This window comes from Corvus cornix, chromosome 2 (genome assembly GCF_000738735.6).
Source record: "Corvus cornix cornix isolate S_Up_H32 chromosome 2, ASM73873v5, whole genome shotgun sequence".
Classification (NCBI taxonomy): Eukaryota; Metazoa; Chordata; class Aves; order Passeriformes; family Corvidae; genus Corvus; species Corvus cornix.
The window spans coordinates 96,012,048-96,084,136 of NC_046333.1; the positions used below are offsets into that span (position 1 = coordinate 96,012,048).

The 72,089-nt window shown below is 38.5% G+C and overlaps 1 protein-coding gene and 1 long non-coding RNA gene across 5 annotated transcripts; both read left to right on the forward strand.

Annotated features, from left to right (window-relative positions):
* Positions 1 to 2,789: 2,789 nt before the first annotated feature.
* On the forward strand, positions 2,790 to 44,064 carry LOC104687248. 4 transcript variants are annotated; one of them, XR_005601530.1, is made up of 7 exons: positions 2,790 to 2,962; positions 30,882 to 31,000; positions 31,340 to 31,475; positions 38,610 to 38,765; positions 41,477 to 41,777; positions 42,867 to 42,953; positions 43,900 to 44,064. It is a non-coding gene; the product is annotated as an uncharacterized LOC104687248 (long non-coding RNA). The 4 variants fall into 4 exon arrangements; XR_005601531.1 differs by lacking the exon at positions 30,882 to 31,000; XR_005601532.1 differs by lacking the exons at positions 2,790 to 2,962; positions 30,882 to 31,000; positions 31,340 to 31,475; positions 38,610 to 38,765; positions 41,477 to 41,777 and adding an exon at positions 42,047 to 42,123.
* Positions 44,065 to 44,165: 101 nt separating this feature from the next.
* On the forward strand, positions 44,166 to 50,079 carry CBLN2 (cerebellin 2 precursor). Its single transcript, XM_039549840.1, has 3 exons — positions 44,166 to 44,486; positions 46,785 to 46,904; positions 47,188 to 50,079. Exons 1-3 carry the CDS (start codon positions 44,166 to 44,168, stop codon positions 47,383 to 47,385), a joined length of 639 nt encoding a protein of 212 aa, XP_039405774.1. The 3' UTR covers positions 47,386 to 50,079.
* Positions 50,080 to 72,089: the final 22,010 nt, after the last annotated feature.

Below are 72,089 nucleotides of genomic sequence, written 5' to 3' on the forward strand. Positions count from 1 at the left end.
ATCACAGGTAAAACTGACTCACCTTGGGGAAAATTAATTTAATTTATTGCCAATTAAGAATAGAATAGGACAATGAGAAATGAAGACAAAAACTAAAACACCTTCCTTCCATCCCTCTTCCCTGCCAGCATCAACTTAACTCCTTCACTCCTTACTCCAAACATCATCCCCCACTGTGGTGCAGGGCAATGGGAAATGGGGGTTATAGTTAATCCATAACAGCTTCTCTCTTCTGCTCCTTCCTCCTCATGCTGTTCCCCTGCTTCAACAGGGTCCTTCCACAGGCTGCAGCCTCCTTCAGGGCACGTACACCCCCTCCAGCGCAGTACCCTCCCCAGTGAGAATATCTGCTTCATCATGGTCCTCTCTGGGCGTTGCAGAGGAATCTCTGCTCCAGTGCCTGGAGCACCCTCTCTCCCTCCTTCTTCTCTCACCTTGGTATTTGCAGGACTGTTTCCCACACATTTTTCTCACTCTTCTCTCTCAACTGCTTCACAGCATTATTTACCCTTTCTTAAATACATGTTCTCAGAGGCACCCCACCCATGGCTGAGGTGTTCAACAGTGTCCTGGAAGTGGGTGGGTTGGAACAGATTGTGTTCCATGTGGGAGGCCACCGCTGGCAGCCTTCCCCAGCCCTGCAAGTGCCTGGGCACCTGTACCCAATACAAGGGCTTAGGGAAAAACTACAGCATTTAAAATGAAGGGAGAAATGGAGAAAAGACTGAAGGACGAGGAGGCATCTATTGAGTTAACCAAGAGGTTGAGGTATTGTGGCTAAAAGAGGCAGCTACAAGCTGTACAGCAGGGCACTTGGGTCTAGCACTTCACCAGACAGGTTGCACTGTAGCCAGAGCTCTGGAAGATTTTACTAAAAGAGAGAGGGACAGCGAACAAATGAAAACACTTTCAAAGCAGAATAATGAATAATAAACTTATTATTTAATTTTCTCTGAGGGATTCTTTTCCCAAAAGAAATATCAGAATCAGCTTAGGAGGAAGATAGAGCAAGAACAAGTGGAAATGAATTTAAATCAAAACTTGACAATGTCCTGTAGCATCCTATCCTTACAGAAATTTACTAATTAGCTTTATAGTTTCACTATGAGATACTTTTGTGTTTTACCTGAATGCACATAAATTAATTTATGTTCCCGCTCACATCCCATGCCAAACCACTGTCTGACCCTAGATAATGTTATTGACATCTTCTCCACTTTCCAGCAATTTCGTTTCTTCCCAGACAACGATAAATCAATTAATTCTCTAGTGATTTAGTTTTAGAAAGGTTAAGAGCTGCAGGAAGCCAGATGTGTCTGTGATAAGTAGGAAAAGTCATTCTTGGCTACTAGGATTGTTAGTGAGTAGCTTTGACAGTAACCAAAGCACAGCAGGGAATGATGCTCACCATTGTCCACTACAGTAAACCATGTAAGATATCACTATTTTAACTGTGAAATTTGCCCTATTTTAAATGTGGTAGGTCATTTAACTGGATTAAAGTTAAGTCACAATCCTCTGCTGAATCTAGATCAAAATGGTGATTGGAAGGCGCTTGCCACAACTAATGTGTTTGTGCCATGTTCCCCTCTGCCTCCAGCTCCGCAAAAGGTGTTGGGTGTTTCTATGCAGCTGCCTCTGCTCAGAGCTGACCAAGCAGACAGAGGAAATACATTAGAAAACAATTGTCTGTATGGGGGGAAATGTTAATTCATATGTCTCTCCAAAGTGTTGTAAGTGGCCATTAGTGAGGAAGTCAGGGAGTCAGTTGTTCACTACAGTGGCTGTATGGCAGACTTTGTAATCTGACCCATCCCTCATTTCCTCCTAAATCCCTATCAGATCTGGAGTTCATATGCTTGGGAATGTTATCAGGAAACATATAGGAGACAATATCTGCAAAAGTAGTGACTCACCTGACTGCCCTGAATCTTCATATTCACTAGGTACAGGATTCCAGAATCTGCACATTTTGCAACTAAAATGGTGACCGTTTTTATATGTTACGTTCTGTTTCTATTACACATGAAAATTATTAATTTTCAGCTTTTTTTTGTTGTCTTTGGTATGATGTAAATTTTTTTAGGCTACTAGGAATGTGACAGAATGAATCAGACAGATTTTGGCACAAAATTGCCTGTCTGGCTTTGCATGGCATTCCCGAGGCACTGAGTGTAGGTTCATTCACATCACACAAAGTCTTGTCTTTGAGACAAAGAGGCCACATGAGAGACCTGAGGGAAATTCCAAAAGGATCTTTAATGTCAGTGGGGTATATAAGAGTTCATGAAGATCTTTTGGGGGATGGAAAGTGATTTTAAGTAGATCACCCATGGCTTCTGACCTGACAAGAGTGTTCAAAATGTTGTATGGAGGAGTTGCAGACTGATTTCAGGAGATTGTCAGTTCAGTCGTGGGTGGGATTACACATGGAAAAGCATGCCATCCTCCAGTGTTAATGAAATTCCTTTGGTGTTTATGGAAAATATGGATATTGGTGAATGGCAGTATCTGATCATTATTTGTTATCTTGTTATAAGATGCCATTTTAATATAAAAAGTACAACTTAGTAGGCCATCAGGAGAGGTAATATGTGTCTTTTCCCTCTTTATACATATTTAGATTATGTTCATTCCTTAAATACTGTGTCAGGCAGAACCACTTGAAAGTGAGATTGATCTTGCCATCTGTGACTACTGATCCTGGTCAAATACAGAAGAGAAAAGAAACTGCAAGGAATGTTGGGAAGAGCTAGAGGAAAGGCAGTTTAAACAGCGAGACTGCAAGACTGCTGAGAGGAGAAGGGAGATGTCAATTTTGATTCAGAAGGAAGAGCTTCTAAAAACTCACCTTCTGAGCTGTGCAGACTTTGCTGCAGCACAGAAGGTTACTGAGTGACTCAAACCAACTCAAACCAAGCCTGGAAGCAAGATACACTTGCAAAGACATATGAGGCAATGGGTGAGTTGGGTATAAACCCTTTTATCCACATTGTGGTTGCCCAAATCACTATGAACTTTTTTTGTTAAAATTTGCTGTCTTGATTTATAGTCTAATAAAACAGTGCTTTCAGAACTTTTCTCTTATAGGGAGCCCTCTATATAAAATGATCTGGACATGAGAACTTCTGAGAGAGCTCAGAAGTCCACCACAGGCTCTTAGGACAATTGTTGTTTATGATCTTTCTCTCTGTGTATCTGAACTTTGTGTTTTGTCTATGTAGCTTTCACATCCACTTCCTTCTTTTCATTAAAATGTCCATGAAATTGCTCCTGTTGATGTTACATATCAACTGTCAATTACATTGTCAGCATACATCCAGCTCATATAATGGACTAGACTTTTCATCTACTTTTTTCTAATGTCCATCAGCACTTGAAACTAAATAACTGATATTTATATCAGTTGCAAAAAACCCCTAGTGTACTCTTATTTGTGTATTTGAATTATCTGTTGACTTGTCTTAAAACTCAAGATAGTGTTCTGTATACAACTACATTTACTTCCTTGTAATTAAGATATTCCTTTATTAATAAATAAATAAATGTGTGAGTGTATATATATATATATAAATATATATAAAAAATGTAAACTTCGAAGATCTACAGTAATTCTACTGTGCAAACCAAGCATAATTTTCCAAGAACCTCTATCTATATGTGCTCAGGCACAAATGACAAGTGGATAGAGAATATCATATTTTATTAATATTCCTCTCCATGTATTTAGGTAGTTCTGAATAAAACATATTCATTTAAATTTACAGAGTTAAATCTATCTGAAGGTACTTAATCAAAAGTTTGCATGAAGGAAAAATAGGCATAAAGATTAAATGTTAAATGGTTTTCTTTGCCAATTTTTTTGCTATTTATTTCAAAGCAAAGCAATAAAATAAAACCACAAAAATTGCAATTACATCCAGAAATAAGTTAGAAAGATTTCAGAATTTTTGTTTTATGTAAAAGTAACTTTAATTATCCAAAGACCTTGATTTAAAGAAAGGATAATTTAAAGTTTCAAACTCCAGAGATGCATTTTAGGCCAAATGCAAAAAATGTAGCCCAAAATGTAAATATATTTATGTAATGTGCTCATAAATGATTCAGTGTTTAGACACCAATCTAATTTTGTTTAAACTGTACCACTTTATTGTAGGCTACAAAATTTTGAAGTTTGAATTAAATTAATGGGCAATATAGATATAGCTTCTGGGTGAGTTTTGTTCTCTTAGTCCTGATTTCTGTTATTTTTTATTGTGGGGAACAGCTTAGCTTTTGGGGGAGGAAAAAGTAAAAAGGAATAGAGAAAGATCTTCCTGAATAAATCTCTGTTCCTGAATTTCTCTCTATATGACAATCTATAACTATGATGGTAATTCCCCACTTAAAGCAGATGTTCTGGCTTTCTCTTCGGTTTTTTTCATATACTTAGAATTTTGGGAGCAGAGGGGGCAGGGAATATTTGCCTTTAGCCAATTAAATTTGAGATGTTGACAACCTGGATCAATGGGCTGAGGACAATGGTATGAGGTTCAATAAGGCGAAGGTTTAGGTCCTGCACTTGGGTCACAACCACCCCCTGCAGCACTACAGGCTGAGGCAGGAATGACTGGAAAACGGCCCAGTGGAAAGGGACCTGCAAGTGTTGGTTGACAGCCTACTGAACATGATCCAGCAGTGTGCCCAGGTGGCCATCAAGGCCAATGGCATCCTGGCCTGTATCAGGAATAGTGTGGCCAGCAGGAGCAGGGCAGTGATCACGCCCCAGTATTCTGCACCAGTGGTGTCACACCTCGAGTATCGCGATAAGCTCTGGACCCTTCACTTCAAAAAGAACATTGAGGTACTGGAGCGAGTCCAGAGAAGAGCAGCAAAGCTGGTGAAGGGTCTAGAAAGCAAGAATTAGAAGGAGCTGCTGAGGGAGCTGTGATTCTGAGAAGCTAGACTTCTCTAAGTACTGTCCAAACAGATGTGATAGTACTGAAAATAAACGGCGAATGGATTAGTTCAGTTGATGCTGTGGTTCTCTGTAGGTAAGTGTGATTTGCTGTTTATTTGCCTGTATACCAGTCTCAGGGCTGCCCAAGATTTTGAAGGGACACATGTTTTGCAAATCTCATTTATTGTACAGATATAGAGTGCCAGATTGTCTCTGAGAGAAAATAGAGGATGCGTGGCTTTCCTTGTGTAATAGAAAATTTCCACTTTTGGAAATAGAAGCTTTCTCATTTTTTAATAGAAAAATATATACTTCAATGAAAAGATACGCAAAGGTTTCCCATCCCTAGAAAAAAAATGAACTTCAATAAACGGAAACAACTTCCAGGGATCAAAATCTGAAATTAACTAGAAAGAAACTGAGTATGAAACTCCCAACCATTTATAAAATAGGTGTTGAGTTTTGTTTGTTTTGTGTTACAGGGGAGGGTTTTTGGTTCTGGTGTTGGGTTTGGGGTCTAGTCTTGCTATAAAATAAAAGCCTCTAGATTCTTAAAATGGATTAAGATGTGAGCAAAAAGTAAGTGACCAACATACCATCAAAGAAAAATCCTAGTGAGAATGCAGCATGAGTTACTAGATGCCACTGACTTTTTATGCTTAGAGGGAGAAAAAGAAACAAAAAATAAACTGATATAATGTTTGAGACAGAACAAACAGCCAGAGGGGTAGCCAACAAAAAGATCATAACACATGGCAGATCATAACGGGCAAATCAGGAATGACACAATCCTGTGCATGTGTGAGCCACCCTTAATGGCCATCTGGGTTAAAAGTTCCTCTGCAGAGCTTTCTTTTGACCTTCAGCATGGTAGTAAAATTCCCGAAACCATACAGCCTTCAAGGAAAAGCCAATTATAGTAGGTTCTCTGCAACTGGGCTGTCAGAATATGGGCAATAAATATTTAAGTGGGCAAGAACTTGGTAGAGGGAAGGAGCCCTGTGTGTCTACTTCTCCAGTCATGCACAACAGGAGAGTGAAGGTCAGGGTTATTAGGGAATGATTCCATTAGCTAATCATATTTGAGTTTTTCTGCTTGATGTGGTCTTATTCTCTTTATCCCTTTTCACAAATCCTGTCTGATTGAACTTACTTGTCATTGGGACGGAAGGACTAATAATTTCCAAGCAACCAAACTTAGAGATACAGATATGTTTCAATACTGAATCACAACTAATTTTGTGCATGATTTTCCAGCTATTAATTAAATCCAATAGAGGTAAGCCACAATGACTTTCATGCCTTAAAGAATGTACCAACGTAAATATCTGGTGAGGATATACTTGTTCCGAAAAAAAAAGGATGGTAGATGGGGAGGAACACCTTTGAGAGGTTTTTTTTGTGCTAAGGAATACTGCTGAAACATTAGCAAAAGGGTGTAATAGACCTCAAGAACCACTGGAGTATTGAGGTTGTAGTCTCAAGTAAAAGTTGTGCAAAATACAGTGAATTCTAGCTAAATTTTAGATGAAAGAGGATACAGTTATCAAAGTACAGCAAGTACACACAACAAGTGCCATTAGCTCCCTGTTATAGTTAGAAAACACCTGAAAAGTCCCTTAGTCTTACATGTTGAAACTTGATTTATTTATATTTTGTCTTTTCAATTGGTTTTCAATTTGGTATCATTGAGTTCTCAGGCAGATGACTTCTGTTGAAGTGTCTTGACTCTATTTCAGTTTTACTTAGCTAATTAACAATATTTTTTTTAAGCTAATCACTATCATTCTCTTCTAAAACATATGGCATTGTGTGCCATAAAAAATGTAATTTAGAGCTTGGGGATCCATTGGATATTCTTGTTGCTGGTTTTTTCAACTTAAAGAAATACCTCTTCTCTTAACCCTGTTAATTTTCAGTGTTCAACTCTTAAGAGTCCATACTTTCTTTTTGGAATAAGACTTTTTTCTCTCAATAAAAGGACATCACTTTGGAATTTGTAAGAAAATGTTTTATTGCACAGTAGAATAATATTCCTGCCTTCCTTTTCACTGTAAAGGTGTCTCATAGCTCAGAAGTGGTTCTCCAATATTTCTGAAAACTATAGGGTCAGCTGTGGCTTGAACTCTGAAAGTTACAGAAAAGCTTCTTATGCTTTCAAAAGCATTTATGTTTTTGCTTGGCATTTTTTTTCCTTTTTTTATGTGTAAAATTTAGTTTCTTTAATTCAGTATATAAACTTGGTTTAATTCATTTTAAGAGCCTGCCTGTTTCTTGAAATTGTCTCAAGAAAAGGCTATGCTGCTCAATAGTATTATTTTTGCTTAATTTGCATGCTGGAGAGGGCCTTTAAAACACATTTAATGGTCAAGTGGCTACCATAATGTGAAAGTTTCATTCTATTCAATATTCTTAATATCTTGATGTGTGACTGCAAAACACGGGTTGAAGAAAATGTTCTGCTACAGCACTCACTATAGTCATGTTTTCTGTGTAATTAAGTCCCTGTAATGGAACAGGAATTTACAGATGTGAGGTTTTAGTTAAGGTATGAGAAGTATAATGCAGAAAATGTTTTATTATTAAAAAACTAGCTGTCCAAAGGTTTGTTAATTCAAACTGTTAACATTTTATATTTGTATTGCAATACTGTAAATGTTTCTGAATGAAAATCTCAGCAAGGATTATTATCTCATCTGCAGGTTCTGTCCATCTAGATAGAGATTAAACCTCTTGTAAATTAGGTTGTCTGCACCCTGCTTTCCCTCCCTTCTCCTGTCCCAGCTTGAGCTCCCTATGAACTCAGAACAGTATGGAGTATTTCACTGGTGATTCCACAAGAGCTTCATGCACCGCTGTACTTTTTCCTTATTCCTACTCTGAATATTGTGTTTGTTTTCTTTCCTTTTTCTCTCCTCTGAGCTGACCAAAGAAAATGTTCTTTGCAATTTCAGTCATTCAGAACCAAATGACAATAGCTTTGTAGTTCTCTTTTGTAGATCTACTTTTCTGAATTCAGGCTTGAAGTCTTTGAAGACCACCTCTGACAGTATGAAAGTTTTCATACGGGAAAGGCTTTTTTAAGTTACTGTTGCTCTTTGTGCTCCCAGCATTTTAATTAGAGTCTGATTATTACCTCTTTCCCTGTTGTTCCCCAAAATGAAATCTATGGGATCCAAAAATAATTGGAAGCATGATAAATCTAAAAAGGGACTAAAACTGAGGCTGAGATATTTTGCTTGTTTTTCTCTGTAGACTTTTAAATCTGATAGGTAGCACCTTCAGACACCAGCATCTGACTTGACTGAATACTCCTGACATTTAAAGACATCATAAATATCCATTTAACATTATAGGCCTTAAAGATTTGAACAATTCCTGAATAAAATTCTCCATGTGTCAAAACTGAGTGTGATGGTTTCACTTGTTCACTCAGGCTTATTCTAAATATAATTTCCATTTCAACTTCAGACTTAGAGACACGTATTACTTATTATGAGAAAATACTGAAGACAATTTCTTGGAGGAGTAAAGAAGTCTACCATTGAAGCGAGTGTGAAATGAGTTGAACATTGTGACCTTGCATAAGGTCTGATACTTCAGAAATAGTTGTGATAGCTGGGAAGCTTGTACTCTGGCAGCCTTTAGCAGTTGTGTTAGACTGTTTTCTTTAATTTCTTGCACCATGCAGTTAGCATTTTCTTTCTTCAATGAGTAGTATGTAAACATTTGTTTGGCACAGTTAATGAACCTTGTCATATAATTGTCTAAAGTCCCATTGTACTTCTGCCATTTAAAAAAATTTCCTCCCATGATCAAAACAGAAGTCTCTGAAAGAGCTATAAAAAGAAGATAAATTGCAGATTATCAATGTCAGTTTAGGAAAGCTTTGTTTTATTAACATACATAGCAAAAGAAATAAACACTTTGCACAGTCTTTAACACAATTGCTTTTAAATGTTGGTAGTTAGAATTAATTATGTTGGTTTTAAAGTTTTTCTTTATTTTTTTTGCCAGAGATATAGTATGGAGTTTAGAAACTGAGCATTGATGTGCTGACCTTAATTTTCCCCAGGACAAAATAAAACATTATTCCAACTCAGACTCCTTCCATCTTCATGCCAGAATGACATAGACATTAATGTTTTGGTTTTGCTTTTGTTTCTTTTTTTGTTCTTTGCCTAATTTAGTGTGTAAATTATCATTATTTAAGTCTGTGCTGCTTTCAGCTACAATGTGTTAGTGTTAAGTTTATAATCACTGTTGAATTTTAGTGCTTTGGATAAGAGAATAAGAAATAGGAGAAGAGACAGAGGAAAATAAATTGTCCATATTACTCATGGTAATTAGGGGTCTTATTAAACTGCATTCCAGTGACCCCTTAGTACTTTCTGAAGACAGAAGAGTAAAGCATATGGAAGAGATTTCTTCAAACCCCTCTAAATTGTGCCAGACCTTGATGTGCTTCTTATGTTCGTGCTTCCATCGAGGACGACAGTATTCAGCCTATAAACTCCCATTGAAAACAGAGGGAGAGGTATTACGAGCTACAAGTTCTGGTTTCTTGCTTTCCACACCTTTAAAAATGGTACACCGGAAGACAATGAGAGCAAACCCCCTTCAGCCTTTTCCAGCGTACAGCTTTATCCTTTATTATGTCTATTCTGTGAATATTGCATTGAAGGGTTCAGGCATGAAAGGTGCAAGATGCCACCTACTTCATAGTATTTCTTCTGAAGATATCAAATCAAGTCTTTGTTGTTATCCACAAAGTGTGAGTAAAGAAGTGAGGGCTTCGGTGGATCAATGCCACGTTTGTCCCTACAGGGTCCCTCGTGGACTGCTCAGGCAGCACTCTGCCAGCACTTACGCGTGCACACGATCTCACCTTCACAGGTGGTCGCGAACAGCCGCTCACACACACGGTCTAAGCACGAACCGGAGACAGAGAGGTGAGAGGGGCTCTCTGCACGCAATTCCGAGGTGTTTAATGGCAACACCCCGAAGGGAACAGAGGAAAAAAAGAACAACCGAAAGCCCGTGCCCGTTTTATCCTGAAACTTCCAAAGGCGGGCAGAGCATCCAAAACCAATAGTCTGAGGGCTAGGGGGCAGAGGCAAGGTTGAATGACATAACAGGGGCCAATGGGAAAAGGAATGAGAGGGGGAGAAGGCCAGTGACCAGCAGAATCTAGACAAAGGGAGAACTTTCTAGCACAGTGTTGTAAGGAGAGACCACTTTTAAGGCAACTTGGGGGGTGTAAAGTGGACTTAGCCACCGCAACATGTGAGGGCTAACCCAACAAAATGTGATAGTGTTACGAGGATGTGTTAGAGATATTCATGGATGTCAGTCTCTCGGGTTTTCTCAGTAGCTTAGTCTTGAAAATAATGATACTTGTGTTGTCCACTCTATATTTCTCCTCTAAGCTCTACAGTGGTACATATATAATTCATAAGTTAAGGAATATGAACTCTCTGCCCTGGTTATTTATAGAATTGACTCTCAATTTTTGATAAGTATTTTAAATTAATAATGTAAAAATCTATTGATTTTATTTATGTTTCATTTAATATACAGGAATATTTGTTGGGGCATTTATGGAATAGTAAAAATAACTCAGAGATATGATATCTTACATTCAAAATTTGAACTGAAGAGTAGTTTGGATTGTTGTGATTTTAAATTATTATTGCATTTTTTGAACTTCAAAGCAGGGCTCCATACACACACTTGGAAGTGCTTTAAAGTCTTGCATCAAATTAACTCACTCCTTTTTTTCTGCTAGTGAGTTAGCATACCCCAAACAAATTAGACCTTACATTATGAGATACAACAGAACACAGCAGATGCTTTTGTCAGTTTTTTCCAAATTTACAAGCCCTGTGGCTGTTTTCTTTAAATACTGATTATAGGAACCAATTTTTTCTGAAGAAAACCAGAACCTGGTTTATTCTAAGTCAAAGAACAGCTAGGCATTGTTCCATATTCCGAAAAAATGCCTTATCAGATGATTATAAACAGGAATGTTGTTCTGCCCTCATTGGTCATGTGGTCTGTAAGAGCATCTATTAGCCAAAATGATCTGTCAGCTTTTTTGGCTTGTGTGATACATACTCACGCACTGACCCATTTTCCATTGAACTTCAGGGCTGATATTTTGTAAGAGTGAAGCATTCTGTGCATTGTGCATGCAGCAAATTCTAAACTGTGTTGCTGTTTTAACTAAGCTTTTGAAAATATGCAAGCTTTATGATAAGTCCTTATTTTGCAAGATATTACTGAACAAATAAATCAGCTCTAAAGTGTGTTTAAGAAAATAATTAATATGGTGCATTTCTGTTATCGCTGAATGATTTTTATTGCCTTATGATCTCCCTTACTCCTTTACAAGCTGTTCAATCCACAGAAGATTCAAATTAAATTGCTAGTACTTCTTATGGACTAATCTCAAACTAAGGGTAAAACTCATGTATTAAACTCAGAACTCTGTAGAGAAAAAAAGGCAGGTCAAGCAATCATTTATAGTAATTTATTTGCTTCACTACATATTTACTATGCACTGTGACATTAATTTGCAGACAGTAATAATGACTACTTGTTGCCCATAATGGTGTTCTGTCCAAATTCTACTACAATAAACTAAAGCTAGTTACACTTTTTTATTTTCTGAACTCTTCAGAAGTTGTCTTTTTTTTTTTTTTTTTTTTTTTACTTTTCCTCCTTTCTTCAATGTAAATTCAACCAATAAAGTACAGAAGAAGGTACAAAAAATGTTTTAGCTTCAAATACCATGGTCATGCAGTACACATGGTTTCATTGGGCTCCTTTCCCTTTTCTTTCCTGACACTGGACTTCATATTGCTTTTCCTGTGCATGAGCTAGATGCTTGCATTGTTAACCGTGAGTCTGAGGAGATTTTAATACAAGCAAAACTAAAGGTAAATTAATTTTAACATTTGAAGTATCTAAATATCTGTTTTGAGTCAGGCTTTTATGTGGGTTTTGTGTGCATGGAGGGAAGAGTTGTTCATTTTTATTTTGTGCCTTCTCAAGCAAATTTCATAATACGCTTAGATGTGCCAGAAAATGCACTTCAAGCATTACTAGCCTGATTCTTAGAATGGTATGGCCAAAGACTTTCTGGTAATCAATAAGGTTCCTGTAGAAGGATTCACTTAAAGTATCTTGCTGATTTCTTTAGATTCTTAATGTAAAAATCTATTTCTAATTTCCTTTGCTGTTGCTAAATTAGACGCTTTGAAAGGCTTTGTAATCTTGCAGTGACTAAATACATTATGCATCAATATATGTGGAATGCCTACCAAGGGAAAGACTTTCAGTATCTTATTTTTAAGCAGTGTAAATGAGAGAATTTTAATACTTCTAATATTTATGAGAGAAACAAATGAAATATTTCTATTGCACTGATTCTACATATTTGGATCTATATGGGCTCTGTTGATGTTACAGGTTAGACAACATCATCCCATCATAAGTGTTGGAAATAGCAAGACTGATTTCACCCTTTCTTAATAACATTGCAGTAATAACACTGGATGTTTTGTTTCATTTATGTTACATTGTCTAAAGACAATTTCACTCCAGCAGGAGATTCTTGAGTCAGTTCTAGGGCAGAGAGAGGTTAAAGAAGCATCTCTGAGATGTAGGTATTTATTATGTGTCCTAGTACACACTGTACTATGTACTGTGTACTTTTTTAGAAATTAGGTCTATCATTGTGCTGGTTTTGGCTGGGATAGAGTTAATTTTCTTCACAGTGGCTTGTAAGGGGCTGTGTTTTGTTTATGGTTGTGCTGAACACAGTGATAATATAGAGACGTTTTTGTTATTGCTGAGCAGAGCTTACACAGAGACAAAGCATCTTCTGCTTTTTGTACTGCTGTACTGGTGAGGAAGTTAGGTGTTGCTATGACCCAGCCCACTGCGGGGCTGCGGCAGCGAGATGCCAATCAATCCCAGCCCCTCCCCTGGATTGAGTTTCCCCAAGACCCAGACTCGGAGGGTGGGTCGAGGGGCGGCTCAGAAACTTAAGTTGCATCCCCCCAGGGCTGTGCCCGGGTACAAGCTGCTTCCTCTTGTTCGGGAAATTTCTCGGTTACTCCTTTTGTCATTGGTTCTTTGTTGTATCTTCTGCCTCCCGGTTTCCCGCACTGGTTCTTGTTGAATTATATCCTCCCCCGGCTTGTAACTCATTGGTTGTTTTCCCCTTTCCCCGCAGTTTTCAAGCCCCCTATAAAACGGAGGAAAAAGCCTCTCGGCAGGGTCCCAGCTTAAGATCATTGCCATGTTCTGGTTGCGAGACTTCTGACAATAAACCTGCTAGGAGCCAGCCCAGAATGTCCTCTCTCTTCCTTTGTCTCTGAGCTAAAGTGAGCTGATCCCATCGGCTCCTGCCGTGTTCCCTCTGCTGAGAAGCCAGCTAGCTAGCCCAGCCAGCAGCTCTTTTCCTGATGCCGAAGTCGCTTCTGCGACGCGCAGAAGTAACGCAGCTGGACTGTCTCTGATCGAGGGCACGCCAGAGCTCGTGCAACGAGCCCAAAACTGCGTTAGTTAGGGATGCATAGGAATTTGGGATGACACGGAGCCAGGGCAGGTGACCCCAAGTTACCAAAGGGATATTCCAGACCATATGACATCATGCTCATCTTATAAAGCGGAGGAAAGAAGGAGGAAGCAGGGGATGCTTGGAGTGATGGCGTTTGTCTTCCCAAGTCACCATTACATGCAGTGGGACTCTGCTCTCCTGGAGATGGCTGAACACCTGCCTGCCCATGGAAAGCAGTGACTTAATTCCTTGTTTTGCTTTGCTTGTGTGCATAGCTTTTGGCTTTTTCTTTGCCTATGACACTCTCTTTATCTCAATACATGAGTTTTCCAGCTTTTACCCTTCTGATTTTCTCCCCAGTCCCACTGGTGGGGGAGTGAGCAAGTGTCTGCATGGCGTTTGGCTGCTGGCTGGGGTTAAACCAGGACAATTAACAATGCTAAACAGCAGGCCTCTTTTTTGTTTATTTTCTCCCTACAGCCTATGTTCAATATTCCAAATGTTGAACTACCAAGACAGACAATTATGTGTTAATTACTTTTGTCAGTTCTGTCAATTGCTATGCTGCTTGGACTTTGTTTGCTACCTTTTATGTGCTCTGTCTTTTTAGGACGTCTACAAATCTTGATTTATTTTGATTGCATGGTCCCCTCTAACCAATATATTTTTTATAAGGAATCAGGCTCCCACCTTCATCTTTCTTATTTTATCTATCCTACTTTATTCTTTTATTTGTTTGTTGGTTTGTTTAATCAGATTTGTTCTTTTTTTATTGCTGCTAAGGTGGTCACTTCAATATAGAAACACATGATATTGAGCTAAAGGCTATACAGTATGTAATGTCATTCTTATTGCTATGTTTCAGCTTGTCTGGTCTTTTCCTGACCTTTCTCCAAGGTAAAAACAAATCTAAATGCAAAACCCTTGATCAAGACTTCCATAAAAATATTTTCCCCTTCCCACTATAGCTTTCAGGCAATTCATACTGTTCAGAATGAATTTTATCTAGCAATTAATTTAATTTTCTTCATAGTTACTGATCTGCCTCTGAGACAATACCAAAAGTCTCAAGTAGGTTTAGAAAAAACGAAGAGCTTTAATTGTCAATAATCATGCAGGAGGGCAAAGTGCTGAAATAGTTATTTCCAATTTTCACCTTTTTCAGACAGATGTGGAAATGTTTCTAATATGCCTTTCATCTGGGGAAAGTACTGACAGAATATCTTTCTCTAGTGGCTGCAATATTTATTGACAGCTTAATTAATTATATGGCAGGGTAGTTTACCAGAGTCCATTACAAACAGAAGAAATCAAAATTCCAGCCTGGGATTTCCCTGTGGTTTTCTCAAAAAAACCCGCTGTCAGATAAAATATTCACTATTGCCAGATAGACAGGAAGCACACAAATTTAATTGGAAGGAAAAAGAAAAATCTGAGTTGTACTTTTCAGGACCCTTCAGGCTCAATGCATGTTCATAATAATATGTCCTACCTTGCCTTTTGATTTAGAGTGCAAGCTGGTAGGGTTTGCCTGATACACCTTCCTTTCACTGGAGATAGAAAATGCTAAATGGGTCTCAGAAATAATGACTTTCATAGAAAAAGAATCATTCCTAGGATAGCAATGCTAAGAGTGCTTGAGGACAGAGAAAAGTTTAAGCTGAACTTTTTCACATTATTGGTAACACAAAGCTCTAACAAGATAGCGAGCTTTTCACTCCATTAATGTTCAGATTTTATTTTTTAAAAAAGATAGTAAAAAAAAAAAAAAGAAAGGGAAAAAAGTAGCTCCATATACCATTTTGCTTGAAGGAAACAATTTAGAAGTAGTTCCTGGTCATGTGCAGTATCCAGTTACTGAAGCTGTAGCCAGGCTCAAAAGAGCAAGGATAAGTGGAAAACTCAGAACAAATTTCCCAAGCACAATTGTGCTTGGCCAACATGATTGCCTTCTGCTGAAGAGATTACTGGCGCTATACAAGGGGAGAGCTCTGGATGCTGACTTTGATTTCTTCAAGGATTTTGACATATTCTTCCATAGCATACTTATGGGCAAATTGAGGAGATGTGGATGAAATACATAAATAAGAAGCTTGATGGAAAACTTTCAGAAGCCTGGGGCTGAAAAAGTTGGGATCAAAGCTACTAAGTCCATGTGGAAATTGGTTACAAGAGGCATTGTTCATTTTGCTACTGAACCAAACTGGGTAGAGCATTCAGTACTTTGGAGCTCAGAGCTGCTGTTCAGAGGGATCTCAAATGAGAAAGTGGGCAGGCAATAATCTCAAGTTCAACAAAAGGAGATGAAAAATCCTACACCTGAAAAGTGTGTAGGAAAATCCAACACCTACCCATACCACCATATAGACTGGGGCATAGAGCAGCTCTGCAGAAAAGATCTTGGGCACCCAGGTGGTCCACAAGCTAAACATGAGTCAGCAGGGTGTCCTTGTGGTGACATATTTTCCAGGTGCATTCTGGGCTGTATTGGCAAGAATTTAACCAGCAGGCTAGAAGTAATTATTCTCCTCTAGCCAATGCTTAGGAGACTGTATCTGGAGCCCTATGCCTTGTCTGGGGCTCTGCAGATGAAAAAAGACAATGTTGGACATTGTTGGAGCGGACCCATCAGAAAGGTCTGAGGATGTCAAGGCGGAACAGCACAAGAAGTACAAGAAGAGGCTGAGAGAGCTGGTTTTGTTCAATCCTAAAAAGAGAAGGCTAGGGGGAGATCTAGTTGCTGTCTTCAAATATATCCTGATAGAAGATATAGACTGATCCTAGAAGGGCTCAGTAACAGGATGAGAAGCAAGACACACAATCTATAACATGTAAAATTCCAATTATATATTAGGAAAATTATTTAATATGACACAGTACAGTACAGATGATTAGTTGCCTGATCTAAATTTTCCCTGCTGTGATAAGAAAGTAGAACCTAATAACCTCCAGAGGTCACTGCAACCTAAATTATTCAGTAATTGCATGCTAAAAGATATTTTCCCTTCTGTGTGACTACTTAAATAATATTCAAAATCAGGAAGATAGTCTTGTGTTAGAAGATAACATCTGGGTATTTTATTAATACAGATTTGTTTATTTAGGCAGAAGATGCAGAGAGAATATACCATTTCTTTGAACCCCTCAAGGACAAATACCAGAAGGCAGTTTATCAGCTCCATAGTTCAGATTTTCTTTTCTATCTATCTCTGATAAAAAAATCTCCATCTTTCTTGCAGTCACCATGCTATAGTTCCTCTTCCCCCAGTTTCTGTAGGGGTTTTTGTTTTCAGCACATTCCAGCTGATGTGCCACTCTTGCTTTCCCAGCCCCTTCCCATGAAACCAAAAGTTAGTTTGAGCTGGCCCTTGCTCCAGGTTTCATGTGCTATGAACAGTGGTTTGTCTTATATCACATAATCCCTAAAAGTCGTTTTGGTTTGTTCAAGGATTTTTTTATCTGTTTGGAACGTTGGGGGCTTTTGTTTGTTTATTTGTTGAGGAGTTGGGTTTGGGGATTTTTTTAAATTTTTTTTTTTAGGCAAAAAGCAAGTCAAATGACATTTGCAACACAACTGCCTGTCTAGAAAAAATAACCTATTTTGAGACTGGGTGGAAGAGAAATTATCATAATTTAGATGAAACTTGAAGTCTTGACATTTCATAACTGCATGATTTCCTTATGGAAAAATTGACATTCTCGCTGAAGATGTTAAAATAATAATAACCCCTCAGACAGGGAGTTGACTTACCATTGTGTCAAACTTATATCACGACATGGAAATTTCACTGTGGATGTGTTTGCTTATTTTGATAAGCATATTTTAAACCATAAATTCATATTTATTCCAGACAAAACATCAACAAGTCCTGTCAAAATCTGTAATGCTCAGAAATGAAAGATATGATTGTGTAAAGTCATCAACAACCTCCACAACAATACAACAGAAGTATAGCTCTGTACTTCAGTAAGAAGTGTGTTGTGTTTGTTGGTTTGGGTTTTTTTCTGGCATCATTTGAGTTGCTTTAAAATGCCACAGGCTTTCAGAATTTAGTGGCACAAAAAGCCCACCAAGGAAATATTAAGATGTTTCTTTCTTATTTTAATATATAAACAATCTCTTTGTAGACAGATTGTTTGTAAAGCCACCATAAAATAAGGAGCAACTAGATTAATCTTAGAAATCTTAAATTTTCATGCTTTTTACTGCTATACTTATGTATACTCTAAAAATAAAAAAACAAACAGGTGAACTGAAACAATTTTAGCTATGGTGTTCTTCGCTTCCTGGCATATAGCTCCAAATATGATAATTATTTAGAGCGTAATATACTTTAATAGACATAATTTATTGAGATTGTTAAAGATTGCTAGTGCATAACTATACATTTCCCTTTTTAATGTGGTTCATTGCTCTCTGTTTGTACTTGAATGTCTGATTCATATTCTGCAATAAAATTGTATTATGTAGGAATGTCCTAGTTGGACTGTAAAGGCTGGAATACTTACTGCTTCTCAAACACTTTTATGGAATGTACACACACCTCTTGTTAGCCCCTCTTGTACTCCAGTACCATGTGGCTCCTCCAGTTAGAACTTTTAGCACTAAAGCCTACCTTGGCTTTTTGTCTCTTTTACTTGAATGACAATTCTTTTTCTCCCTCAAAATTGAGTGGATTCTGACATAAAAATGAAGTGTGAGAGAAAAGTTCTCAGGTGAATTTTTCCTTTCCAGGAACAATAGCTTCATCAAAATTTAAACACTCAGTGGCATACACCTCAGAGTTGTAGGTATATTGCAAGGTTATTGCTGAAGAGAAATTGGTGTTGGAGAAAGATTTTCTGGTTCTACCATTCCATGTTGTTACATGTTTTGAAGAAATATATCATTGCTGATCGCTGGGGGTTTTTATATTACATCTGAATATTACTCATAGACTGTGAATATGTTTAGAGATATGTGTTTCCATGGGCAAGATATAATAGACTTTATATGCTCAGGTTTTTTTGTTTTGCAATAGAAAGAGTAGTCATTCAGTTATGACAAGATTTGCATTTGGTCAAGAATATGATTTAGTATTTTTAAGCATTCCAGGAGCATGTTACAGATAGATCCTTAGCATATATATGGGAAATATATGTTTCTCTTCTAATATGAACTTTTGAGAAATAATAGTTCATCTTCAACCTTGATATTGCGAGTGTAAGGTTTGACTTTGGTGGAGTCAGAATTTCATTCCCAGAGATAAAATATTGAAGAACTTTCTCAATGTCGTCCAAAATGCTTTTTCAGAACAGTATTTAGGCAGAAATATTTTAGTTATGCAAATGATACCTCATTTCAAAACATTGAAGAAAAAGTCCTGGGTCATCTCCTTGCACCTTCACAGGGGAAAAAACTGCTTTCAGGCATGATATCTGTGTTCTGCTTGTTATAGTCTAACAGAGCAGAAGTTTTGCACAGGAAAATAAGGCACAGGTGGTTATAGGATTATTTTCACATGTTTCTTGAAGCATAAAATATCCCCTGGTTTCATATTATAGATTTCCTTTGATATTACTTGTGGATATTTATGAAGAGCAGAAATAGAAATATATTCAAAAACACTGAAATAAATACAGAATGGTATTTCTTGGTACAACTATCTTAATTGTTGAACTAAAAAACATAAGCAGCAACATTTTGAAAAGCATTAAGCTCTTACAAAGTACTAAACTCCAACACAGACTATTCCGTCTGCAATAGATTTTGTTTTCACCTCAAGTCCTGTGTGCAGTTTTGGTCGTCACACTGTAAAAGAGACATTAAGCTATTAGACAGCATCCAAAGGAGAGCCACAGGGATGGTGAAGGGCTTTGAGAGGAAGCTGTATGAGGAGTGGCTGAGCTCACTTGGTCTGTTCAGCCTGGAGGAGACTCAGGGGAGACCTCACTGCAGTCTTCAACATCCCCACAAGGGGAAGAGGGGCAGCCACTGATCTCTTCTCTCTGGTGACCAGTGACAGCACCCGAGTGCACGGCCTGAAGCTGTGTCAGGTGAGGTTTAGCATGGATATGAGAAAAAGGTCTATATTCTAGTGAATGTTTGGACAGTGGAACAGGCTCCCCAGAGCAGTGGTCAGAGCACCAAGCCTGACAGAGTTCAAGAAGTGTTTGGACAATTCTCTCAGGCACATGCTGTGATTCTTGGGTTAGGTATCCTGTGCAGGGCCTGGAGTTGGATTTTGATGATCCTTGTGGTTCCCTTCCAAATCAGGATATTCTGTGAAAATCATATGTTTTCCCTGAAAGTGATACTGTAGTGACACTTAGAGTGTCTTACATCTGCTGGGTTCATCTACATTAACATTTTAGCTGGAAGAGCTGTGCTTAGGCTGTTTTAAAAGCTGTGCTTTTTGAACTGCTTTTTTTCTGGAGGTGGAGCAGTTTGGAAGACCATGAGCTATATTTCTTTCAGATGAATCTATTCTGGAAGATGCTTTCTAGGAACACATTGAATGCCATCCAACAGCTACTAGGAAATCAAGCCACAGCCACTGATAACTTAAATCTAATGTATGCATTTGGATAAGGATTCATATAGATGTATATGCTTCCTTTACCAGTATGGCTGCTTTACAAGTGTTATTCTAACTTCTGAGTCTTCTGTGTTATGTGGAGGGACAACAAAGGAGATCCGATGAGTGTAAAGTGTTAAAAACAACTCTGTATGATGCCTACTAAGCACATGCATTTCTTCCTACAGAACCATGGCTTTTTCCTCCTTACCTCTTCTTATTGCCATAATCCGAGACACTTTTTATGATAATAGTAGGGTACAGAAAACTAAAAAAAAAAAAAAAAAGGGAAAAAATCTAAAAATTATGACTTAAAATTGACAGTAGGATTTTTATGTAATATCATTTGCTACCACAAAAAAAAAATCAGAAATAGCTTTATTCCCAGATGCCTGCTTCAAGGGCTGGGTTTTTTTTTTAAATACCAATTCATAATACACCTGCTGGATGTGCATACTTTGAGATGAAAAAAAATCCTAACTCCAAAACCAACACAGATTTTATTCATGCAAATAGGGCTTTGAAACGAGCTTGCCAAACTAAGGTTATGTGTTTACATGTGGTGTTCATCCTCTTAGCAGTCAGATACTGTAGGGTCATGCGAAATGGATGGTGGTTTTGTGTGTGAAGCAGTGATGTATTCTGAAAACCAATGGGGCAGGAACACTTTTTCAAACATTTATGAACCGTTTTATACCCTGGAGTGGTGATGTGTCTGTATAGTCTCTATAACAGCAAACATTATGTGTTGTAAAACTGGCTAGCTGATATACTGTGAAATGCAGGGAAAAAAAGTTTTGAATGCAAGAAGAAGAGTGACTTGTCCGTGATCAGAAATATTACTGTTTTTTACATATTAACAGCATTTTAGGAGGAGGAGGAGGACTCTAAAAACAGCTAGGTTTCTACATACAGATTAGCTTGATGCTTCTCATTAAATTAGTTCCATGCTATTTTTCCAGCATATTAACCTAAATCTTTAGCTTATTATGTAAGTGAACTCATATTCTCTGGTTCTCACCATTTTTCCTTTAGCATGGCATTTTTTGGTGTAATTGTCCTGCCCTGAGAATTATCAAAAGACTTATTTGACTTGAAAAGATCACTCAGCTTACCTTAAAAATATCAAGATTTTCGTGTATCGGGATGGGTGACAGAAACTGCATGGTCAGTGCATGAATGGGAGTGGTATGAAATGACACAAATTTTATCAAAATCACTGGATTTTTTAATGAGAATTGTATGTCAATAAGTACTTCTCAAACTGGTTCTGCTTGTCTCTGAGGACTAGTTATTTGCTAGTTCTCTTTGTAGATGAAGAATAGTACATTATGAGGTCAATCACAGCACATAATTGATGTCCATCATCTGGTAGGAGTGGCCATCGCTGTAGGGTTAATTAACCCAATCTATCTTCCATGCTGACAAGTTCTTAGGGTTTACCCTTTTCATTAATGTATCTTATACTATTTGAGTATCCCTTGTTCATTGTATGCAGATATTGACTGGTCTGGTTTTCCCCCTGTTTTTTTTTTAAGGTTTGGGGATGGTTTAGGGTTTTTTGGGGGTATTTTTGTTGGTTTGTTATTTGGGTTTTTTGAGGGGGGTGGAGATTGTTTGGGGTTTTTGGTTGGTTTTGTTGTTTGTTTTAACTTTTAAAGTATCACTAATAAGATATTTAATAGTTAATCACCATTTTTAATAACTGTTATTACTTGTTTGAAACATTTTGGTAGGTGGTGGGTTTGGGACATTATTATTAATTTTTTAACATAAAATTTTATACTAAATCAACATTCTTGTGTTTGTTTTTTAAAAGTCAATTTAAAGAAAAATAATTTTGGCATTTCCAAAGTTTGTTTTGCTATATGAGACATTTTCCTGTGGAAAAATATGGTTGGCTCACAACTGTAATTTTAATTGGGAAAATTGTATGAACAACTTCTGCGATATTCTCTTCTAAATTCAGTGGTAGTTCAAGAGATTCACTTCTCACTCAGAACTTGTTATTCACAGGTGATTCGCCCTTTTAATGTTTTCATGGAAAAAATGTAAATATACAAGTATTTTAAGTAACTGAAAACACACTACTAAGCATTTCTAACTTAATAAACTGTAACTGGAGTTCACCTAAATAAAGTGGCCTACTTATCATCCTCTGTCCCCCTCACCTGGCTTCTCCTGGGATCCTAGGTAGGGAGAGAGCCTATTTTGAAGTTTACAGGAGAATTTTTGAAAGCTCCTATCTTGGGATAAATTGCCTTCCACTGAAGCCTTTCTTTTCCATTGAAACACATCTGAAAAGGAAAATGTCTAAGGTTTGTTGGTTTTTTCTAAGCTCTTGATCCAATATGACATGATAAAATCTGAGGAATATCAGAGATACTGAAATGACAGGTAGCTTAGAAAGTTCGAGGCATTTCAGAAAGCATCAGAAGCTGCAAAAGCTTCGGTGTTTTCAGTTATTCTGCAGAGAAGCAGCTGCAACTAGAGAAGGCAACAAAATGATGCTTTGTTCACAGTTGCATGATATGGAGTAAAAGCACAGAGTATAAGAAATGGGAGAACAGGAAAATCTTTTAGCAGAAGAAAATTTTTTATCTGCTAAATTTTTCCTGGAACAAGCCCTTTGGGAAACAAGCCACTCCTCTGGGATGAGAGTGGTCCCCCCAGTGAGAGACATAGAACGGCCAGGGTTGGAAAGGACCTGGAAGTTCGTCTAGTTCAAACCCCCCACAATGAACAGGGATGCCAAACACTAGATCAGGATGCTCAGTCCCCATCCAATCTGAATTGGAGTGTTTCCAGGCATGGGGCATCAACAGCTTCTCTGGGCAACTTGTTCCAATGCCTCACCTGCCTCACACTAAAGAATTTGTTTCTATATATGATCTAAACTTACCCTCTTTCATATAAAAGCCATTATCCCTTGTCCTGTACAAATCTGCCCCTATAAAAAGTTGCTCTCCCTCCTTTTATGAGCCCCCTTTAAGAACTGGAAGGCCACAAAGGAGGTCTCCCCACAACCTTCTCTTCTACAGGCTGAACAACCTTAACTATCTCAGCCTGTCTCCGTAGAAGAGGTTCTCCAGCCCTTTGGTCATTTCTGTGGCCTACTCTGAACCTGCTCCAACAGGCCCATGTCTTTCTTGTGCTGAGGACCCCAGAGCTGGACGTGGTGCTTCTTCAGGTGATAGGTAGTGCTAGGGCTGAGCAGAATCACCTCCCTTGTCCTGCTGGCCATGCTGCTTTTGATGCAGCTCAGGATGTGCTTCCCAGTTAGATCATTCTGAAGAAAAGGGCTCTTTCTATCTTCAACTGTGTCTTTCTATCTTCAACCGTGTCTTTCTATTATTGCCACTTTTTCTCCCATTGTAGCAAGATCACAAAACTGTTCCAGAATGTGCCCATGTTTTCTTGCTGATTTTCACATACAGTGCATACCTTCCTCTGCTAAGTAGCCGTATGTAATGTTGCTTTCAGAAACAACTGGCAACGTTTTCAGTCTCTCCTTTCAATCACCTTAAAACATGGTATTATGCCTATAGACAGAGAAATAGCAAGTGAGAAAAGCAGCTTAAGGGGCTTTTATGTCCTGAGTAAAAATTAAAATAAGGGTATCTATTAAAAAATTCTGGTCTGAAATAGATTGCTTAGAAGATATTTTACACAGTAGTGGTGTTCTGTTAATCTATGGCTCACTGATGCCTGCCAACTGCCAAATAACTCCTGATATCCTGTAAGTTGATAAATAATTTACTTGCTGTTAATAGATCTAAAATCTGATGTTCCTGTTGTAGAAATATATAGTGCCAAGTCCTCCAGACTTAGTAATGAAAAAGCCAAAGAAGTCATGTTGAGTTACAGTGCTTTATGTTTACTCAGAGTGTCCTTGGACTATCCGTCATAAGCACTTGATTCTCAGTCAATACTCTAAATCTGAATTAAACAGTCACTTAATATTTACACTTTTCTTTTAAATAACATTTTTTTCCCAAATAATTCCCAACATTGTCTAATCATACTGTTGCAAAAGATATTTGAAATGCCATGCTTATTACAGTATGTAATAAACAGGAAACAGACACAATGATCCTTATGGGTCCCTTCCAGCTCAAGATATTTTACGATTATATGACTGAGGAAGAAAGCACCTGGCTTGAACCTTTGACTACATTTCCACTTGTAACTGCTACTATTTACCTATCTGAAGATGCACTATTAGCACAAAGAAACAACATCCAGTATAACCGCATTTTCATTCTTCCACCCTCTGTTCCCACAGTGTATTGGTTTGGTTTGGGGCTGAAATGCTTTATGCTCTAAATTAGTTTAGTCAAGTAAAGAGTCAGCCACAGTCTTCCTTCAAAGAAGGCAGACTGGAACCAATTTGTCAAAAGAGCAAAATTAGGAATATGTTTATCTAGGTTGTAGGTATATCTAAAAACAATAGAACAGCTGTGCTGAAGTAGGATTTTATTAAAGAAAAGGGATTTTTCTGCAGCTCCTGTTCCAGCCTCCTTCCTATTTACAGAAAGGTACATTTTTTCTGGACATGTGAAACACGAATTTGTATAGACTTTGTTCAACACTAATATAACACAAGTTGATTGTACAGCTTTAAACTGAGACAGTGACTAGCAGCAGGAAAGGATTTAACCATTTTTATTACACAATTATTAACACAATTTTAACACAAGCAGATAAAGATGAGCAGTAAGAAGGTAAAATATTATGATTATTTTCTTCATCAATATTATAGAAATGCATTAAAAAAAGAATTTGTAAAGGAGATCAAATAACTTCACACTCAACACCTAATTAGCTTATGTTGAATTTGATTACCCAGGTTCACCAGACTCTAGAATTAGGTTGCTAATGTATAATTACATACTGTTTGTGGGAGTTAAAAAGAAATTAATATAACTTACACACACCTATAATCTACTGCTAGAAAAGTCAGGAGTGCACAACAAACACAAAAAATATGGTGTAATGAACTGAAAAAATTACTATCTTTTAGCCCAGGTTTACTGCTTAAATCATAGATTTTTGCTTTTTTCCTCTAGCCACATTCCAATTTACTTTGTTATTCCTTCTATAACCCCAACCGACTTTATTTTCAAAATTGCTTTTATCTGTCATGCCATGTAAAATGGGCTTTAGAAGTCTAAACAAAATAATGCCAACTACCTCCCTTTCTCACTTTATTTTCCCCAGAAAAGTCAAATATATTTGTTAAATTAGAGCTGCTGTCCCTGAATTCTTACTGATCTGGAATATAATGAAGTTTCCTCCCTCAAAATAACTTCCTTAATGTACAAACTACACTTCAGTTAGCTTCAAAGGATCATTCCTACAAAAGGAAGGGATGTTTTCAATTACTGAATATACATAAATTTATTTCAGAAATAACTAACTTGTACAGATCTAGAGCACAATAAATAGTAGACCAATTCTCATTGTCTCTTCTCTTAATGCCTCTTGAGATTTCTGGTTTTGCACATGTATTTGCTCTACAAAGAACATTCAAATTAAAAATCAATCACAATATTGCAATTATGAAGTGTCATAATTAAATTATAAATGAAAGAAAAGCAAATCTGAGGGGAAAAGTTAAGGATACAAGTAAAGAATAATGGCCATCTCAGTCAGAATACCTTTTCTGTATTCTTCTGTTAGAGAGTTTGGACAATGATAACATTTTTGAAATCATCATGGTGAAGCTCTCCATCCACAAATCCAAAGATAAAGTGTATTTGCAGAATTAGAAGTCAATTCTCCTTGACAATGGCCATCTCAGTCAGAATACCTTTTCTGTATTCTTCTATTAGAGAGTTTGGACAATGATAACATTTTTGAAATCATCATGGTGAAGCTCTCCATCCACAAATCCAAAGATAAAGTGTATTTGCAGAATTAGAAGTCAATTCTCCTTGAATATGTCATCACTAGGTCAAGAGTTTTCATTTTAAGTGTACTCAATTTTGTAGGACTTTACAGTAACTTTTTATACACTATTTAAATAACTCAATGCATTTCAAGACAAAGAAAATCTTAAGCTCCTGATGATCTTGTCTTTAAACAGGTAAGTTGGTAGAAATTAGAAATCTCAAGTTCAGATAAATGCAGCTATTTCTGTCCATTCACAAGGAAGTGTCATCTCTAGAATTTGAAATTTAAACAGTAAAAACACTGTAAGATCGGGAGTCGCTACCTTTTCAGTAACAAAAGGATTTAAACATCCATTTAGAGAATGACAAAACTATTTTCATGATATTTCTTTTGTACTATCTTTACAAAATACTGACATAGTAGAATTGAAGCCATATGGTGTTAACTACTTGGTTGGGGTGGAGGGATGTTTAGAAACAAAACTGTCAGAGACAGAAGGGCTACAGAAACTGAAAGGAGAATATGTCACTGTCTACATCAGAATGGCTGCAATTTCCACTGCAATCAATGTTTTTGCAGGTTTTTCTTATACTCATGCCCAAGTAAATATTCTCATTCTGTTGTGTAAGTCTCAACATGAGCATCTTGTTCCTCAAGATTCCCTCATGAGGAACATACAGAGGGCGTGTAGCCACAGCCAGACCAAGTCAGCTAAGCCACCAAATCATATTAACCTACCAGTGCACTCCCGAGTCTCACTGAAGCTGCACCACACAAGCATTTCGAGTTTGGCTAGACATACTTTCAATCCTCCTTTCATTGATGCAGGTTGTGACGTGTTGGGTTTGTAGATGGTGAGACACCCTAATAAATATGCAATAGGTATCTAATGGCTTCTGCTCCTGAGTGCAGGAAATCTCAAAACATGCTTCTAGTTTGTGTTCTGGACTGTTGGATTTTTTCTCTTTTTTTATTTTTTTGGTCATCTTCTGAAGGACTTTTAATGTCACCATAGTCTAATGAGATTTGGAATTATATTAAGAGGAAGTTCCAATGTTATTACATCCCACAGAAAGAAATTCTAGTTCTGAGAATCATCTTTATTACTAGCACAATTCTTAAGATGAATGTTTTAAAGTTTAATTACCATCAGAGGAGTTGCTATATATTCCTGTCTTTCTCTGGAAAGATTTCTTCTAACTTCCTAATTATAGTGAGGAATTTGCTTAAGCTGTACCAGAAACCTAAATAACTTCTTAATTTTTAACAGCCATTTATATGACATAAGCCACTTCTATACAGAAGACATAATGTACTGCCTAGCCTTCTTTTCAAATTACACTGTTAAGGACATATACCTCCATATACCTCCTCACCATATATGGGGAGACAGACTCACATACCTTGCATAAATACTTTTATTAAAAAGCTCTTCGTTAGTTCTTTCAAAAAACTGTTCACGAGATAGGAGGAAATTTCAACTTTTTACTCGCTGGTCCTAAGGCACTGAGAAAGGAAAGGCCCCTACGTATTTTATTAAAATTTTAAACACATGCCAAGTTTATTTGTGCCTAAGTGAGAATTCTAGAGTTTATTTTTCATAAGTATACTCTCCAAAAAAAAAAGAAAAAGAAAAACAAAACACATGCAAAGAACAGAGAAAACCCAAACCGAACTTTGGCATACTTCTTGAGATACTTTATTCCCCCAAAGTCCAAGATGGGCTTGGTTTTTATGAGGCTTGAAGTATATGTAAGGTATCAAAGCTCCAAACAGGAGATTAGAACAGTGGGTTGTTTCCATGGATGTCTGTATTACTGTTGGCAGAACATGTGACGCCACAAAAGAGAAAAAAAGCCAAATTAACCTCTGATTCATAATCCTACAAGACCCTTGCCTCAAACTCTACATTCAAACTATTTGTTTACTACCTAAGCATTTTCTAGGTAATCAGAAGCTATGGGGAAGGGAGAATTAAAATATTTATTACATATTTGTGAAAGAAATTTAATATTATTTTAGGCTAAAATAATTAAAAGTTGTTTAAATTTATAAAGTGTCATACAGAGACCCAAAGAACCTAAGTCTGACCAGGGAAAATAAAAATTTGAAAGTTTAACATGCTTTTCAAAGTTTGCAATGGATATGTCAATTGACACTATACCGTGCCATAAATTAAGTCCCTCCTGGTGGGAAAGAATTTACTGAAAGTCCTTGCAAGGAGTTTAAAAGATAAGCTGAAACTTTTCCTTGAGTTTCTATGCTTCCAGATAGTTGTTTATTAAGTCTTATCAGAGGAACAGAACCACTAGCGTGATCCAGGTACAGCATAGAAGGAAGAAAAGTAGGAGTAAAGACAATTATCAAGATTTACACAGCCTTTTAAAAATATTTTAACCAATAGTTACTAAAAATGTAAATTATTTTCACTTTCCTACCAATTATTCAGTAACACGACTAGGAACTGCGGAATTTTCTATCCAATCATTCCAAACTACTTTTACTGCAGAATATGGAGTAGTAGAAGAAGGAGAAGAAGGTTTAGAGAACAACAATCCTCCATTTTGATATTTTTTACTCTTATCTATGTACTACAAAGAGAAGCCCAAAACCTCTAAATTTTTCACCCTGTGACAATCTTACATAGTAGTCTATCACCCAATTCACACCACTGTATTTTCTAGTTGTTGTCTGACTGTTGGTAATTTTTTCCAAGGTTTGAAGCTAAAACAGTGTTGTTCAGGGGGTAAGAGCCCTTAAAAACAGGCAGAGAAATATTCTCGGCGCTCTGGGTTCCTACAGTCAATCATGGATCCTCTGTTCTGTGTTTTGAGAAGCTTCAGCACATAACCTAAGCAGAAATTTGGGTTTTAATAAAAGATTTTTTTTTATGTTCTTGTAGTAAAAGTGATAATGCTTATCATTGATATTGATTCCAGATAAGAAGTTGATCAGGATGAGAATGTGTAGCTAATTTACACTTTTGAGTTTGACTGTTACTCTATTTCTTCAAATAAAAAAATGCTATTCTTGTAAAACCAGTTGTTGTTTATTTATTAAAAGGAAAACACCACAGCTTAATCCACTTCAGTACAAGTACTCCAATCTTTCATATGGCAAGGTTAAAATAGACACATATGAGTACCTTACTTTATTTCCATTTCCATTGTTTAACTTGATTAATTTCAGTGGCATTTGTTTGGGTCCAGTGTGTTCAAATTCAGATCTTAGTAACCTGGTTTGACCCCTGGAGCTGGGACCTCTCCAAGCCAAGCTAGTGACTTCACTGTAAGATATTTGCAGGAAATGCTGCTGGTACTTGAATCTTGGTAGAATTATATACAGAGGAATAATCCTTCCAGCTCTTAGGCTGGCAGATGGTACTTTCACAAGCATTTAATTCACCTCTTAATTTAAGGTTACCAGGTCTTTTTGTTCAGAATGCAACATCTCTTGTTACCAAGGCCAGCACACACTGAGGATAGAATGTAGTTTTATAAAAGAAAAGGAGTAAATACAATGCAAGGAAACACACCTTACCTAGAATTTGGAAAAAAATTGTCTTTTTCTTACCTTTTTAAAAATTCCATTACTATTCTATTCTCCTTAAAAAAGCTGAGAGAATTGTTAACAGCAAATACACTCACTTTTGTATGACTACCATCCTCTCACATCTATGCAAGAAGTATAGACTAACCAAAACCAAATACAGATACAATCCACAGTATTAAGTACTGCAAAACTCTGCATACATCTGTAAATAAATAGTTTGTTATCTGTATCTTATTTAGTTTACACAACATCACTTCTGTCCTAAATTGCATCGAGTCGTCATCATAATTGTTCATTTTGCCTTCTATTTTTTCACTTTGGGTTTTTGAGAACCCCACATATTCCAGCTACTTACTGTGTACGCACATATAAAATTGTATTATGGAATGAAAAAGGCATTTCTCTGCAATGTGGTTATTCATGTAAAGTATCTAATTTTAAGAGAAAATTTTCTTTTATCTTTAACTCAATTTATCTGCAGAAATGCATTTGAGTAGTTAATGCTTTGGAATAGTCCTTTATTGTAAACATTTCCTCTGAAAAAGGGACCATACTTTTCTGCTTCATGTGATCTGTGTTTTTAGGAAAATAGGTTCTGCAGAGGAAAAAGATATCTTCTTTACACAGGAAAGAGATGGAGAAAGCTATTTTAAGATGGCTGACTTCAGCCTGAAAACTACTTAAGAGAATCTAACTGGAGACCAAGAAGTGAGAATGATGCCTTTGTACATGAGTCAGCTCTGAGTCTGAAGATCTTAGAATCACAGAATGGTTTGGGCTGGAAGGGACATTTACAGTCATCTAGTCCAAACCCCAAGATAACAATAATCCTCAGAATCGGTTGAAACTTCATGATCACTCTCTTGAAATATCCAGTCATCCATTTCTCTGAAATATCCATTAGGTCTTGGGAGAATGACAATACTAAGGTTATGTGCTCTGAAGCAAGAAAAGCTCTGTGTCACTTGTAACTCGTCACTTGTAAAAGAAATCTTAAAGAGAACCACAGTGGACCAGTGTGAGATTTACATATTAGACGTTACTGCTTGCACTTTGATTAGCTTTAATTTTTAGACACCCCTCATGAGTCTCAAAATTAATGATTAGATATGTAACAATGTGTGATGATTGGGGGAAATTTCTAAGGATTAGTTAGATATAAGGATATAACTAATTTTCTAAGTAAGAAAGAATTCCAGCTTCCAATTTCTATTCCAAACCACTGGAGTGTTTCATTTTTTGAAATGTTACAATTACAGTGAGGGATGCCTTTACTACTCTGAGCAGGGCTTGAATTTAGGTATGAATTATTCAATTAATTTTTCCTTGTGTTCCATGGTTTTTTCATCATGCATGTGGAACTGGCCAGCTCCAAAGGAGGACTAGAGATTTCAGTGCAATCCATGGATAAACTGGCTTATATGGAGTGAAATATGCTTCTGCCTTCAGTAAATTTGACAAATTTGACAAATTTTCTGAAAGAGAAAGGTAAGTTTAATAGGTTTTGACCTAGAAAAGGCTTATTGACATGTGTCCTCTTTGGAAACCTTATTTTAATGGCATAAAAAGCTCTAAAAAATTCTGAAATTCAGTTTCATTCCAAGAGAAAATTTCAAGTGATTGTATAAAAAGGTTTGTTTAACATTTGTATAAATTGTCTATACCCATATGAATCAACATTCTTTCTGACAACACAAAAAATGCGAACTACTGAAGGAGTGATGATTCAGTGCATAATCAGCTTTCAGAAGACTCTCTTTCTAGACTTCTGCATGACCCAAACATATTTGTTATGTTTTTCTGTTTGTTGGGTTTTTTTCAACACAGCCTCTTCCCTTCAACATTCAGTATATTCTGGATTCTAAAATACTGGAGAATCTGAAAGAGTGAGATTTTCATGTTCTGTCCACTTGAAAGGTACTGAAAAATTTGGAAGAAATTTTGCTTTGTGGAGGATCTGAAGGTAAATATTGTCACCTACAACAATTTGTTTAAAAAGCCTAATGTTGTGGTTTTCTGCACAAAACTTGATCTTCATTATCTTAAAACTCAAACACAAATATCAGTATCATGCTATGGAATTTTATCCCACTGATAAGGTAGTTAAGCCTCCTTAATACACCACTGGAGTTTGTCATGAAGTTTCCAGCAGTTGCAAATCTATCATAATTATCTGCCTAATGACTTTTTTCTGCATAGGAGCATGGATCTCCCAAAAGAGGATTTAATCTATTAGCTGTGTGGACCATTAGCTGTATCCAGATTCAGGGAACCACGAAGATGAATTTTATCCTGTGTCACAGGCTGCTTGTAAGACAGACATAGAAATGCTCCACTGTGGTTAGATATATAGTGCATTATAAATGGGATGAGAAACAGTAAAGTTATAAGACTACAACAGATGAATCAATGAAAAAAAATCAAGAAATCTTCCAGGGTTTCTTCAAGTATTTTTTATTTTCCATTGCATAGGATGGATGGCCTTTTTACTATAAAAAAGTGTAGAAATGCTGAAAACCAGTGCACTCCCAGAAACTCTTAACTAAAAAATTATATGCAAATATTCTTCTGCTCCAAACACCAAGGCTAACTTTGCAACCCCAGTGAACTATATTTTTCCCAGTAGTCTTGTTCTATTTGTAGGATGATGCAGTGAAAAGAGATTAGAGAACATGTTGCTTTTACTGAAGAACAGTATGTGTGAGCACACATGGGAAGGGGGGATCTATTTCATTCAGGGTCAGTTGCAGAGTGTGACAATTCAGTCCTCATGGTTTAAGGTTTGTAGTGGTGCCAGCTATAGGATGGATGGAAGGATGGATGGGTGGATGAATATAAGCTATGGCCCAAGGACCCCAGTGAGCTCTAAAATATATCAAGGAGTGTATGAACAAAGTCAAGCTTGAGCAGCCCAGCTCCACTCAGTCAGCTTTTTAGCTTTTTTCAGTCTACTGGGTTGCTTGATGTTCGGCATGTGGTGAACTGATGAACTGAATTTGAACATAGGCCATATTCTTTTCATCTTTGCATGCCTTTTGATACAAGCCTGTTGCTCCTCTTCAGGAAGCCTGCTTCTTGCACACCGACACTGCAGTTATCCAGTTTACATTTTATGTTGATTGCTTAGGAAAATATTGATTGAAGATGTCATCATGAGTCAGAAAGACTTTGTTTAGGCTTCTGGTAGAACTGGAATTCAACTGTGTGTTTCTAAGCTTACTTTTATAAAATGAGAGCATAACAATATAATTTACCTTCCTTTTTTTTTTCCTCTGAGAAGCCATGGGAAACTAGCAAAGAACATTTATGGCATTCTGAGGTCATTCACCTGATTATACCTGGGGAAAATCTATAAAAGCAGGATGATGCAAACTGTCAGAATGAAGCAGTTGGAGAGGAGAGATGACTGGCAGCAATTGTGTTTCAGGTGGAAACAGTGCAAAAATGGACACAATATTTTCATATTTGAAAATCAATGTTCATTCGCATGAATTTCCATATAATTCTAGCCCATATGTGGGGAAAAGAATTATGGGGAGGAAATAGAGGAGTTTTTCTTCAGCCCAAATATCACTGGGAAGTAATATTTACATGTCATTTATAGCATTTACTGTTTGTTCTTAAGTAAGTTACACAAAGCACAAAGACATCAACTCTACTGTGATTATTCGAGTGAGTTCAAGATCAAGAATTATTTCCTTAAAAAGATTGACAGAGATACATTACTTTGGGTTATTCTGATGTTTCAGTTTGCTTTTGGACAGTTTAAAGTGATAGGAATCAATTACTTACATATTTCTTTTTGGGACACATAGTTTGTTGAGTTCTTGTTTCCTCAAGATTGCTCTTAAGAGGTGAAATCCCTGACTCCCAGCTGTGACTCACCAGATGGCAGTACCATCTTCCAGTGCCCAGCACAGGCAGCTGACTTTGCTCTGACTAGTGTGTTTCTAGGCCTAACTACTAGTGTGCAGCCAAGTCCTTAAAAACTAGTAACTAGACTGTGTGGATGTGAAGCAGATTTTTATATAAGCATGGGCTTAAACTTGGCCTGGACATAGTTTTGGTGTAACCTTAAATTCAATGTTAAGTCCTATATATTGTAAACTATAAAATATCAAGACGTGTTCCAGTTTAGCCAAATTTAGAAATATATCCTCTGAGAGAAGGCAGGCTACAACAACCCTTCCCCCACCAGGTTTGGGAAAAAATAAGTTTTCCTAGAAGGAAAGTGAAAGAGATAAAAACTATTTATTTAACAAACACACAGGAAAAGGATAATGATGCTAAATGATAAAACCTCCTGCTCTGCTGAGAAACCTGGGGGAAAATTCAGAGTACTTTCATAGATCTCCGTCCTTGGAGCTGGGACAGGGTGGTGGGCCCACCTCCAGGGCCAAGGCCTTGGTGGAAAGTCCTCCCAATGTATTCTGATGATGAAACAGTCCAGCAGAGAGAAAAGGGAAAAAAATGAAGTCCCAGGAAAACATAAGTTCAACTCTCTGGAGGAAAAGGAGCTGAGGAAAAAAAAAACTGCTGAAAGCTGCCTGGAAAGAAAAGCAAGCCGGGTGCCTTCCCTCCCCTCTTGCTCTCCTGCTGCAGCTGGGAAAAAAAAAAAAAAAAAAGTCTCTATCTCTGCGTGACCTTGAACAAGCTGCAAACTGCTTTGAAAAAGTTTTCCTCAGTTTTTCCTCCCCCCTCTCAGGCTCAGTTTAAAGGCATAGAAAGGCACAAAAATTGATTTTAGGGCATAGGGCAGAGATATGGGATACACATCATAAAGTCACCCCAAGACAACACGTTAGGAAACAGAAAAAAAGAAAGCCTAGGAGAGAAAAGAATTATTTAAATATCTATTCTGTATGTACAGACAGTGCATAGAGAGACACTCCCTTAGATAAGTACATCATTATCGGTTCTCTTCCATAAGAAACCCTGCCCATTGTCATAGAATCATAGGATCACAGAATGGTTTGGATTGGATGGGACTTCAAAGACCACCTAATTCCAGGCCCCCTTCCATAGACAGGGACACCTTTCACTACACTGGTGTACTCAGAGCTCTGCCCAACCTGGCCTTGAACACTTTCACAGGGATGGGGTATCCACAGTTTCTCTGGGTAACCTGCTCCAGTGCCTCATCACCCTCACAGTAAAGAATTTCTTCCTTATATCTAACCTAAACCTGCCCTTTTTCAGCTTAAATTCTTTGCCCCTATCCCCTTTTGGTGAAAAGTTCTACACAGATAAAAGCACTGTAGCTTAAAAAGATAAGTAGCTTAAACACATCTGTCATTGGCACATGCAGTGTTTAATCAGAGCTGTAAAATTTATCGCAGAATTTTTCTTGGTCTTGAGAAGGGACAGTTACAGAGATGCCAGATGCCTGGTGGCCATTGCAAATCTCACCGGCAGAATCTGTTTCTGCCTTTTAACAGAACAGAACTGACACTGAAACCTGCGTCCGTGGCACAACAGTCTCTACAGAGCTGCACTAAAATCCTTTGTGTCACCACAATGACAAAACACAATAAAGTAATAATGATACTGGTTCGAGAGAATCACAAGCACAAAGTCATGAAAAGAAATTCTATGAAGTGCTTTTGGTATCTTTTGCCCCCTGTGCTGTGGCTCCATGCCTACAAAGGTTTATGTACATAAAGAGCAAAGCACAGTGGGACTCTCACATGCCTCGAGTAAAATACAGGCTAAGTCCTTGTAGGCCTGAGACTTTCAGTTCAGGCTTTCTGCACATTAACTTCTCTAATATATATATATAGTGTATATTATATATATATATATAAAAATTGCTATGTAAAGGAATTATTTGCAATGTGACTTTTAATTTATTTTTACAACACATATTATTCTTTACATTTGGCAAAGGTGTATCAGAACTCTGGTTCATCATTTATTTTAAATTGGATTTAGTGTCATTCAGTCTGATGCAATGAAAAAGCTTCAGATGTGAAATCCCTTGTGAAGGCCTCAGTATTAGAATTGGAAATACTATGTCTGCCTTAAAGTCCCTAAAGTAAATGTCTGAAATTTAGTACATTTTCATTCTATACTGAGTATTTCAACTATTCCCTGGAAGGAAGAATACAAGGTGATGGGAATGACTGCTTTGGTGTCATCTCTTTTTGTCTGTGACTTCAAGGCACCACTATTTTTCTATGCAGTCACATGCAATAGAGCATATTGGGTGTTCAGTGTTTGGGACAGGTGTGAGTCAGGCCATATGAGGGTTTACAGTGAAAGATTACCTGTGCCTACTACCCTGAGAGTTCCACCTAAATCAAATGATGTGATCAGAGGTTTACGAGGTTTCCCAGAGGTATGGTACAAACATATGTAAAGATCCTTCAAAATAGTTCAGCAACTTACTTTGCATAAACATGTCTCTCACCTGCTGCAATACTTCCTAGGAGAACAAGGTATGTCTAAACAGTAACATATGCCCAAAGTTCAGCTCAGCACAGAAAATTAATTTTCAATTCTTCCAATGAAGCTGTTAAAAGGAAAACTGATAACTATCCCAGATACTCTTTCTCATGCCCTCCCTAGGCCCCTGGGCTTGGCTCTCAAGATCTTTGACTTTGAATATGTCAGCTTTGTCTCAGTGGCTTCCCCTCTCTGTTCCCTTGAGAATTTAAGACATTAACTGGATTCTGGCTTTGAGTTCCTGATTGTAAAGAGAGACAAATACTGGTGTTCTCAGATGCCCTTATCCAGCCCAAATGAGCTTTCCTTCAGAGCGGATTGTGCAAGTGTTGAACAGATCTCCTTTTCTACTTGCTTTGGGGAGGAGTAAAAGAAGAAGTGATGTCACTAGTGTTTTCAGGGACACCTGAGGTGAATGGGATCAGTCATACCTCATAATGCAATTGTTTAAAAGTACTGGAGAGCTGCCATTGCATGCATTGCCCTGGTTTGTGAGGCTATCACTGCAGTTGTAGCAGCTAAAACCTTCTTTTTGATAAAAGCCTTAGATTTTGGAAGAGAAGAACTTAATGCCGTACTGATGCACGGTGACGGGATCTGCACTGGCTATACGTTTCCGGGCCCTTTCAAAGGAGACAAAGATTGCTATTCAGAACTCTCTCAAATGAGGCAAGAACAGAAGTCTCCACAGACTAAACGCTAAAGTGGTGTGAAATTTTGTCATAAATGGTAGAGCTGAAACCTGCAGCAGTAGAGAGCTGAGACTGAAGTGAGGTGTCTGGAACTCAGATCAAGGATGTGACCTCCTTAGATGGATGTAAATCTTCCTGCATCCTAGACAACATTTCAACAGCCAAGGACTACTTGGGATTTTCTCTACACCCACCTTAGATGAAACACCACTTTTGTAAGTTGGGATCAGATTTTAGGTGTTCTTTGGTTGAGGAATTCCAGTGTTTCCCATTTCAAATAAAAGAAGTTCTATAGACAGATCCACAGACAGATCCACAACAAAAGTATACGACAAAAAATCTCAGCAATATATTAGTCTAATGAGCTCTGATGGAGGGAAAGTGAAAAAAACTAACACAAATAAAACCTAGAAGAAATACACGAGTGACTTAACAACAACCAGAGATCTTCTTCATTAGTTTCACTGAAGGAAACTAAGACTCAAATCTTTTGGGTCTCTCAAATGTCATCAGAGTTCTCAGCAGCCATGTGCTGAGTTGGAATTAGCATATAAAAGTGACCAAATACATCTGTTTCAACTCTCTAAAGCTAGAGTCTCTTGGTTGCAACACAGATATATTTATTTCAGAAGAAAAATTAATTTTAAAAGGACTGAACTTGACTGTTTTTTCTCCCTATCAGGATGATTACAACTCTGTATAGTGGCTAAGATTTCTATAGCAAGTAGATTTTTTTGTATTCCTGCTTTGTGATTGTGTAACTTGGAACAATGTACAGAAGCCTGTTTGCAGAGCAGTTGCTTTCTCAAAATAAAAGGATGAGTCTTTAAAGCAGAATAAAAAAAAGAAGCAATAAAAAATATATGAATGATAGTCATAGATTTCCTTCCATGTATGTCATTAATGAGACTGACTTCTACAGTATTGCTTTCAAACCTGATTTGAATTCTGAAATGCTAAACTCAGAACTAACTAAATGAAATCATTAATAATGTGATCTTCTATCTGTGCCATGTATTTTTATTTTTTTGGATTGTTTCCAGAAATGTCAAAGCCTTCTCTGCTAATACAATTTATCATGCATCATTAAAAACACGTGATTCAGTATAACTTTGTTTTCCAATTAGAACTGGAGGGCCTTCTTTGAAATCTAGTTGAATGAACTAGTGAAGCAATGAACTAAGTAAAGCAGTTGAAGGCTGTGGCATTTCTTTGTTGTATTTCAAAGTCCTGTTTCAAGATTTTCTCTTCTGAAAATAAACAGTCTGCATCCCTTGAATTTCACATTTGTGTGACATTGTGTAGCAACATCTCACCCGCAGCAAGAAAATCAATACAAAAATATAGTTTAGCACCATCAGTTCTTCCCAACTCTCACACATTACTAACACATAGTATCTCTATGTACCTAATATATACACCTACTCCATCTAATACATACATAAATATATATATATATAAAATGAGATAGCTAATATCTTAGATACTGTAAGATAGGTAGATAGATACAGATATCTATTATCTAACATATATTAACTTCTTTGAAGCTTATATATGTTGGCTATGAGCCCTAAGGGATCTCCTCTAATTAAACTTGTGACCGTGCCGTGTTTATAGCAATGTTTTCATTAAAAATTTCATGTAAACTCTTCAGTCTCTGAACTCAGCTGGGAAGCTCAGAAAGGGGATATTGGGTGGCCATATACATTTTTGCAGGTGAAAGAGAATAAATAAAGTCTTTAATTCTGTTAGCTAGGAGCTACTTTTTTTTAAAATATGGGGGTTTTATTTACCCACACTCAAGTTGTGAGTTTTTATGAATTAAAAGTGTCCAAAACCAAGACACACAAGCAATGCTGAGTGCTACATATAAAAGAAAATGTAATTATTTGTGCTTGGCAAGCCGCATGCCTGGCTGTTGTTGTGGTAAACATTTCTCACAAATGTCTTTTCTATTTTAGACAAAAAATGTGCAGTCTTTGGAAGGCACACTGGGTTGCTGTCGTCATTTATCTACTTAAAAGCTCTGTGAAGAAGGAATCCAGAGAATAGCAGAGCTGCTCCACATCACTGTAAATTGTTTGTTCTGAGGATGCACCAAACCTTGAAAACTGGGGGTAAGTGTTGAACCTGAAGAACACATTGGTGACTGATGCACATTGTCTGAATATTTCTGACTGGTATATATTTAGGAAAAAAATGCTGTTTGCACCATTTTTTGTTTAATGATATGACATCTCCATCTAGAAATTTTCCCAAGCAGACCTAAATGACTTGAAAATGTTTTGGTCACAGAGGCTGATGACAGAGTCAGAACATGATGTTAGGGTTGTTCTGATATTTTTATATGAACCAAATGTTCTTGAGAAATTACACTTACTTCTTTCAATGTGTAAAATCTTACGCAGATATTCCTGAAATTCTATCAGACATGATGTTCTTTATGAGAATGGGTAAAATTCATCTATAGTCCTTCCCCACCTTCCAATGAAGGGAAAACCTTTGCACTTGAGAACTGTCACCTGTTAAAAATTTATGGTGAATTTTCTTATGCAGGGAAAAAATCTAACTGCCTTTGTTGATGTGTGAGACACTAAGACTCAGGGACTAGAAATTAAGTTTAAGTGTCTCTGTGAATGAATTCTAATTTATTATGTAATTTTTCCCTATATTTCTTATACTTGAGGATGTCGTGCGTATTATCAACAGAGAGTTATATATTCCTGGCCATAGCTGGCAGCTATAAGGTAATAAGCCCTGAAGTCCTGATAGAATAGAGAACACTGATTTGAATTTACAAAACGTTCTTTTAGGCATGATGATGGTTGAATGTAACACAAGGATTTCTCTCACAGAGGGTAGGTATACTTCAGCTGGTTTACCAACGACTTACGGTTAATAGGGAGGTCATCACTGGGTAGGTACAGAACACTGCACTTTCTCTACCATCAGATTATATTTCAAAGGTGTGCTTGTAAGAAAAAATAATCAGATGTGTTAAATCCCATTTGTTACAATTTACAGTAAAATTGTTTTTTGAAGGCCAAGTAATCCATGAAGACAAAGTTCAGCCATTTAAATAGTAGCCTATTTAATAAATGAGGACTCAGAAATAGGCACCTTGGCTGATCATGGAAGTGTTTTTGTGTCCCTGCTACAAACATGTTCTAATATTACAGGTAGACAAAAGAATGTTTCACATGAACATTTCTTCTTTCTCTGTTTTTGTATATGTAACAATGATATAATACATGCAAATGTCTGTGAAATAATTTCAGGAAAAGACATACAGCATTTTCTTTTGGAAAGGAGTGTCTTATTTTGTTTGGGATTATTGTAAATAATGTATGGAAACACTTGGGAGCTACTGATCAAAATATCTTTCTGTTGATAACTTGATTTAGTAGATAAGACAAAAAGCTTTTCCCCTTGAAGCTGCTGAATTAAATGAGTTCAAGGTGAGGGCTAGCTTAGTAAAGGTTCCAAAGAAAAGAGCAGTTTTATTTCTTGTGTAAGTTCCACACCATCAAGTTCAACACGTCCCTGGTAGAAATGTTTGTATTCTTGGAAAAGTGATGAAAAAGGACATGAGCTTGATTACTCACTATTCTTTTCCAACTACAACCAATTTTTTGAACTCAAGAAAGAGAACTTTACCAATAACTTACCTGCTAATTTACTTTAGAAGCTACACTTTCTGAAGTCATTCCATAACTGAGGTGCATTTTCCCACATTAATAATTTCAAATTCTGTATTTTCAGCCTTCCAACTCACAAAAAAGAAAAAAAAAAAAAAAAAGAAAGAAAAAGAAAGATGCTTAAGTAATTCCACCAGCTACCTAGCTGCAGTTTTATTCCATTAAGGACAATATTTAATTAGAAGTAATGTACAGAACTGTTTTCTAATAAACACTGTAAATGTCATATAATTAGAAATTTTATTAGAAGTAAATATTCTATTGTTATTCCCCCTCCCTCCATATGTGCTGCACTGATTTTTACTTATAAGCCTTTTACTAGTTGCCTAAGAAGAGAGTTTCTGTACATGTGGGATTAATTTCTTGTATTAAAAAAGGCAAGATTTAATCTTTTTTTTCCTGTGGGTGCACATTGGATTTAATGGCTTTTCAGTTCCCTTTAGTTCTTATGCTCATCTTCCTTGAAAGCTGCAGGCAGAACTGATAACATGCCATCATTCCCTCAACACTGGGCCTTATATTCTAACTCATATAGAAAAAGGTACAAATCCTTTGGCTCTGCTTTCATTCCTTGTTTATACAACACAGTCATAATGAGTAGTGTGATCTAAAGAGAAATAATAGCAGCTCCCTAGTGTACCAGACACATGTAAGATTGAGTGCTGATATCTTCTGAAGGAATTTCTGTGGTCCTTTTCACCGTCTTGCAGAATAGGTGCTGCCTTACAGCCATAGACTTGTTCCTGCTCTGATTTCTGATAATTTCAATGCACTACACTTTTCAGCTTTCTACTCTCATCCCTCCGTGCTTGAACTCAGAAAAAAGACCATTAAACATGAGTATTTCAGGCGTAGCATAAATTTCTCATTTGAAATAAGGAGCTATAGGTTAGGAATTCCCTGCACACTGCTTAGCTGTAATTTCAGGGCATGATTAATTTCTCGGTGCAAATCACCAGGCAGACACCCTCAGGGGTTCCTTGCTTCTGCTTAAAGCAGAAGATGGAAACAGAGAAGTGCTCATTCATATAAGAGATTGTAATTTTACTGTTGACATACATTGCAAATTTTCTCTGTATCAGGATCTACCGCTTAGATGTATACACAGTTTCCTGATAAATTTCTTTCAGATGCTGAAGCCTAAGTTTCAGAATCTCTAGGAAAACGCCATATGCAATGAGAAACCCAGTTTGCAATGGAGAGAAATGCATCAAAATGCAACGGTGTTTCTCAAAACTTCGTTGCCAGTGCTCTGCCTTACCCTCTCCCGCATTGCTGATGACGTCTCAGCAGCAGCCCCACGAGCTGAGGAGCATGAAACATTTGCAGCCGGCAACATCTGATGATAACCTTGACTGTGACAGACATCACTGATACCGCTCCGCAAGGCAGGGGCGACCCACAAGCCCAGCGCACGCAGGCCTTGCAGAGGTGGGCGGCCACTCACTTCCTCAGCCGAACGCTCTGCCCTTTGGGATTTTCCCTCCCTCCCCTGCCGAGGTGCCACCCTCCCTGCTCCCACCGTCCCTGGCTGCCCCGGCGGCCCCGCGGCCCGACCCGCACCGCCGCCAGGTGGCGCCTCGCGACCGCTCTTGGAGCGGAGCCGCGGGAGGGGCCGGGAGCGGGGTGGGAGCGGGGCCGGGAGCGGGGTGGGAGCGGGGCCGGGAGAGGGGCCGGGAGCGGGGTGGGAGAGGGGCTGGGAGAAGGGCTGGACCGGGAGCGGCTTGGGAACGGGTTCAATTCAGGACCAGGTCGGGGAGCAAGTCCCAGTCCTCAAGTATGTCAGGAGCGGGTTCCCGGTTCGGGAGCGGGTCTGGGAACGGGCCGGGAAGCTGGTACACCCCGGGGAATAAATATTTTAATAAAGGGGGAGCCGCCGCCGAGCTTTGGGCGCCGAGGTGTGGGGGTGCGAGCGTGGGAATGGGGCCTTGCGGTGTGCGGGGCGCAGCCTCACGCCCCGAAGTGCCCCAAACAACATGTCCTTTTTAGTGATTATTACTCTCAGAATTAAAGTCTGTGAATTCCAAACAGCTCCCAGTGAGTGATGCTGTGTGGTTCGGCCGCAGCGGCCGCCGGTGAGCGCTAACGTGTCGGTGGCATGTTGGAACAGGGGCGTCTTAGCACGACGTGTTCGAGTAGAAACAATGGGGGGGCGAGAGGGCACGGCTCTTCCCTGACTCCAGTGACACCGGAGAGGCCGCCTCAGTGGGAACATCGCGGCTTGTCGCGGCTGCTCGCGATGTGTCGGGGTGCGGCTCCAGGGCGCGGGGGTGCCTGGCCAGAGCAAGGACTGGGGTGCGGGATCGCCGGCGGTGCCGTGGCCGCACTCCGCTCCGGTCCCGGTGTCTGAAACCCTGCCGGCTGCCTGTGCGTGTGTGTGTGTGTGCGCGCGTGTGCCGGAGAAGAGGGGAGGAGGGAGGAAGTGGGGTGGTGGTGGTAGCGGCTGGCGGGGAGGGGGATGATTATTGGCAATGGGCGGGAGAGAAAGAGGCGACTCCTGTTTCCTTTTCTTCCTGCCAGCGCAATCTCAGCTCATTTTCTCTAAGCTATACAAGTTCACGGACGAGCTACCTAGCCAGTCCTCCTCTCCGGTCATGGACCTCCCAGGTAAAAAGGCCGTTCTCCTCCCCGCCGGCTGTTCTTTTTTGCAAAATATAATTTTTAAATGATAGCAAAAATAAGATGTGGGGTTAGGGCAGCGGTAGAGATGCCTCTGGAGAGGCGTAGGAGCGATCTCCCAGGAGCGAGATCTCCGGGTATTCTGGTGAACGGGGAAAACTGAGATGCAACTTCCGAGGGAGAAGCCGGGTGAGGCTTTGACTTCTGCGATATGTGTGCATGCCGGGGTGGGAACCGGGGCATACCTGAGCCGGCTGCTTCCTTCTCACGAGTTTGGAGAGTCGCCGGGGTAGCCAGCAGTGGTGGTAGCCTGGCCTGAGGGACAGAATGTTGGGAAGTATAAATCAGTGCCCGAGGGCAGCAACCCCCAGGCGGGGAGAAGGGCGGCAGCAGCTTCCAGAAGCCGGCCGGGGCAGCGCCGGGGCGGGAGCATGGGGGTCGGGGCGCCCTGGCCACCGCGAACGCTACAGATAACGGGGCAGCTCCATCGAGGGGAGAGAAGGCGCGTTACTTATAACAAGAATAAAATCTTCTTCCGTAGTGTCTAGGGCGTTAGGAGACGGATACAAACCAGGCTCGCAGATGTAGTAAAAAGTGGGGCTGTGGGAAGAAGTGGAGTCGGGTTTTGGAGCCCCCGTTGGTGGTGGGGAGGGAAAGGGACTGCCAGAGGCGCCCGCAGGATGCTCCGCCGCGGGTTTGGGGATGTAATCTGCCGCGCTGTCCCCTCCTCCCCCCTCGGAGTACGGCAGGGGCTGCGGGACCCCAGCCTGCTGGGGAACCGGAGAAAGAGGTGACATAGAGCAGCCAGGTGTCTCCCAGAACCTGTTGTACTCGCTGGGACGCCCGGGGCGGGGAGGGGCAGCCCGCCGGGCGGCGTGGTGCCGGCTCCTGCCTGCCCGCTGCTGTGCTTCACCGCCGCCTTTCCCCTTGGCAGGCTGCTGCGTGCCGCCCGCCCTCTGAGGAGGCTCCTTCGCCCGCGCAGAGGAGGAGGAGGCGGAGGAGAAGAAGGGGAGGAAGGCGCGGCCTCAGCCGCCGCTGCCCAGCCGCCGTCCCGCAGAGCGCTGGCCGCAGGGCGCCGCGGCGGCAGCAGGAGCGCAGCCCCGTCCGCCTCCCCGCGGCCGCCCGCCCGCGGCGGCGGCGCGGGGCGCCCGCATGTCGGCGGCGATCCGGAGCGGCGGCGGCGGCGGTCCGGCGCTGGGCATGGGGCGGCGGCGGCGGGGGGCGCTGCCGGAGCCGGCGGGCGGCTGCTTCTGCTGCCTGGCGGCGGCGCTACCGCTGCTGCTGCTGCTGCTGCCCGCCGGGTGCCCGGTGCGGGCGCAGAACGACACGGAGCCCATCGTCCTGGAGGGGAAGTGCCTGGTGGTCTGCGACTCCAGCCCCTCGGCCGACGGTGCCATCACCTCCTCCCTGGGGATCTCGGTGCGCTCGGGCAGCGCCAAGGTGGCCTTCTCGGCCACCCGCAGCACCAACCACGAGCCCTCCGAGATGAGCAACCGCACCATGACCATCTACTTCGACCAGGTCAGCCACCGCCTGCTTCGCTTTCCCTACCCCTTTCCCCGCGCCGGCCGGCCCCTGCGCAGGCATCCCCCGCCCCTGCCTCCCCCTGGCTGCGCGCGTATTCTCCTTCTGGTTCCCGTTCCTTCTTTTAATCCCCACCCACCCGGTCAATAGCATCTTTACGTCTCAACTCCCCAGAAAGAATTTGGAAAGTTCTTTCAGGTGGCTGCGGGGCTTTTCCAGGGTAGTACCGGGCGGGGAACACGCTGGCTTCTTGTCCAGTCACACTCGCTAGTATGGAAAGGGCCTTAACGTGAGACTCTGTGCCTCGGACGCGTGCGGGGGCGCCTTGCAGCCAAGAATTGCCTCTGCCTGCCAGGAACGACCGAGGGACGGGTGCTCATCCCTCCTTCGGTGCAAATTCAGATTTACCGCTGAGGAGTTGCCGGATCTGCTTATTCGGAGCGCATTTGGCAATGTTACAGCATCTCACAGAGGGAGGGAGGGAGGGATGAGGAAGAAGAGGGTGCTTCCCGCGTTATCAGGAGAGGCAAACGGTGTCCCCGGTGGGCTGTATCGGAATGGTGTTATCCCGCACAGCATACGCCGGGCAGAGCAGCGAACAGCCCGGCCTGCTTGTCCTGCCCCTGCCTCGTAGCACCGCTTGCCTCCCGGAGACCATACCCTGTCCATCCACTTTATTTCTGCGGTGAAATTTCCTTTTTTCCTACCGCTTTTGACTCCTGAAGTAGTATTGCAGTCAGCCAAAATTAGCATGCCAGATAGTTTTCTCTGGGCTTGTTTGTTTGGTTGGTTTTTGGATTGGTTGTTTGTGTTTTTTACCTGTCTGTCTGGCTGTCATTTATCTGTCTACCTGTCCCTCCTAACGAGTTTGCACAGCTATTCGTCACATACAACATCTCATAAAATCGGATCAGTAAAAAACCAAAACAACAAAAAATCAAAACCCCAACTTGATAAATATGTAGTATATTTTAGATGCTTTACCCGGCAATGTGCAGTTCCTAGGAGTGTGAAGGCATTTTCTCGGTGCTCTCACAATAAGGGTTGGTTGGGTTTTTTTGGTGGTTTTTTTTTGTTTGTTTGTTTTGTTTTGTTTTGCTTGTTTGTTCCTTTTTTAGGAAACTAGAGACTTTGGCTGTTTGGGAAGAAAGGCTCGGGATTTGCGGGGTGGGGGGCTATGGTGTTTTTGTTTTCTCCTGCTTTGTATTTTTCTTCACTAAAGCAGAGCTTTAGCCCGCAAACTGAGCGTGACGGGTGTGCCCCGGGTAGGGCACGGCGGAGCAGCCGGCTCGGGCGCACCCGCTCGCCGGACGGCATCGCCACCGACCCGCAGATTCTTCTCTTCCCGCCGCCCGTGCCTTTCCAGCCAAATCCTGCTGCCCGTCACAGGACCCTGGACAAGGCGCGAGCGGATGAGCCGAGGCCAGATCCCTGTCAGATCGGCGGGACCGGCAGGGTGCGGCTGCCGCTTCCGAACGAGGCTTTGCACATCTGCCGGAGGGCTCAGCTCTTCCCCCCGCCCCCCCCTTTTTTTTTCTTGTTTTGGTTTGGTTTGGTTTGGTTTTGGTTTGGTTTAGTTTTGTTTGTTTGTTTGTTTTGTTTGTTTTGTGGTTGGTTGGTTGGTTTGGTTTGGTTTGGTTTGGTTTGAAAAAACATTGAAATATATGACAAATTAAGGGTATTGCCAGGAAGGAGACCAGGCCCACCCCAGCCTTCTGAGATGTGGGCCAAGTGGCACAGCCCTCCAGAGGGACAGAGAGACATGAGCTGGCAGACGTTGCTGTTGCTGAGCATCCACTCTCCTCCTTTGCCCCTCTGCAGTGCAGTTTAGTTCTGTACCCTATCAAACTCGAGGCCAGCTCTGATTTCAGTTGTGTTAGCCAACAAAAAAATACATTTTCATTATGAGCTAATGACTTTTGGGATTTTTTCCTACCTTTTTTCCCCTCCCTCCTTCCCTCCATTTCACATTCCTCCCCCTTCCCCTTCTGCCACCTTTATTGACAGCACACTGTGGACATTTGCACTTCATCTAACCGGTTTTGGAGATCATTATTGCATAACTAAATTGCTTTATTAACACTGATGCCTGTTAAATGCCTCTGTAACTTGACTCCATTCCCCTGCCGTGCACTTTTAATTGAGATTCAAATGCCATTTTGACTATGCTTTATGTTGGTCATTGAGCTCATGTGAGATTTTCGCTGGTGCTTTTCTAAGGTTAGTCTGATTTCTCTGATTTCTCTCTTTCTCTCTCTCCTTTTCTTTGTTCTGTTTTATTTGTTTACATTCCAGGTATTAGTTAATATTGGCAACCATTTTGATCTTACTTCCAGTATATTTGTAGCACCAAGAAAAGGGATATATAGTTTCAGTTTCCACGTGGTCAAGGTCTATAACAGACAAACCATCCAGGTGGGTTCTAATCTAAAGAAGATGCTGTCTTTCCTTTTCTTTTTTTTCTTTTCTTCAAATGCTCATTTCTGCACTCATATTTGCAAAAACAGCAATTGAAGAATGAGACTGTGGGTTATTGTCAAAGGGGTCTGTATACATGACAGAAATCACTCATTGCCCATTGCCTTGGCTTAATTCAATCTAGATTCTAACCTGTACAAAAATTTGGTGATGTGCACAGGGCAAAAAAATCATTGAGAGTATTGAGAAAACTCAGATTCTGTCTCTTTGCACTTTTTAGGTAAGTTTAATGCAAAACGGCTACCCAGTGATTTCAGCTTTTGCAGGGGATCAGGACGTCACCAGAGAAGCAGCCAGCAATGGGGTCTTGCTCCTCATGGAAAGAGAAGACAAAGTGCATCTCAAACTGGAAAGGGGTAACCTCATGGGAGGGTGGAAATATTCAACCTTTTCCGGCTTCTTAGTCTTTCCACTATAAAAGAAGGCCAAATAGGAGACAGATCCATGAGCCAGAGCAAGGATTCAATTGTTAATGACACCCTGAACTTGGCAGCACATGAAAATATTTTCAGTCACCCCGTCAGACTGTCACGGTAGAAGAATGATAACCTTCTAAACTCCAACATTTGCTTTGAATATTGACAATTCCTTGGAACCTGCGCCTCTAATTAGTTTTAGACGACAGTGATCTTTAGGAGAAATGAAATTATCGACCTGAGCAATTTGTACCTGTGATTGTAAAGTCAATTTTGGATTTTATTGTTGGGATCATTGACTTTCTTATTCTTTTTATTTTTTTCCTCTCTTTCGTTTTTTCCTCTTTTTCTTTCTCTTGTTGTTGTCCCAATGAAACAAATAACTCGGACCACAGAATCACTTTGTCAAAGGCTCACTCCAGAGCCAGAAGAATGGAGTGTTCAGCCCAATGAGGTGTTCTTCCCATGCTTTATTTCTTTGTGTTGTATAGCCTTAAGGAAAAAAAGAAAAAAAAAAAGAAAAGAAAAGAAAAAAAAAAGAAAAAAAAAGAATGGCTTCAGTCTCAGTCCTGTATTTTTCTGGGGGAGGGGGATTCTGGACATTACTGTGTCAAGAAGTGCTTTATCCAGTGAAGCAAAATTTGCACGATTGGAACCTTATTTGTGTTGTTCGTGTTTTTCATCAATTTTTTATTTTTCCTGATTTTTGTTTGTGTGTGCTAAAAATGTAAGCTAGATTGATCAATACGACAAAACAAAGCACATATATACCCTGTAGCTCTACGTAAGCTAACCAGTGAACAATTCTGTCTGCACTTTCCAGCTGATCTTTATAGACCTATTTAGAGAGAGGGAAAGAGAGAGAAAGAGAGAGAAAGAGCGAGAGAGCTACATGATCCTTCAATTACAATCTGGAAAATATAAAGGAACTGACATTTCTGAATTGTCCTGACATTTCTAGAAGCAACAGTGGAGGCTTTGAGTATCTTCTCTGACCATACCCTAAAATATATCCTTTCTTTGCATTACCATATTTTGGGTGCTTTTATCTGATATTTATTTGAAATATTTGTCCACTAATGCTTGAGTACACATTGTGGGAGCACAGAGTGATGGCGGAGCAAGCTCTTCCTCTTCCAAATTAAATAAAACCATTTCCACTTAAGCTGTCCATGGCAAGTACCAGAGGAATAGACACAAGCATCTTTGACAGCCTTGGGGAGAGGGACCTTAGAGGATCAGCAAATGCTCCAGAGGTTGGCACAGGTGCCATCCTAATATATTAGCTGTGTGTGCTCTTCCCAACATAAATGACATCACAGTTCTAGGGGTTGACTGACATCGATATTCAAGGTTGGGAAAATTATTATCCCAATCAACAGGAGGTAAAATATCAGGCCAATGCCAGTTGTATCCTTTTGCCTCATTCTCAATAAACAGATCTTGTTTCTTGAATTTTTTAAGTTTGGTTTTTTGGTTTGCTTGGTTTTTTGTTTTTTTTTTAAGAGTAGTGTACTAGACAGTATGCTGAGGAGAATCTTATTAGAGGAGATCCAGAATGAATGTTTATTTCATAGAATTTTTATCTTCATTTATTTAATTTTAAATATTTCATTTTGCTACTAATCCTCCAAGGATGGATGTGCAAAAGAATTTATTTTTGTCAAATTCACTCCTCTGCCTCAAGCAAATATAACACAAAGGCATTTGCAGGAAATCAGTGGTAACTACATTGTATTTCAAAATTATGGTGGACATGTCATTTTCATTGTAAATTTATCATTAAAGGGACAAAATTAAAGTCATATATTCTTAAAAAAAACTATCTGTGTTGCTTATATACCTCAGATGATTAAAACATAAGCCAATTTAATATTTAATATTTAATATTTTTGTGCATTTTCACCATTGATGTGGTTTGTTTGCTTTGCCGTTTCACTTTGCCAGCTCCTGAATGAATTGTTTTCAGGTTGTTGGTTTGTTAAATGGGTTGCATTTTCTAGTTCCCCTTTGTGCTTTGGCATGACTGCAATGTTTCTAGTTGCAAAATATCACAGGGCTACATTCAAGTACATGAAATAAAACCTGAGTCAGCAGCAACCTTTTTCTATTAAAATACAATAAATACAGTTGTCTTAATGGTAGACATTGTAAAACTACTTTTTGTGTTTACAACTTGATTATGTCACTCAAGGAAAGAGAAACTGAGGTGGGTTCAAGGTCCCAAGTTTTTAGTTTCTACTATATTTTTAATTTAAAATAAAAATACTCAGTAAAAATACTTTAAAATAAGAATTAGTTTTATTTTAAAATTCTGCCTACCATAATCACATCCAGTGTTCTTATTTATTTCAGTTCACTTGGCTTGAATAAGGCAATGACATCTTAGTTCTGGCTCTCTCCTAAGCTAAATGAGGCCAATGACAATGTTTTCCTTGGAACTTATCTTGAAAGTTTCTTATGCCATTGAAGCTGCATGATCTGAATATCTCACTTCATGTATTCAAGCTCAGTAATCCTGACCATGCTTCTTTTATAAATATGTTTATATGATAACCAATCTTCTGAATTTAAAGAAGTCATCTCATATAATGCCTCTTTCCCTCTGCTGCTCTTGTGTCTTTCATGCTAAGCTATAGAGTTAGGACTCTTATACAAACAGTTAAAATAAATGGAAAATGTGGAGTAAATTCTTATTGTACACTTATTACAATCATGATTCCTCTTTTTCTTTTATTTTCTTTGCAATATTTATTCCCTTTTCCCTTTTAATTTTGCATCTGGGTTTGAGAAAGTGCAATCTACTTGCTTTTGGAAATGGTAGAAATTTTGATATATTCGTAAGGTGTGGATTCATTATATATTTTATGCTGGAGGGGAAAAAATGTACAACTGCAGCATTGTAGATTGCAGGAAATATGATGTGAGAACAATTAAAGGAGCCTCCCAGTACCTCAAGAGTAGGCTTATAGAAATTAATTTACATAAATAAATTGATTGGGTAACACTCAGAGTTGGTGTAAATTTAATGAGGAGCACCACGAGAGTTAGGAACTGTAAAACACATGGTAGTGAAGCAGGCCAGTGGCACCATAACGACTCTGGTTCCTGTGGGAGCAATAGCACAAGGCTCCTTCCAACAACTTTCAAGCATTCTCACAAGCTGCCGTGTAACAGTCGTAAGATATTCCTATGAAACCGCTGTCTGTTTGACTGCTTCCCTTCCAGGGAACAATCTGTACCCAGGTGTTTTTGGTGTTCACTGTTTTAGTATTTCTTCAGCCTACTTATGGCAAGGTAGAAGCCAGGAGCTGTATTAGGAATGATAAATTCTTGTCATATCATTGCCTTCCTCTGAGTTTTACATCCATAGTTTGAACACCGTCTTGCCAGAGAGCCTGTGTGCTCTCACCTTGCCCTGAGACAGTGGGTGTGATGGATGTGCAGTGTATCTCATTACTGGTCAGCATCTTGCAAGCTGGATCTGTGGGAGGAGGAGAGAGACAGGACATGAAACTAAGGAGCTGTTTAGAAGTTACACTGTGTTTGTCAGCTGTGACTTTTTAAACTTTTAAAAAGAACATTTTGTTTTTATTGACCAAATTTGTTTCTTGGACAATCTGTCAAAGTAAAAGGCTAAAAGGGCTTGTTTACTGATGGAGTTATTCAGAAATAGCTGAAGGTGGTTTCATGTCCTTGTAACATGACATTGGTTTCTGGAATAGGCAGAGTCACAGGTAGCATTGTTTAAAAATAGCTCTTATAATTAATAGTCTGCTTCGATCTAGGATAACTTTCTAGTGTTAATGAGCACTCAAAAATCAGTGTCATTAATATACTTCATTTTCGTGGGTAATGACTTGTCATTAAACAGTTATACATAACTAGAGAAATACAATCAATTCACCTCTTTTAATATGTTTTTGAAGGGCCAAGGAATGTCTTTGAGTCATTGCCTAGTTTCTAGATTTGGAACCACTCACTGTCTTGAACAATTGTTCCAGGATGATGTATGGTGAGGAGTCATGCCCATTTTTAATCATGGTGGTAAATTATGATCCATTGTAAAATGCACATTTTCTCAGTGGAGCGGCTTCTTTTATTTGACATGATTTCACCTGTCAGAATGCTGAAACAGAACTTTATGATTCCTGGCCACCTGTTAATTAAATCACATTTGGAGTTTATAAACTCCAGAGAATTTTTGATATCCATCGCAATTGTAGTTAGACACAGACTAGGTGGCTGGGCAGATGATAGACAAGCATTTGGATCAGCTGATTATATAATCAAGTATCAGTAAAATTCAAGTGTTCCATAGTGTAATAAATACATTGTCGTTTCAGCTAAGAGGCTGATCTTGCTTGTTTCACTCACTTCAGTAAAGTCCATTCCTCTAATGAATGGGCTTTACTTGAGTGCCTCTTAACATTAAATTTACACCAACTCTGAATGTTACTCGATCAATTTATTTACATAAATTACTTTGTATAAGCCTACTCCTGATGTACTTGGAAGTTTCTTTAATTGTTTTCACATCATAATCCCTGTTGCAATCTACGGTGTTGCTGTTGTACATGTCCCCGCTCTAACAAAAAATATATCAGGATACCTGTACCTTGTAAGTACACCAAAATGCCTACTGTTTCCAAAACAAGTGAGAGAAGCTTACGAAAAACATCAGTAACATTGAGCTTGAATTGAATGATTTGGATTTGGTCATGATCTACTATTATGTTTATTTAAAAATCAGTGACACTAAACAGTGCAAACCCTTAGTTAACACAACTATTCTTGGGTGTTGAGGAATTTCAACACTAATCATACTTCTGATAATATAAATAAAAGTCTACAAATATATTTTGAATACATGTTTTAAATTGATCCCCAAACCAGTCATGTCTACGGTCTTATCCAATATAATCATGATCTACCTTTTTTTATTTTCTATTATCAATAAAATCTAAAGACCACTAATCGTACTTTATGCTATTTGAGTGTCATAATGAAAATACACTTCACATACCAAGTATATTTAAAATATCCTGCTTCTTAGGTCATATAGCTTAACCTATCTAGTGAATCCTCTCTGCTATTCATCAGCATAATAAAGTTGCCTAACTTGCTGGTTCCCTGCAGATCACACACAACAGATGGCATCAATAATGGCATAGCAAAATATGGAGAAGCAAATAATGACTTTGAAATCTGCAGCAAAAACAAAAAGAAACTCTGCATCAACAGAAATCCAGGTCTTAATGACAAATGCTCCAAAACTCAGAAAATATTCAAGTTAAGGTTTTAAAATTATCTTTCTGACTGATAGTACTTCCATTGGAATAATAAAATACTACTTTTGCTAAGGGAATCTAAAAATTAATTTAAACTGTTTTGTGAGAACAGCTGTATTAAAAGACTTGCTCAGCATATTGATATATTCAATGTTATATATTCAACCAAAACCTAAGTTCATCAATTAGTAATTAGTAGTTATCATGAGGCATTCTCATTTTCTGCTGATATATTTAAATTAATTGAAACTAATTCTTTAAAATGCTTTTAGTTCTCAGTGTGTCAATATACACAAAAGTGCACACACACATATATATATACACATTCATGTAAAAACACATTTTTAGTTAGAAATGGATTGAGAGAGCTGTTTCTTTTGTATGCAGTTTCTCTGAAATATTGCCACAACAAATTAATTTTTATTTTATTTGTTGTCATTCTATACCTAAAACTGTTTATCTTTGCTTACACCTAAGAGTGCACAGAGTAATAGCAAATAGCAGTATACATTTTAGTGTCTGGGGGCTGCCACAGTTTAGGTAATATTAGAGTAAAGCGAAACATACAATTATTAATAAAAGGCTTAATTACCTCGGGTTCTGTAGAAAGCTTTTGTGATGAGTAAAACTGTAGTGCTCTGTGGGAATTGCCTCAAAAAACATACAGAGAGACCACAGCTGGAGGTTCAGTTTGTCCTTCTATTGACACAAAGTGGGAAACCTTTGATACACATTACAACTGAAATCAAACATGTCCCTATACTTAGTTTAGCAACAATAATTCTTATATGCTGACTTAATTTTGATTGTGTTAATTTTCCTCTAGGGAGATGCATTGCATTGGCACATATCAGAACTAAGAATACAGAGATAAAGTGGATAAAGGGTTTTCCAACTTTTTTCACTAGGAGAAATAACTTAGCACAGAACATATATTGCTCCTAAAGTTTTTGAGGCAATGAAAATATGGAAGAAATTATTTAAAAAAGAATCTTTCAAGTTCTTATTTATTGTTACCAACAGCAGAGTTTTCTCAGCCCTCTTTGTAATAGTATGGCTGGGAGTATTTTAGGATGCAGTTTAAATTGATATAGCTGGAGTTTCTAACAGCTGGCTTCTTCCCTGACCAAAATTTTCTGTAGAGCTGTGTGTTCTCATAAGAACTTACAATCTCTCTAGATGAAACTGTCCTTTAACCCTGACTGTCAAGTAAATCCAGTCTTACCTAATTATGTTGCCCGGGTAAGGAAAGCATCCATTATTCTGCTTCTTTGCAATGGCTGTATTGTTTTCTTATACCACATGAACTATGCTAAAAATATCCAGCAGAGAAAAGAAGACTCCCACTACACTCGCCTCCCTAAGACATGTTAATTTCTCTTCTCTTGCCCTCTGTTACCCTTTCATGCATATTTGAAAGGCTTCTGATGTTGAATTTTTTGAGCATTTCTTAAAATAATGCTTTTCCAACTGTGTGAAGACTTGTTCATACAAAATGATGACAGCTTTAGTTGACTGCTTACAAATTATCTAATCCCTCTGTTCTTCAGCCAGAATTCTTGAATAGAAGAACCCAATAGGATTGAGGAAAAATATAACTATAAATAAACAAATAAATAGTGGGGGATATGTATATGAACCTGTGATTTTTGGTTAACATTTCGATCCCATTCAGTCTGTGCTCTCTGAGAGAATGATTTGTGCAACCAAGTGACTTGGTATCTCTCTTTTTTTAAAAAATCCTGGGATATTGGGAATCTTCCCTTTCACAGCCTCTTTGAAAATTTTAGACCCTCTTGTATAGGTGTTGCAGAATAAGTTAAAAATAACAAATGAGATTTTCAAGTCCCTGTGTAGTCCTTTAACACAAACACCTTGTGACAAAGAACAGTCTGTAGGAAGGGAAGAAACCCTCCTAAAAAGCAGAAGAGTTACAATTATTTTTTGCACAAATACAAGCCTCAAAAGCACACAGGGACACATATGCATGTACATGTGTGAACCACAGCTATAAGTGACAGGCATTTGTACGTAAAACACTTTCCCAGAGTTCTAACTTTGATGCAAGTAAAAAAAAATTACATTAAAATACATATGCAATTTAGGTGGGTTTAAAGATGCCCATGCAATTAGTGATTGTACCAAACTTTATTAAGGACAGTGGCTCAATGCAGATACCTTACACAGTGTACTCCACTCTAGCATGGAATGATGCATTATATAACAAATATCTAAGCTGTTCCTGAGAAAATTTTTTAAAATTGTCTTTACAGAGCTATGAAACTCAGAGATCAGATTGCAGTTAGCACAAATCAGATGACTGGACATGTTATAAAAAGTGAGATAAATGTTTTATAAACATTTTTGTATATTTCCCTTACCCTCAGTCAAGAAGTAGCTTACCTCCTGAAAACAAAAATGGAATCCACATGCACTATAAAGCATGATTCAGTTTCTACTGAGAGTAAAAAGAGCCTTGCATATTTTCTGCCATGTTCCCATCCTCTCTCAGGCATTTGCCTGTTACTTGCTTTTTATGTGTGCACTAATTTTTTTCAGAGCTTCGTAGGTTATGTCTAAACTAAATAATTGAAAGTTGATTTGCAAGTGCACTTTAACATGTTAAACCCATAAGCGACCAGCTTTCTTACCATACCACTGACTACCAGATTTCCTGAAAATAAGGCTGTTTTGGGTCTATCTGAGATGGAGTTCATCTCCTCATAGCAGCCCTCACAGTGCAGTGCTTTGCACTGGTATCTAGAAAGGTGTTGATAACACACCAATGTTTTGGCTACTGCTGAGCAGCACTGGGACAGCATCAGCTCTCTCTCCAACATTCTGCCCCACCAGCAGAAGGCTGGGGTTGGGCAAGATCTTGGGAGAGCGCACAACCAGGACAGCTGACCCAAACTGACTAAAGGGATATTCCAAAGCATGTAGCATCAGCTCAGATATAAAAGAAAAAAAAAAGGAGGAGGAATAAAGGGGCATTTGTTATTTGCAACATTTGGCTTCCAGAGTAATTGCTGGGCATGCTGAAGATCTGTTCCTGGGAGGTGACTGGACATTGCTTGTGATGGGAAGTAGAGAATAAACTCTTTGTTGTTTTTTTTGCTTGTGCACACAGCCTTTTGCTTTTGTTTTAGTAAATGCCTTATCTCAACCTGTGAGGTTTTCTTCCACCTCATTTTCTCTCCCCTTTACCACCTGAGAAGGGAGAAGGATAGAGCGGCTTAGTGGGCACCTGGCATCCAGCCAAGGCCAACCCATCACGTAAGGCTTAAAGTGTCCACATCATGTTTTGAAAGAGCCAGGCTCAGGACATCTGTTGGATATAGGCTGTACTGTATCAATGCCCATGGCATCCAGCTGCAGTGAAAGACAACTTCAGATGACATTTAAATGGCATGGCCAAGTACAGATTCAGTATCTTGAGAGAACTTTATTGCAGGAACAAAGATTACAAATCAGTGTATGTTTTCTTATGAACAGTAGATGTGGTGAATGAATCTGGACTGGAAAAGAAGTTCCCAGCTGTATATAACTGCACAGTAGAATAGATTTAATGACCTATTAAAAAAATCTCCCTAGGGTTTGTCGATGTTCCTCTATTGGAATTGCTCCCCAGTGTCACTTTTTTTCTTGTATTGGGAAACCAAAACTGGGGCAGAGACTCTATATGGGGTCACAAATACCAAATATAGAGGATCTCAATCTACTCTTGCTAATATATCCCACTATTCAATAAACATTTACTGCCACAAAGCTGCTCTGTTGACAGGTGTTCAACATTTTTACCCCAAAATCTTTTTTTTTCTTTTTTTGCAAAACATTTCTGTCCCATGAACCCCAGACAATACTGCTGCATGTGGTTATTTCATTCCAGGTTTAGGAATTTCTATTTGTTTTTGTTGAACTTCCTGAATTTCTGTCAGTCCCAGTCAGTTAAATCCTTACTGCACAGCAACCCTGTTTTGGACATGTTATCATGTTCCTCTACATTTGGTTTCATCCATAGACTTGAGGAGAATGTGTTTTTGTCTGTCATCCAGGTAGCTAGTGAAGATATGAAATGGTAACAGCCCTGTTGCTTGCCTGTGAGGAAAGCCTCTAGTAATGATTTGGCAAGTAAATTTCAAACTGCAACCCACCACCCTTTGATTCTAGTAATCCAACCAGTTTTCCATGCATCCCGTGGTCCAATCAGTTTTACAAGCCTCTTGTAGTCTATGCATCCAGTTCATATCTCTTTAGGTTGGCTACAAGGATACAATTGAAAACCATGTCAAAAATCATGATAAAGTCAAGGCAAATAACATGTCCTGACCACCAGTTCATTTATCAGAGAGAGGAATCACATGGGTGTTATTTTACTTTTGTAAATCCATTGTGGTTTTTCCCAATCATCTTATCATTCATGTGCCTATGAATGACTTCTATATGCAGATTTCTCCATAATATTCCAGGAGACTGCAGTGAGGCTGACACGCCCCTAATGTCCCAAATTCTCTTTCTCGCTCTTTGAATAATGATATGACACTTTCCATTCTCTAGTCACAAAGGCCCTCTCTGGATCACCCAGGTTCTGAAAGGTGATTTTAGCTAAGCTTCCTTAACATCAGATTTATTTCATGTGGTTTCATGAACTGTTGTAAAACCAATTTATTTGCTCGATTGACCATTAACTAATCTTTTCCTACCATAGGCAGTACCTCAGTCTTCCAGGCTCTCCTGAAAAGCCAAAGGGCATACCTTATCAGTAAAAGCCTTGTCAAACAAAGCTTTGAACACTGCAAACCCTTATCACAAGACCCCTCTAGTTTTCCCATCAGTTTACTTTAAAGGTCTTTATTTTTGCCATTCACATTCCCTGTCAGTTTCAATTGCAGCAGAGTTTTAGAATTCCTAATTCCATGTCAAATCAATATTTTTAATCTTTTTCCTGATTGCAAGGCTGCTTTCAGTCAGCTAAAGAAGACTGCATCTTATTTTACCCCTTGATCAGGGGTTCTTGTAGCAGAAACCCATCACAACAACTTCCTTACTATCCTCCCTTTGATCCCAACCTGTAAACCCTGAGCTTGCTTGTGAACTATTTCATGGCAAAGCTCCACACATTCAAGCTGCTCTTTTGTATAGAGCACAGTTTGTCTTCCTGTCGTTCCCAACCTGTGCTTCTTAATGGACCTGTTCCCACCCATTGCACTACTCCAGCAATGTGAGCTATCCCACCATGCTTATGTTACTCACAACTTCTAACTCCTCTGTTTTGGTTTTTTCCTCATACTGGAGAAATTCATGTCTAGGCACTTTGGATATGTTCCCAGTATTGGTGCTTTTTAGGGAATGTGGAAGAACTTTTTTTGTTGTGCTGTCTCCCAGAATCCTTTCTCCCTATGATGCCACTTCTCTTGGGGTTTGGTCTTCATCTTGACAAATCATGTATAAAGGCTTTGTCATTTTGCAAACAAGCTTGTTTGCAAAAATGCTCTTGTCCCACTTCTTCAGATGGAGACAACCCTTCCTTATTCCTTAGAGATGGTCCAGTGGTCATAGGCGCACAAACCCTGGGTGGGATATGAGCCACAAAGGCAGGTGCACTTTTGATTCTACCTGAGCCTTTCCCCTTCTCTGAAAATATTGAGGAGACACCACTCAAACTTTTTAGGGTCACCCCCTCTTGAAATGCTTTGTTTTCCCCTGGCTATAAGTACTCACACAGGCATATAGCAAGGTTTTATAACCTAGGGGTTGGCTGAGCCTCTGCAATATTTCTACAAAATCCTGGATCCAGAATGCACTTGAAATCTGCTTAGAAACAGGTAATAGGTGAAGAGGCAAAGATATAGAGCTGGCATCCCCACTACTAATTCTTTGAGGCTTGTTGAGTGGAGAGAAAAATTTATGATTATACTCTCTGACATTTGGACAGTATCTCAGTGCTTCAGCACCAACTAATCTGACAATAGAAACAATGATGTGCTTTCTTCACTGATATTTTTACCATCATGAATCTTTCTAGCACCTAAAAGTCAGGCAGTTGTGAAGAAATGGGAATAACCCTATGACAGAAGAGACAAGAAATTATATGAAATGACAAATTGAAGAACATGGGAGGCAAGAAAACAGAACTGAATGAAAGCAGGGATCCTTTTGGAAGGTGCTGTTAGGGCTGAAAATGATTTATTATAATAATAGATAGGGCATGGGGGAGAGAAATTAGATGTAAAATGTGGGACAGGTCTTGAAATACTGGCACAAGAGTCAGAGACTAGAATTTTGTCCAAAGTGGAAAAGAAGGATTTACAGAATGAGAGACTTGAGGCAAAAGTTATAACAAAATGTAGAGAAAGAGGGAAAAAAAAATAAATCCAGAGAAAACAAGGGAACAAATAAATGGGGTTTTTGGGCCTGTAATGCATCTGGTCAGACTACAGTAAGAAGCAGGTATAGAGAAAGAGAGGGAAAGAAGCTGTGAAATCATAGAGTATAAAAACTACCTGGTAAGAGGTGAAACATAGAGATGTCAAATACAGTCTGATGTGACAGTGGAGGCCCATGGCAAAAGGGAGATAGCTTCTACTGATGGTTTCCAAGTTGGGAGAAAAAAAAAATTCAGAAAATAAAGGTGAGGTTTTGTGTGTTTATCTCAAAAATGCATGGACTGGACAGAATTCTGAGCACCTCCTTATTTTTCTTTTCTTGTTTCTATTTATTTCAAGGGCTTTTGTATCCACTTTTTTTTATCTAACAGCCTTTCCATTTATGCTAGTTCCTCTCATTCTCTGCAAATGACTCACTAGTCCTACCAGCTGTTGAAAATATATCCAGCATGAGCAATTCCCTTCTAACAATGCCAGTGGCAAGTGAACATTGCTTCCTAAGAATAAGTTTCTTTCCCTGACCCATCAAAAGATGCCATCCAACTTGTTTTGGGCCAGCTAGAGTGCCCCTTTTCTCTTGTTTCCCTCTGGTGTGCTCTACACCTCCTTGTAAGACCATCTCTTCTTGAGAGATCGTCATTCTGTGCTGCAGCTTGTCCAGACCTGGCCGAGGGCAGGGATCCATCTGGCTAGCTGCAGTTCTTTTGGCTTCCAAAGGCTGACTGAAAACAATGGAAAAATAAATGATGCATATTTTGATTTTATACTTTTTTCTCCTGTAGACTTAGTTGAAATATTTCAATTTTCAATGACGTGAGGGGGGCATATGAAAGAATGAATGATATCTTTAAACACTTTTTCACAGTTTTTTTGGGCGGTTTAAAACTTTTTGGGTTATAATCTGTGAATTTGGTGATCAGAAAACGCAGTGAATATAAACACTTCTAAAGAAAGATGGGCTTACTAAAAGCCATCCTAACATCCTGCCATGGCACTGAGTCACTGCCAGCACTGCCTGCCCCTGCCCACCCCTTGGGACCCCTCCACCTGCCCATGGCTCAGGACCCCCTCTCAGCCCCAGGGCCATCAGCTCCTGCCCCAGCAGTGCCACAGCAGGGCTGGTCTCCAGCTCCCCACAGCCTGACCCTGCCTGGCCATGGACCCTGCCAACCAGGCCTACCTGCAGGTACATGTCCTGGTCCTGCCTTGTCCCGTTCCTGTCCCCAGGGAGGTGTCTTATGCCTGGGGCTAAAAGTGCTCCTGCTTTCTCCCATCTGCCTGCTCCTGGTGAACCACATGGGTACCCACCCAGTCCTGGAGTCCTCCAGGCCCTGGGAGCCATCAGCCCCCTCAGTGTCCTGCCATACTCTTGGGTTTAGGAAAAATGCCAAAATAATCTCAGGTGCTGTTTTTATAATGCTTGTTTCAACCCACACAGAACAAACCACTTTCCCACCTCTGTTGCCAGCACTTGGCTACCCATATTTTTTCACTGGAAATTGCAGCTCATTTCCTCAAGAAGAAATTTTGGAGGCGTTGGGTATCACAATAAACCATCTGGGGCATCTCTCTGGGGTGTGGCCTAACCTGTTCACCAACATCAGAAAGAGGTGTTTCATGCAGGAGGAGATGCAGCAAGGGAACAAGGTGTCTACAGTGAGTTATCCGTCATTAAAATATGGGGAATTGGCAGGTACCTCAGGGATGAGGCTTTCCATGAGTGATCAAGCTTTATTCACTCGTAAGTTATTGTTTAGATTTTCTTATTTAGGGAAATGGGATTTTTTTTCCCCCCATGGAGTATTTCTTGGCTACAATTTGCATTCATCCTTCCAGAATTTGGAACATTGATTTATTAATTTTGGGTGCTTTTAAAACAATTAATTGATTAATATCAACTAACTTGAAACAGCATTGGATTCTGTTATTATTCTGTTCAGATGGGATTTATTTGCTTTTAATTGGAGCAAGTCAGGCCTAGGCACAGTGAATTGGTATTTTTCTGTTCACTATTGCTGAAATGTCACCATTCCTGTAATTGGATTTATATATATTTTAAGGTCATTTGATCCTCTTGCCAGACTGTATAGTATATCTTATTGGGTCGGAAACTCCATTTATCCAGTAATCCAATTCCTGAGATAATAATTTATCTATGTATTAAAGTGCATCTTTCAGAAAAAAACATTATTATAATGATCTCTTCAGTAGGTGGCAGTGCTGGGATTAAAACTGTTGTTGCTTGACTAATATGCAAATTCCTGTGCCTGTTGGGATTTAGCTCTAAAAAGGTTTGCAGGGCATTCTCATCTTAAATTTGGGCTCTAGTTTTCTTAGAATGCTGAAACTGTGGGGAGATTTATTTCTGCTGGCTGAGAAAGTATAGAAAAATAGATCAAGTACCACAAGTGCCGTCAGCTGGCTCCAGAGATATGCACGAACAAGCTGAAGCCATGGAAAACATGTACCTGTAAAGCTTCAGAAGTAATAGTTTCTCCACTGCGCATGACATAATCCATTTTAATTGCTCTCAGTAAAATTCAGCTAGACAAAGTGTTATAGAGTCTGAATAAACAAATATTCAGAAATCTGAATCTCTATTCAGATTTTAATTTTGCATGTATTAAACTTTATCAGAATTACTGTGGTATCTTTACATTGTGGAGGACTTCTCTATATATGGCACCATAAAGGACTCCATTACTGGTTCTTGTGACTTCATAATCCATTCCTTAAATCATGATGAACATTTTTCTACGATGATGGAATATACAAATTAGGACATTCGGATTCCTGATAAGGTCTAAAATAGAGATTTTTGTTGCAACACAAAGTTTTTTACAAACAGTATAATTTCTCAGAAGGTGTTTTGTCAGGAATCTCTTTAAAGGTCATACATCTTAATGGCACACATTAGGTAGTCCATGCGGAATACTGCTCAGGAATACACAATAAATAGCAGTAATTCCCCATATTACTGGGGCTTTGAGAGAGAAGGAAGACTTCTCTTGGTTTAGAGCTGGACTGCACCTATGTGGACAACAAAGGATGGTTTATTGTGGCAATTAAAATGTGTGGTGGCTGCATATTATTGTTTGTCCATTGGGAAAGCAGGATAGAGAGGAATCTCACAGCTACAGGGCGAGCAGTGCTGAGTAATGTATTCCAGATCACACACTGGAAGTAGTGATATTAAATCTACGAGCAGCTAGGAATTCTCAGTTATCTTGCTGCTGACGACTCGTATAGCCTGAGTACTTCAGGGAGGCTATGGAGACAGCATCTATGGAGAAAGCACCTTCTCTTTAAACACAGCCCCAAAGAAGAGGAGTTTGGTAATTTTCATTAATAGTAAAATGTCTGTGGGAGATCTGGATTGATTCTTTCCAATGGGGAAAAAATATAATTATCACAACAAAGGGAAAAAGAACAAAACAAGAAGAAAACCTGCTAGCATTTTTCAACAGTAAGAAAATGGGATTCACTTCTAGATGAGTAAAACATAACTTGTGAATTCTTTTGAAAATGAAAAATATTTTATAATTTAAAAAAATAAAACAATATTGACATTTAGAGTGGCTTATTTTCCAAAAAATCTGAAAAAAATATTCTACTTTTAGTTAAAGCATTTCCAAAGAGAATTGAAATATGTTCAATGACAATGAAGTTTAGGAAAAGTTTAGAAATGTTTAGAAAATTTATATTTGGGAGTAAGTGAAATCTGTGTTTTGAAAATGTTGAACCTAAATGGGCAAAGGGACCCCAGACTCCTGCTCTGTTTAGGAAAACTGAAGACCTAAGACCCTCCAAGATGATCCAGATTCCTGGATGTACTACAGAGGTGACTTTCTCTCACACAGGGTGTCAGGTGTCCAGTCCCCAGAATCAATAAACCAGTTTATAACATATGTATGGCACTGTGGTGTCTACTAGACCTCTAAGTTCACAGATATTTCAGATTTCACAGCAAGGACACAGTAACCATTTTTATGAAACTAAAAGTGTTTCAGTCTGTGCAGAGTAGCTGCATTTGCTTACACTGGCTCAGAATCAGTTTTGTTTTACCTGAGATTTTACTGTCAGAAACTAAACACAAAAACATGAGTGTGATGACTTACTGTTTATAATTAGTAAATAGATACACAGAAAATCACTTTTTATATAGTAAGAGAAGAAAATTGTACCGCTACCTTTGACTGCATTTGACTGCATTCACTACATGCAAGATTCATAATTAATCTCTCTGAAACTTATTCCAAACTATGTAATCTCATACCTAAATTAGTCTAAGGAGCTTCATTTTAGCTTACTGGAAGATATATTAAAGTAATGGAAACAAGAGAATTTACTATCTACTTTATACTCACATTCTGCAAACAATTGTACAAACCACAAAGCAAAGGAAGACAGAACTCTTGCAAGAAATATGCTAACCTTTCCTAAGACAAGAGATGTCACTTTGAACCCAAAAGGTATTAGAATTCTCTCAAAAGAAAAAAAAATAGCCATCTAAATCCTATTTGTAAAATGAAAAGAAGTTGCTAAAAGAGTTTCCATTGGCTGGAATAAAGTCTTGTTCTCTTCAACATAAGTAGTGATTTCAGATCTGCTGGTACATAGGTCAGCTGCCTACTGCTCCAGCAGACTAAAGAGTAAGAAGAAAAACCTGATGCTTTTTAAGCTCTTGAATTTTTACTGTGTCATGCAGTGAGGGGATAAGTTTTTCCTTCTAGCAAGCATATGTCTCTCCTAACTCATGGATGACCTGAGGTCTTTAGAGAAATAGACACCATTGTCGAGTTACAGCTTCTCTGCAGCATCCCTTAAACATCTTGTCCTAATGGCAACTCCGCCTCCCCAGAAGCCATTGGCCACAGTGATTCTGCCTAACTCCATTCTCTAGGGCCTCCTGAAACCAGAGAAAATGAGCCTGTGCATGTTAGTGCTGAGTTTGTCAACATCAATTTAGCAGCAGGATAACCCCATGAATTTTCAAGTTTCTGGGGGAAAAAAAAATCTCTCTTTTCCTAAATAGGCACATATTTGCATAGAAAACCTTCAAACACAGTTTTGTTCTCTTTTTTCACCCTGCTTCACTGACTAGATCATTGTCAAAGGGGACCAAAAGAGAAATCTTTGAATTGAGCATCAGCTTGAAAAGGTTGAGAATTATTTTAAAGATTCCTTTTCCATATGGCTTTGTCTTTTTCAGATTTAAAATTTCTTTTAAACTTTCTTTCCTGTCTTCTTATTAAGAGAATGTGCCAAAAGAATGATGTAGTTTATTGAATTGACAATCCCACAGGCACCTGTGTCTATTTTGATCTCAGTTGTATTCCTAAATAACACTAATGAAAAGTCTAAGATCTTTATTTCCTGGTGTTATTTTCATAAATTCAAAAGGGCAATGTTCTACTCTCTTAGGAAGTTTTTACTCTCAGTCTCCAGCTAGTCAGTATAGTTTTATAAGTCAAATGCCAAAACCACTTTAACCAAAATCTGTGATACATTCCTTGCCTAAAGGAACTGCATTATTTTAAAACCATAACTGCATCATAGAATGATATTGCTTGTTGTGCTGTTTGGAGGTGACTTGGGGGCAGACTAGGAGCTGAAATCTCAGCTGAAACTATTTTACCCTGTGAAATTCTCTGAAGTAAATCCATACAGGTAATATGGAGCAAGTAGCTCTGCAGACTACTGAAGCCTTTATAACTCAAGGATGCTTAATTTCCATGTTATCACTGCCAAAACATCTTAAATGAAAGAATTGCATCTCTGTGCAAGGGTCCTTTTAAAAGTAGTATCTATAATAGTCACGAAGGCATTGGTTTTCTTAATTATTTTTATATTTTGCTGCTAAACAACTTTTTAAGAAAAAACCCAAAGCAACAAAACAAACCACAACAGAACGTAAAATTGAGTATGCCTTGATGAAAATTTAACCTGTCTCATGAAGCCTAATTCTCATGCCTGATACATTTTTTGATGGTAATGGTGGGAGTGGTTTCCATAGTTAACTCCAATGTTTAGGGTAATATGTGAATATAGGTAAGAGATTTTTTTTTTGAAGATGACATTTTAAACTAATAGTATACAGTGTAAAAGGTTACCTGGCAGAGGTAACAGGTAACCCACACTGACAATTGTATGAAGCACACTGTAGCAGGAAGGATTTTGCCTTGGGGGGCAGGAGGCTGAAGGTCAGGCACGCTTGCTCACTTGTGGCACCAGCTGGTGTGAATCAAATGAGATTCAAATCATGCAGAGCCTCTTCAGAAGTAAATTTCAGGAGAGAAACTGAAATTTGTTGTGTCCTTTGTTCTGTTTTGAATGGCATTTTGGATTAGGCAGATACAGCAAAAAATGACTGTGGATCATGGTCTGTTTGGGGAACTAGTTTTGATCTATTGTTTACTTTATTCTTGCTTGTATCTGGAAATTCAGTTGTGACTGAGAACATATCCTAGAAGAGAAATGTGGTTTGCTCTTTCTTAAGCTGTGGCAGCCAAATTTTGGGCCATGCACTGCCACAGGAAGATCCTAGAAACAAAATCTTACAAGAAAAAATGTAGGGCCCTTGGAAATTACAAACCTGATAGTTAACATAGCGAAAGAGGACATTGTCCTTTCTGATTACTTGACTTCATTAAATCTCATATATTCTGTAACATACAGATGAGGTACACTGCAAAGAATAGAAAGAATGTTCTTCAATGTTATCAGTAAGGGTTCTCAGAAAAGTTTTGCCGTGTATTTGTGTGGTTATAGATTGTCTGGTTTTGCAGGCCTTTGGGAAATACTGAAAATCAAAATGCAGATATATAGACATATATTCTTTTGGCTCTTAAATACCCAAATCTCAACATTAACTTTAATGTACATCATCTCTCTGCAGAGCCTGCATGAGCTACACAGCCTTTGAACTGAATATTAAAACAACAGGGAACACTATTTCATATAGGAATAGGTACCAGCTAATATACCAGTTCAAATTTCCAGACGAGATTGGTGCTCCCTTATTCTATGCCAGGATGCTAGTGTGAACTTGTGTCAGCTGTGAAATATGTAGTCCTTTATAAAGAGGAAAACCCCAAGCCAGCTAAAAGATAACATACATAGCGATACTGCATGTCCTAATGCAGAAAATGATAAGAACATGTTACTTAACACCTATTGTCAAAAAGCAGCATAAATATAATTTTTAACAATATCTGGAAATATGTACCAATTTCTATTTTTGTTAAATTTGACTAAGTTGTTGGATTTGATTGTAGTCATGTTTTCCTGCTTGTTAGCTTCAGTGAAGTAGATCATGAAAATGTGCCACTGTCAAATCCAAAAGGTCGAATAGCAAAAAGGTGCTGCCAGCCACTGCAACTTTTTTCACTTGATCAATAAACTGTAGATAATAAAGTTCTTATATCTGAAAGGCATGCACAGCACAGTCATAAGAATACATAATACCTGCTTTTGTTATTGAGATACCAGCATTTGTTCTTAAACGCACCAGAACACTAGAAAAGATGATAATATACATTTGTGACAACAGGCAGGAGCCTGCTCTGAGCTGCTGGCCAGTAATGAGTTAATGCTGTTCTCAGCTAGCTAGATTGCAGCTGTGAATAGCTAAATAATGAAGCTGTGGGGAAGGCCCAATGAAAAAGTCAGACAAAAGGTTATAAGTCTGAATAAATGACTCCTTGAGATTCAGTAGAAAAAAAAGAATGATATTAAAAAAAATAAAACTAAAAACCACAAAAATTTAAATAGACTTGAAATTGTTATGACAATGTTATTACTGTGTGGCTTTTTCTATGAAATTGTTTTGCATGCTGCAGTTAGAAGCAGGGGAAGGTAAGAATTATGATATTTGTAATGATAGTTTCCTATACAAATACTTACAATAATTGTAGTCTTAGAAAGGTGAATTATTGTGTTCTTCCTGCTACATTCTTTCCAAATGCTTTTTAATAGTTTGTATTTAGTCAGAAATTATTTTTCAGAAAATTGAAAAGTGAATTGACAAGGAATTTCTCTTCTTTATGTTTGATTTTTTTAAACAAAACAACAGTTTTGATGTTTTCAAAATATTTGGCATAATTAGAACTGTTTTCAAATGCTAGTAAGCCAGTGTTAATTTTGTAAACTCTTTCCTTTCCTTAAGGACATAAACTTATCTTCCTGAATTATAACTTAGTCTGCCTATATTAGATTCAGAACTAATGATATGTTCATAAAAATCTCATTACACAGGAAGGGCGTATTACCTAAAAGCAATTTTTACTCTAAGAAATACCTTGGCATAATGCTGGCACAAAATAATGCATATGCTGGAAAAAATGCGTGGAGCTGGGTGCTCTATAGCTAAGAAAAAAAAAAAAAAAAGGGAATCTAAGCCACTGCCTAACTACCTCCAGTTCTGAAGATAATCCCTGGTGTCCTTATATATAGTACTGGTAGTGGTGAGCAATAAGGAAATGTAAGAGAAAATCACAGTACACAAAGAACAATAGTGTCAGAGTGATCAAAAGGGTCTACTAGCAATCTTATCAGTATTACTAACATGAGAAACCATAGGATCCCAATCTGGGAATATTTGTTAGCTGCTGCACCTTGCCAAGGCAAGAATAGAACACAGAAAGATTAATCTTTACCTTCCTATTCTATAATAAGTTGACAAAGCATCCCTAACATGTTACATGTAACATTCTTTACTTGTCAGCTGTTCTATGCCTGAAGGGGAATTCAGAAATTAAGATTCAACTGAGGTTTCTATTTCTTAACTATGGCATTGATGACCAAAATCCTCAACTCTGGGGTTAGTAGTATTAGCTGATTTCCAGCTCCACGTAGAAATAAAAACTAGTCATATCTCATTTATAGCTACTGGTGTTCTGGTTTCTCTCAGAAGGAAACCTGGGCATGTGAACTAGAGGAGACCTGTGATCCAGAGAAACAGATGATCTGGCTGATAGCAGGGATTAGGATTTAAGAGTATTCTGTGGAATGTTTATTTCTGTCTAGTCTGAATTCCAGATTCTATGCCTTCTTATATGCTTTAAAGGAAACCACTTTGCTTACTCTGACCCTGCTGTGCTGTGTGAACTCATTGAACCTACTTTGTAGAGCTGGAGAAGGGAATTTTTGCACATGTGTATGCATGTTATTTCTTGGGACTTGTCAGCTTTTGTTCTGTAACTTTAAGCATTTGTGTGTATGTATAGAATTGCTGCACATTTGTCTTTAGAGAGTTGGCACAACTTCTAACTGACAGGTGGCACATGCTCTGTTCTATGTTTTCTTTCTTATAATATGCTGAATCTAAGTCAAATTCCCTTCTGAGGAAGTGTTTAGTGTTTGGGAATGGATTATCTTGGTTTGTATGCTGTTTCTTATTAATAGCTGTTGATTCTATTGTAGCCTGCATTTTAGAGTTCCAGGAACACTAAACTGGAACACATGAATGAAGAATAGTTCCTGCTTTGGAAAAAAGTTAAGTGCTAGAAACTTGTCTCTGTTCACTTGTTCTGAGATCATGTGCAAACCTGATACTTTACTCAAAAGTACCTACTTCTGCATTTAGGAATAAACATTGATTTATGCCCTCTCTTGACATCTGGTTTGCCTTTTTTCTACGTTAAAACTTGGCTGCATAAAGCACTCTGAAGAGTACTTGTCCTCTGCATTCCATCTTTTGTCCATTCCCAGTTGCTTTAGTAACAGAAAACGTCAGAGAAGTCCTCCCCACCAACATGGCCATATCCCCTTTTTTCTATTCTTTTGGAAACTGTGAACATGACTAGGAAAGTTTATAAAGCAGTTTAGGCATCCTGATAACTTACAGGAAGAACAACTGGTATCTCTATGACAGGTGTAGAAAAGTCCTGACCCCCTGGTGCCTTATCAAGATAAATATTAAATAATAAGATTTTTCAAAAGTATGTTCAAATGAATTAAAAACTGCGAAAATATTTCTAGAAATAACATGCTAGTAAAGCAAGCTATAAATTTTTCACTTATGAGTGCTAACAAATACTTCAAACTTAAACTGAACTCTCAAGAAAAAAGATAAAGTCTTGTTAGATATAAAAAGTCGTGGGGATATAAAAACTTGTGGACTTTATGTAATACTCTGGGAGTTCCACTGCCTGTGATTTAAAAATTCTTATAGCTTCAAGTATCATAATGTACTGGAGAGCTTTCTGTTCTTGTGATACTTTTTACTAGCAAGGCTTTCCAAGTGCAACATGTGCTCTCATTTTAAACAAAGCAATATCACAAGAGACATCAATTGTGATCCATTTAATGTCTGAATATATCGCTACTGCATGAAACACTTGGTCAGTGGTTCAAAACAGAGAGCTGATGCAACTGTTGGTGCACCTTGTTAGACTGGAACAGAGTAGGTGTTATAATGGTAAATAGTGTGAACAGCTCAGAGTGGCACTTCAAGGGCATTCAATATCCCATACTGCTGGAATAATATTAACATATATTCCTCTTGAGGGGAAATAAGTTAAACCAGAGTAAAAATAATTGTTCATAAATCAGGGTGTTTTTTTTCATTTACCTTAAAATTTTGTGAATTGGAAAGACTGTTTCTATGACTACCATTTCTGCATGTATTTGATTACATTGTACTGTAATTTATGGAACAAAAATGCAAACCCCACCAGCAGTATTTGAATTAGAATGTAGCAGGTTTATAGCTTTGTTTGGCCTCAGGCACAAGTAATAAAATCCTAGCTTTAAGTACCATTGGGGTTTGTGGAATGAAGACATCTGCATTATTGTAATAAAGTGTTCCTTGGTGTAATAAATATAACCGACAGAAGTGCATGACTTCCTTTATGAAAAATATGTTGATAACAATATAGTCTTTAAATACTGAAGAAAGTGACTATTAAAATTTTATGCTTCCAGTTAGAGACAGCTGTTGAGCATTTAGGTGGTATTATCAGTTTACTGCTGGGTATGCCTAATAAGACTTTTAGTTTATAATTAAATTGAGAAATATGAATGAAAGAAGGTATTAACCTTCTGCTGATGAATGTTTGTAACAGTTAACATTTTAATTTTTCAATAGATATTTATGATAACAGGGTGATGGATTGGATCATAAGGAGTTTCTTTTGCCTTCTCCAGAAAGCTCTAGGGGAATTTACATTTATAGTTTGATCAAAAGCAACTTCACTGTCATCTTTTCAAAATTAGACAAAATACTATAGATGCTCTAGCTCTAATTTATTTTACCAAGCTGTCCACTCAATCTCCATTTATATGCCATCAACTATTCATTATACAGATGGTTTAGATGTACTGGTTAACTAAAATTGTTCCCAATGCAGGGTAAAGCATATCCCAGCTGGGCTATTGTTTCTGTTTGAGACATGCTATTGTCTTTTCCAGCTGATGTCCCTGTCAAAAGCTTAGTGTAACTCACTTCACTCACCTTTGATTAGTTAGATGCATATAGATAGACCTCTTTCTTTACTGAGTAGATGATTTTTTCTTTTTTAAAGCATGGCTGGTAGAGGAGGAGAGAATTTTATGTACAAAGGATTTAATCCCTTCAATCTTGTTTACCCTATATTAGTTAGAAGATGCTGAATCAGTTTGCACAAGTTAATCTGGCTTCCAATATTACGTTGCTCAGATGGCAACTGTGTCACTATTCAAAGGATTCAAATATTGATCTTTGAAGCCTTTCTTCTAGACATTAAAGGGGACAATTTTATTTTCTGGATCCACGTTTTATTTATACATTCCACTTTTTAAAACTAGTGTGGTTTATTACCTCAACACTAAAAAAGTAATGTAAAACTCTACTGTAAACTCATCAGGGTATTTAATTAAACTTTGGAGTTCTAAAGAACAAGATATTAATTTTCAAAATGTAGGTCAAGAATTAATCAGTAATATATTTTCATTGTAATATATTACTTGAAATAAACTTTCACATACTTTATTAATAAATCTAGCTCTTCATGTTTGCAAACTTTCCTAAGCCTTTATATGTTACAGATTGTTTTGAATACAGCATCTCTCTAGATTTTATTGTGCTGAAGTTCCTGCTTGAATGCTTGCTCTTTTGTAGTCATAACAACAAACATTTCTGATCTCTGACTGACAGGTTCCCACAATGATAACAGCAATATTTTTCTATCTTTTTAACTCTAAAGCACTGAAATTCCCTTCCTCATTCTGTTGTTATTCAGCCAATCCATTTCCATCTTTCCTTGCTCTTTTCCATGTTTTCCTTGTTTGTTTTACTTTTCCTCTTTTTTTTTTGTCCCCTTTTCTTTCTACTGTCTCAGTATCGTTTTGTGACAGTGCAAAGACTTCAAAGATGAAAGGCTTCATCTTTGCACAGTCACAAAATTGTGTCAAACATTGCATGTTATTACCAAACCAGATTTTTCAACCCTAAAAAAAAGGAGGTGCCGGACTTGGACTTAGAGCTATTGTAAATGGGAGAAACAAATAATAGATTACCTCAAAAGCCCAAATTAAAATCTCAGTATTCTAGAGGATGGTCTTCCTCTTAGACACTCTCAAAAGAATAACTTGTGCTTCTTGTTTCTAAATTGTTTTTACTTATGTCCGACCATGTCTTTGCTTTTGCTGTTTCTGGCGGGTGGAAGGTGCTTCTAATGTTCTTTGCCAGTGGAAAATCACATGTGTGCTGGCCTTCATCTTGGCTGAGCACTTCTAATTGGCATATATTTTTACTTGTAAACAGAAATATATAAAAAAGTAGGTTTTAGGCTTGCTGAAACATTTTGGAGGTTTGAAGATTTTTTTTCTCCCAAATTAACAAGCCTTTTCTTTGTTTATATTTTTTCTCCTCTATTTATATTTCTGGTCATGTTGGAGGTCACTTTCTTTGAAATAGAACTTAGAAAAATCTCATCTGCTTGCAGAGAAATATTGTTGTGGGGTTATGATTGAATTTTTGAGTAATCAAGATTATTACCAGGTCAATACTAAAGAGTATTTAAGAAAACTGTTCTTCAGTGATGATTC

What these genes read in the sequence shown, in the direction of transcription:
- CBLN2 (XM_039549840.1), top strand. Translation starts at nt 44,166, where the DNA reads ATGGGGCGGCGGCGGCGGGGGGCGCTGCCGGAGCCGGCGGGCGGCTGC. An exon ending in TGACCATCTACTTCGACCAG is followed by an intron (nt 44,487 to 46,784) that starts GTCAGCCACCGC and finishes TTTACATTCCAG; the next exon opens with GTATTAGTTAATATTGGCAA. An exon ending in ATAACAGACAAACCATCCAG is followed by an intron (nt 46,905 to 47,187) that starts GTGGGTTCTAAT and finishes TGCACTTTTTAG; the next exon opens with GTAAGTTTAATGCAAAACGG.